We start from the raw sequence: 60,948 nt of genomic DNA, 5'->3' as shown, positions 1-60,948 counted from the left end.
GCCTTTGATGAAAGTACAGCCGGATGAGGTGGCTAGTCAAGTGAACTAAGAGTATTCCGTCCTTGGCCTGTGGAGTGCAAGCGCGTGAGCTGGGCGGCCTGGTGGGCTTTTATAAGTTCCTCGAAGGTGTCAGTCGCCCTGAGTCACTTCAGGCTAATGGTAGCCGTTTGGAAAGGAAGCCAAGTGCTAGTTTCTGCGGTTTCTTGATTATAGCGTAGACATACGCGTGTGACCAGTGTGAGTTTAAGGTAGCTGATATAGTAGGCGTGATTGTATGAAGGCCTGCACAACGTGCAAGGCATATACAGGTTAAGCTCATGTCGGTGGTTAGAGATCCGCCGAGACATATGCATGGTTTGGCTACATTGGGTGGTGAGTTGGCGAAGGGTATGTGTTGCTTTGGCATTGGCTTGTAAAGTGAATCCAAGCACCCGGATGAGCGATTTACGCGGCCGGGGTTTGGCATCTGATATTATGTTAAGAGAGAAGTCGTTTTGTTCGCGAGCGTGTTTTGTGACGACGAGTAGCTCCGTCTTAGCAGGGGAACATGCGTGTCTTCTACGCCGGGCCCATCGCTCGATATAGTGGTAGCTGCTTCCTGCAACTGCGTTTCAATGCGTCCAGGAGAGCCTGTCGTTATCCAGACAGTGATACCGTCTATGTAAAGAGCACGACGAACCTCCGATACCTGATCGAGGAGAGAAGGGAAACCTCGCATGGCAAGGTTGAATAGGAGTGGAACGGAGGCTTGCGAAGTGCCGCGGTTTGCTATTAGTTTTGAGGGAGAGCGGAGATAACCAATGGCAAGGCTAGCAGATCAGTGGCAAAGAAAGTTTCGGATATAGTTATACACCTTCGCACCACAGCTGCTAACTGTTCACGAATCAGATCGTGGGCAATAGGGAGCCTAGATGCAAGCAATGTTTTAAGCAGCGCTTGCATGTAGGCTCCCTAGTGGGCAAGATAATCGAGCGCCCCCTTGAGCTCTATGGCCAAGACGGCGCGGTATTGTCCACAACTTGGTAAGCCTATAACATCTTGTTTCAGGCAGGGCATTATGTCCTGAGTAGACGTGCCACCAGGATAACCATAAAGGGCGTCGGGAAGCGCGGAAGTGTCGCAAAAAAGTTTCTGTAGGCGGAGCTGCCAAAGTTTATCGAGCAGTTTGCCGAGGCCCGAAGGGACAGAAACCGGGCGCATGTTCTCTAAGCAGAGGGTTTTGAAAGATAAGAGTCTCTTGGAAGGGTACCGAGTTTCCCTACGTCGTTCAAGTAAGTCCTAAGGTGACTGGTGCCAGAATAAGAGAGGCTATAGAGTAGCCAATTCCGTATCCGGTCGGGACCAGGGGATATGTTACGGCGAATGTCGGTGAGCGCCACGCAAATTTCAGCACAACGTTGTCATGTTGTCATTTTAGTTGTGGGGATAAGTTTGATAAGTTTGTGCGGATTTTGCTTGACCAGGCTCTATTAGATGACCTAGTGGAGACCAGGTCTCCACTAGATCATCAAATACTATTGTAAGTGTAATGTGTATGAGATCGTGTTTACATGCGGCAATGCTTATGCAGCGCAGTCTGGACGCTGCGTGAACGACCACGCCCGGGAGCACGAGCTGACTATTAAAACGAATAAAATCGCTAATTTGTCAGCCCACTGCGCAGCCACCACTTGTGAACCCCGGTTTCATTCGATTAAAATACATCGAAGGAACAAGAACGCTTGCGCCCGAGACCTTTGGAAACCCATTAAAAAAAGTGTGACACCGATGTGAGTGACACGACTGTGTTGGTATTTAGCATGGAAATGTCTTTTCGAATGATAAGGTACTTCCTAGATGAATGCTGTGTTATGTGTATAGTGAGAGAGAAAAAGTTTATTTCGTCATTTTTCATACGTGCGCCATGTATTTTTGTCCCGGTATATATTGACGCAGTCTGTTGCCTGAGTCTAGCTCGTTGGTTTTAGGCAACGTTGGTGTTGTCTTCACGACTATGTCTTGGCTAATTAATGGCACTAGGGAGGAGAGGGGGGATATCCGGTATACAGCGAAGCACCACCTCTGCCAGATGTTACGTGGAGGTAACGGAGAGCAAGCAAACACTGACAAACATTTGAATCTGAGTCACAAATATGACTCGGCATTGACCGAATTTGCACCACACAAGCAAGTGGCATAGAAAGTGCGACGGCAGTGGCTTGCATAGTCGCCGGTGGGACACGGTCACCGGCGAAAAGCTAGACAATGTACGCATTTCAATGCGATGTTGCGCGCAATGGATTTACTCTATAGTCATTGTAGTGACTGTGGGCGGACGATGTATTGTTGTGCATAATGTATTATTTAAAATAATCAGCCGTTCAATGGTCGCAATTCTTTCAGATTAAAGCCCGCATGACCGAGTTCACGGCGCCCGGCCCAGACAAGAAGAGTATTTCTCCTCACCTTAAGCAGATGCACCTTGCAAAAGGAAAACTTGCCGATGTAAGAAAACTCCTTATAAGGTTTCAGTTGGCGATTGCGTTGCCTGTAATGAGTGTAATGATTGTAATGATTCAGTTATCTGTAACTGGGAGAAATTGCCAGTGCTTGCAACATAGCCTTGAGCGACAGTGCAGCATCGAAGTTGGGGACTCTGCACTTCTAGTGCCCCTCTTGCGCATGCGCTGTCTTATGTTCCGTCCGAGTCGCTTCAGGCGTGTACGTAACGTGACAATAATACTCGCATTATATTGTTAGATGCCTTTCTGTTTAACGATTTATTTATTTAGAAATGACTGTGTCGACTGCATTATCGACTGCGAAATGCTCCAGAGGCCACAGACAATCTCCGCAAGGTTTTTTTTTAATGAGAAACCCAGTAGTTTGGAGGAACGCACTGAACGAAAACGCCCGAAGTTGCACCGGCGTCACACTTCGACGTAATAATGCAAGCCCATGCGGCAAAAAAATAATATTCAATAGGTAATTATTACTCCATCTAAAATGTTTGTTCAATTGACTCCGCGGAAGAGCTATCAGTTACAAAGAGAGAAAGCTCCAAAATTTCATCGTCGAGTTTCTTTGAACAAGAAAACTTTATCATACTGGTATCTAAGGCCTGCCCAAACGTCGAGACAGTTTCCTTGTATAAGGAAGAATATATAGCCTAAGGATAGTGTACTTATTCCTGTCGTAATTCTTGTGTCGTAGGAATGAAATATAGCGTGAACATGTGCACTTACTCAATGTTTTGCACAGCAGAATCGTAGTTCGAGCACTTCATTCAAGCAACACGAATGTGGCAATGAATTAAACCAATGGCGCGTAATCCGTGGAAATGAAATGTTCTCGCGTTTGCAAAGAAATGTGCGACAATGAATTTGAGAAACTGCGCGTGAATCTCGGAAGATCGACATATAGAAAAGCATATACGTATATCTGGGTGAATGTTTGCGCGTGCGTAACAAGGCTTTGTGTGCCTCCGGCTAAAAACCTTTAAAAAAAAATCACAGCATATCCACGGGGTGAATGATGATGAGTGGGCGAAGCTCCGGAGGGAATCATCGGATCTCCCGCTTAAGGGGACGCTACCACAAACACGTTAGAAACGTGCAGTACTCTCTAGTAAGGGGGAGCGGCCACAGCGTCTCACGCAGCCATTTACACATGCCGGAACGTGCACCGCGTTTGCCGACGCCATCACATGACTGCTGAGAGAGTATACCCCCGGTATTCATAAACGCTCCTCGACTTGAACTTGACTTGCCACCGCTTTGGGCAGCGCGTTCGAAACGCGTTGAAGGTAAGGTGGAGAGGCCACAGCGTCTTACACCAGCTTCTTACACGGGCCGTAACGCGCTAGCACAAACGCGTTAGAAACGCGCTAGAAACGCGGCCTTTCGTTAATGTTGGGTATTTATAGCCATCGTGGTGCGTTTGTCCATGTCCGCTTCGTGGCGTAGTGGGCTAACGCCGCGCGCTCGGAAGCGAGGGGTCCCTGGTTCGATTCCGCGCTACGGACACAACTTCGGAATTTTTTTCTCAGACTGGTTACACACTACTACTACTACTACGACGGGGACGGAACGGGTGCCGCTATAAGGAGCTTCGCCCCTAAAGATTTGGAATAAAATATAGGGGACACAAATCGAGTACTTAAATTAGGGGGTTTTAAGTGCCAAAACCACGATCTAAATATGAAGCACGCCGTAGTGGGGGGCTCCGGGAATTTGGACCACCTGGGGGTCTTTAACGTGCACCTAAATCGAAGTACACGGGTGTTTTTGCATTTCGCCTCCATCGAAATGCGACCGCCATGGCGGGGATTCGATCGCGCGACCTCGTGCTCAGCAGCCCAACACCATAGCCACTGAGGAACCACGGCGGGTACAAGTCGACTACTACATAATAAAAAAGCTGTCGCAGTTTCACCTGAACGGCGAAGCATCAATTGCGATAGCAAATTTGTAGAGACCTATACGGAGTAATGATATTAGCTTTATCAGCTGTATAAACTTGGACATGCAGCAGCACCGGCAACACGCAGAACTATTGTCGACGCCGTCGGCGTTTTGCCCGCGTTCGCTCAAAATGCGTGCGGCGTTGGTGACTGTTGCCGGAGCCTCTGATATAAATAGGCACTTGGTGCCGCAGCTAAACGTCGCCTCCCTTCCCTCCCCCTCCCCCCCCCTCCCCCACGGCCTCTCGCGCGTCGGAAGAAGGCGCGTTTGCTCTATATATATGGTGATTGTAAAGGAGGAAAGAGACGTCTACTTCTGCAGCCCTTAAGCGAGCACGGCGCAGAACGCGCGTTTGTTCTCCGCCGTGCGTTCACTCCCCGTGAAAGCGCGCGCCCCTCGCGCCCTTTCACTCGCACATACAGCGTTCGGCGCGCGGCGACGATTTCATCTCCATCGACGTCATACGGAACCTCACGGCGACGGCGACGGCGACGGCAGAAATCTGCTTTTGAGTGTCCATATAATTGCTATCGCAATAATATTCGTATTTAGTATTTTCGAATGACCAAGACTAAACGAACGTTTCCCAACAACTAAATGTTACGGTTCGTTATCCGCTAAACAAAGTATGGCAAATCCTCAGGAATGAGAATACGACAAAATTTTCGAGGCAGTAGTGCAGGAACAAATTGGGCAATGCAAGCTTTGTTTTCGGTTTCCCGGCGGAAACTTGCAAGACAACGTGCCCAGTTAGCTTATAGTATATCGTTTAGTGTTTTCTATAGCACTATAGCGATGCAGCAGCTTTACCTTTCTGCAGTAGAACCTGTGATGTTTTTCTCGCAACGGGCACTGTTACATGTGCCACACAAGTCTTTCGGCAGCTTTTTTTCCCCCATATCATTGCTTTTCGGTTCCCATTTACTGAGCGTTATTGGAAAGCTAGTCATAGAGAAGCGATTCTTTCTTGAAGAGCTTGCTTGGCACGAAGATCTAAAGCTGCTGGGAGGCTATTCATGCTTAAAACTGAGCCTTTTCCCCTGAATTTTTTTTTTGCACTGGTCAATGCAAGTAATGCCTAACAATATCAAATCTTATTATTCCTGCTGTAAGCTAGTATAGGTACTTGGCGTCGGGCTATTCCACATTTGATTCGATATTCGATACTTAATCATCAAAAATGAATCTCGGAAGGGCGCGCGGGCGCCATGGAAGCCATCAGATGTGGCCCTCAAGATCAAGGTGGAATTGCGATGTGAGGGCTCTTGGCGCACTATGCGCGGCAATCAGCATAGTTGCGTTTTCGATAATTGCTGGTGCGATAATAAGCTGTTGGTTTATGACGACGCGGGGCTTCCCTGACTCGGTGACGCTTAAACAATGACAAGGCCAGACCCCCCACCTTGCCGCTGAAGTAATTATATTATGAAGCGAAGGAAAACTACGAAGCGAAGGAAAATACTATGAAGCGAAGGAAAAAAAAATGCGTTGCAAGTCTATGTTCGGCACACGTGCTTTCGAATTGTCTGCTTAACTTTGGTAATAGTGTGTTTTTTACAGCGAAAGCTGTATATGGCTAGGCGAAACGAAAAAACGTTCGCCACATGTTTCGATAAATGTCTCCATTGGCGGCGCCGTCAGTTACGTTGTTCTCGACGTCTCACCCAAGCGCGCGCGCCATTGGCAGCGCCATTAGTGACTTCGTTCATCCCGTCGCAGCCGTGCCGTCGAAAGCTGGGCGTTGGCCCCGGCGAACGCGTTCCCGCCATTGTCACGTTGACGCTGCTCTGCCCGCAACGCCGCCTCCTCGGCTCGCCGTTGTCGCATGCGTACGATATCTCGAGTTAGCTCGGCGTCGTGGTTAGCAGCATCCGCCCGCCATTGGCGCTTGCGTTCCACTAGAAACACAAACATGTAACCAATAATTGAGAAACGCTTCAATACAGCGTAGGGATTAACCCACTGCTAAACACCGGGGCCGCACGTTTCAGCTTCGTTGGTTGAGCATCTGTACGGAATGCTTGGGCGGTGATATTTTAACACGAAAGTGTTTTATGCCGGGGTCCACCAAGACTTCACTGACGGAAATACGTCATACGGAATGACGTTCTTACAATGTACACGAACATAATACAAAGAAAGAAACCAGAAGAAAAAGTTCCACAAACATGCAAAATTTGGAAATCGAACCCACGACCTCTCGGTCCGCGACGATAGACCGCCGAGCGTTTAACCCATTGCGCCACAAACGCATTTGCAGAGAGCTACACAGACGCGCCTTATATATCTAACACTCCTCCGTGTACCCGCGCTCTTGCTCGGGGCGGTGCCGCCGCCTACGAGCAGAAAAGAGAAGTACTGCATTATGACACTAACGCGCACCGACAGTGAACGCTTCGGTGGTCTCAGCACTACGACGCCTCGATGCCAGCATTCGAAGGGACGCTGGCATCAAGAAGCACTACCATCGCCACCTAGGTGGCGTTCACCGCACTCAGCACAGCGGAGCGTGGCCTCCGCAATTAGCTCTGAAAATGTTTCTGAAGTTGATCGCGGAGGCTGCAATTACGACGCGCTGTACGCGCTGATTTGACTCGGTGACGATTCAGTTACGTGCTTTGTCTTGCGCGTTGTATTAGTGTGTCAGTTACGTGCTTCGTCTTTCGCGTTGTGCTAGCGTGTGCAGCGTAGTGCAGCTTCCATATGCACGACGGTTGCTCATGGTCATCGACGTTGGTAGTCGTGATGGAGGAGACGTGCCACCAGGCGTCAGCGTGGGTGCATCAACGCCTAAGGGCGCTTTCGCGACAAAACACCAATAGACATTATATATCAATGTGCAATAAACATTACACTACTTCTGTGAAGACACGTTTCACTTTCGTGTTCTATACCGATTCCTATATAAGAGGGATCAACCACATTTTTTTTCTTAATTTCCCAAACCTTTTTTTTTTAAAGTCCACAAAAGTTGCTCGAATCACGTCACTATAGAAATATTGTCTGCCCAGGAGGGCATCATTTGCATAGAAAAATAAATCTTGAAAACACTAATCACAATATTTAAGTTCTTATACTCCATCGCACAAGTTCATTGTAGCACTGGCAAGGTACAAGGCGTACACAGGCATTATCCTTGCGCAGCGGCATATATAGGGTGTTTCAGCGAACACTTTCAAAATTTATTTAAGGTTGCCTGAGGCAGATAGCCCAATTGTAGTTAAATGAGCTGGTCTACTCAAAGAGGCGGACATTACTTGCACAAAAAATTGAAATGCATAATCGACTAATCAAAAAAAATTCAATGATTAAGTTTTTAACTAATTACCTGATGGCCCATATTGCAATTCACAAATTGTAGCCGTGGAGTTCCCAAGGCGGATTCACTTGGCGCTAATTCTCAGGATGACACAAGTTTCGAGATATTAATTCTCGAACTTTGTGGAGAAATGCATTGGCGTTCCTGTTAATTTGCCATCGGCCATACCATGCTGAATACGCCGGTTCTCGTCCTGTTAATTTTGCGCTTCAATGCATAAATCGACGTTTTGTTAAGAAACTAACTGGAACGCCAATGCATTTCTCCGGAAAGTTCAGGAATTAATATCTCGAAACTGGTGTCATCCCGAGAATTCGTTCCCAGTGGATCCGTCTTGCGAACTCCACGGCTGCAATTTGGAAATTGCAATATGGGCCTTCAGGTAATTAGTTTAAAACGTTATCAGTTAATTTTTGTTGATTACTTGATTATGCATTTCAATTGCTTGTGCAAATAATCTCCGCCTCTTCAAGTAGACCAGCTCATGAACTAGAATTGTCCTATCTGCCACGGGCAACCTTTTTGAAAGTGTTTGCTGAAACACCCTTATAGTTCGGGGCGTAACTGGCTGATTACTGGCTGCACTAGAGGGTTTTAGTTTTGCTCGCTATATGATGCGGTACAGCGATACGTGACATGCTATGTCGTTTGCGCATGTACGTCGTATTCCCGAAAATTAATGTGGCAGTTACCGCCGGTAACGATAAAACCAGCCCTAACCGTGATCACCTATATCGGTGATATCGGTGATCACGGTTAGGGCTGATCGCGGTTAGGGCATGGTGATCACGGTGATCACCATGTGATCACCGTGATCACATGGCAGCGCCCATTCAGCACCGACCACCCGCTTGGATCGGAATTCGCGCTTTTCACTGGTGTCAGCAAGAAACAAGTGCCAAATTCCGTCATCGCCAAGTCTCACTTCAAGCTGAGGTCAAATAATTAGGCATGTTTTGTTGTAGTTATTGAGATAGGCAGTTTACTTTCACGCTGCTATAGGACAATACAGACGCGGCGCTGAGCCTTAAAGCTAGTTTGACTTCTAGTTAGCATATGGCGCCTCACCATTAGCATTGCTGATGCGCTGACGATGGGGAACGCTATGAAAGCCTCATTGTTCCCTGCATCGTGAATTTACTATCACGCTCTAGCATGCTACGTGATGACGGTAGCGAGCAAACGCCGAGTAGACGCCGCGCACACGCGGTGGCACAGGTGGACATAGTAATAGGACGTTCGCCCTTAAAGTTTGCTAAGGAGGCTGCAATGTAATTGCAGGGAAAGCGTAGAAGTAAAGCAACGCCCTGCTATCGCATGCATGTAAACGCAGCTTACGGTTATGGCGCCAAACATTTTTTTGAGTTAATCCGCCAACTATTTAGCACCTGCCGACAGGATGGCACGCAGACGCTGAGCAGACGACGCGGCGCGGATGAGCACATCTCGAGGGGCTTTCGGCCTTCCCATTGGTTAAGAATTCGTGTAGCTTCCACAGTGCTGCAAGGAACTACTGAGATGAGCATAGATAACGCAAGCGCTTGGAACACCGAGAAAGAGAGGGCGGTGCGAACGGAGACATGGAATATTGTGCACGAGGTAAACATACGTTTGAAGATGGCGTCAACTCTATACTAGCAGCGCCAGTTGATAAAAAGTACGCAGAAAACGCTTGCATTAATTTATTTTCAGAATGTATTTGTTTCCTATTGACTGGTGGCAGCTTACGTGCTCGTGGACAAATGAAACGTTAAATTTATGAACGATTCGTTCTTGATTATTATTAATCTGTATTTCTGTCCAACGTGCACTATGCAAGATTGGGAAGTATTTGCGAGAAATCGGTTGAATATCTGTCTACCCAGCATTCAGGAGACGCGTGCACAGAATTTTCAGACTCCCATGGGATTGCGCAAGCGACCGTGGTGCGAAACTCGGACGCCTGATAAGCGAACGCATCCATTCCATTCGATAAGCATGCTGTTGTTTACCCTTTCCGCATCTTTGAGCTCTTATTTATTGCTTTCTTCCAGTGGGGTGGTAACTTAACAGCGGTGGAGTACTTCTTCCTGAACAAGACAGACGAAGATGTAAAGGCTTACTTCGTAAGTATAACCACTTTTTTTTTTGTTTACTATCACAGCTCGCACTCGCCTATGTTCTCGCCTGTGCTTTGCAACCGTGGACTACATCTTCTGCAGTAATATGACGTCCGTGTGAGCAAACCTTCGACAACTATGCTCATGACGCACTGCGCTAGAAATTCATGTCAAAGCAGTCGCCCTCACAATCCTGGCTCCGCCAAGAGATGTACCTAATTACAATAGATGGGATTCAAAATAAAAAGTCCACGACTATGAATGTTCAATACGACTGACGCATGTGGCACATTTAATCTACGTTGGCACATTTGACCATCCGTGGAAGCTTGTAAACCGTATAGTCATCACAAGCAATTAAGAGGTGAACAGGGGAGCACGTAAATCAGGTGAAAGCTACATGGCCAGCGCATCTTAAGCTGAGAAGTGACCCTCCACACATACCCAAAATGTGGAGGATCGTGGCACGAAATGAAGTCACTTGCAAAAGACACCGGCGACGACACTGCCTGAACAGGCTGTATTGGAGCGGCCGTTTATGTCGGGCATGGCCTGTCGCAAGCTTGGTAGCCAAGTAATCAGTAAATGTGGCGCATTGTATTACCCACCGCTACAGCATTTATATACAAATCCCGATAGCCACTCGTAAACCTCACTTGCCACATTTCACGCTCTCGAAATGCATCGCTCTCAAGTCTATCTCGCTTCGAATGTCCTACAGACTATAGTTTCCTCAAACAGGCCATGTATCTTTTTTTTAATGAGTCCCGCTGTTTTCGCATGGTAGCCTACGGCGTAACAAGCTCGCATTTTTATTATTGAGTACGAAAATATATTTCACATTTTGTGTTCACATCAGGTCATGGAATAGCTAAAACGGCACGAACAAGCACCTTCCCCCTGCCCCTTCCCCGATCTGCGTTCGTAAAAATATCTGTTGCTTGCACATTATCTTATATTACTCCGAGAATGGCGGGACGTAGGAACGGTACAGACTTAGTAGCCGTTATTGTGCAGGAAGTCGATCATCGCGTAAATTGGCGACAACTTGACGACACGCTGATTCGCTTGCACGCAGAGCTGCGGCAACCCATTGGATGACTGGAACGACCATCTGCATGGAGGCTTCTTGGAGCACTTGTCGAGGCTCGGCCAAATGTATGCCTGCAACGTGAAGGAACACAAAAAGAAGGAGTAAGTCATTCCTGGATGCCACGTCGCAAGAGCAGCACGCACAACCAGCGTTCTGCAGCGCGTCCCCGTACAATGTACGCCGATACATTTAGCCACCTTGCTCTTTTCTATGTCCATCTTCTGGCTATGGATCTTTGCCATGTGCATGGGAGAGAAATTGTGCGAGCGGAGCTTTTGAAACTAAACAAAATATTTCGCAACCAATTGCGCAACCAAAGATCACGTGTTGCTTTGAGTTTTGATAGGGGCAACCGTCGTCATTCAAACGATCACTCTTGAGTTTAAAAAATTCACCTTCACTGAATCACTGGTTTACCTTCTGCAACAAATTGTGTCGGCACAAGGCACTTGCAACAGGTTAAACAGCGTGCGCTGTGCTTTATTCAATCTTGTTACCGGAGAAGCTACTAAAGGTCTTCAATATATCAGAAAGGAAACTTTTCCCTGGCCGATGAAAGAAAGGAAAAAAAATCGCTGTTTTCTAGACATTCATGTGTTAAAAAAAAACGATACATAAACTGAAAGAGCATGGCGGGTTACACGAAATAAACATTGTAGACATGTACAATGACAACTGTTCTCGACAGACTGCTTTCGGTGTCTGTTTTTTTTTTTTGTGTGTGCATGACTAAAGGCAGCTTTCAGCAAATGTGGTCAATATCAAAGATAACCAGTCCTCTTTCCTCGTTTTCGATTGTTGTGTTCTAGCACCTGACATTCCTTTTAGACCACGTGTATTCTTTCCACGTGAATGTCGTTCGAGTTGTGTATTAAGGCTTCTGTCCTGTGTAATAATATAAATGACGACGAGACATCTTTAGTTTACCTTCGAATTGTTAGAAAGCGCTTGCTTTGCGTGTACGCTGAGTCCGACCTAGCGAACGTATTTCCTTTATTGTCTTTCCAGGCTTTTTGCATTTCCAGTCCTGGGCTCGGAGCCTTACTTCGACTTCATTTCAGACAAAACATGTATGCGAATTCTTCTCCGTCACTTTCCGTACTTCACTAAGTGGGCGAGTAATCAACGTACAGAAGTTGCCCTTGAGAACAGCGATAAAAAAAATGTGAAGTTGCTTTTAGAACAGATGTGACCGCCAAAACATTATTTCAGGATGGTCTTAAGAAGGTGTTAATGTCAGCCTTTATAAACAATGGTTGTTATACCATACTTAATAAATTATGGGGTTTTACGTGCCAAAACCACGATCTTTAAGAGGCACGCCGTAGTGGGGGACTCCGGAAATTTGGGCCACCTGGGGTTCTTTAACGTGAACCTACACGCGTGTTTTTGCATTTTCCCCCATCGAAATGCGGCCGCCCTGGCCAGGATTCGATCCCGCGACCTCGTGCTCAACAGCCCAACACCATAGCCACCGAGCAATCGCGGCGGGTATTATACCATACTTATACAAACTGGACGTGTACGCTCCGCAGGAGTTTTGTCACTGACATTCCTCACGGCAGATCGAAGGAATGGGAATGATTTGTTCGAACAACGTAACACGGCATTCGAACGCATCGCGATGTTTGAATGGCGCCAGTGCTGTGAGAGATCCGCACCCGCACGAGAGCTCCATTCTCGTATTTTCCTGCCTTTTGTGCGCATGCTTGACCTAAGAGAAATATGGTGACTTTTCAATCTCGAAATCTACCTTTGCCTAGATACTACTACGAAGAACGCGCAGTACTTGTCCCTAGACAAGTACTGCGTGACAGCGGATATAATACTGCCTGATAAACTCGTTCGCCGTTCGTGTTTCCTGGCATCGTAACCGCCCTCATGACTGCGACGTCCTCGCTTCAACTCGTGAGTTCAATCGATTAAACTTGCCATTTTTTTACAGCGCTCCGATTTTTCACATCGCCGGAAATGCGAAAAAAGTACACGGTCACCGCAGGCCCGCTGCGCGGGAGTCGGATCCTTTACCACTGAGCCACGCGAGAGCTTGCTATCAGGCAGCGGAAAAATTCTCTATTGACCCTTTTCGCGGAGCAGTTTGTTTTAGAGAAACGAGATGGCGCTCACGGCGGCGCGCCATACCTCTCCTCAGCGACCGCGCACGAATACGAAACCATTACTGCTTCTACCTTGCTTCTGTGCGATCAGCAGCTGTCGGAAATGCAACTGAGTTTTCGCTAACACACTGTGCTCCAATCATGCTAGATTGAATCATGTGGATTGAAGACGTGTGCAGTAGTTGGCTGGAAAAATAGTGACTGGCATGTTAAGGAATAGAATGAATCTGTGTGGCCAAGTTCCCGGACCGCTGCTGCAACTGTCATAACGTGTTACCGGCACTTAGTGATGTACGGCTTTCCTCGAGGATACAAAAATTTGCTCATCCGCCAGCCTTGTATCGCTAACCTTCAAAGAAAGGGCTTCATCCCCAGAACGTCGGCAAGAGTGAGTACCACTCGTTAAACAATGACAAAGGGGGTAGCGCCGCTTCCTGTCATAGTAAGTTTCGCGCACATTATCTATACACATCTGTCCCAAATGGCAGGAAAACTTAGCCCACTCTATCGCCGACGTATCAAGAATAAGTGAATGGGCACACACTTGAATATATGCGCACTTTATACGCACAATAAATGACGGACTACGCCTATGGCGCACGAATGGTCGAAGCTGAATGTTTCTTGACGGTCCACAAGAGTAAGCGAGTTACTAGCTGTAATATACATTTGCTACAAGGTATTACAATGTACAAAACAGCTACGTTTCAAGCATTGTGCGCAGCAAGAACATATCTATCGGAACTGAGCACACCCGCGAGCGATTAAGCAGGAAATAATCAGTTAGTGGCCGCACCGAGGAACTTCACTGAGTCAGAAACTGACAAGCCACTGCTTCAAAATATTTGCCGAATAAAGAACAAATAGCAAAACACACTAATCCTGGCTGAATTCATAATCGGAAAGCTGGGATAGCTTGGAATACATATTTAGTCTTGCTTTTAGAACAAGCACCATATACGTTGCTTGCACCGTTTGGACATAGCTTAATCAGCTCCTAAAGCGCTTTTGCACGTTCTCTGAAGCTGTGATCAAAGCTTCGTGTCGTCCACCTAGTCACCGTCTACGATATCTCCGAAAATAGAGGTTTTCTAAGCCGCGCCGGCACCATACACTTCCATTGTAAACAAGGAGGCAACGGAGGCAGTTGAGGCAAGCAATGGACGCGTCACCACGTGATCAAACATGGCAGCGCCCACGGGATCGCCGCGAAAAGGGTCAATAAACGCGACCTAGGCAGGCGTGCAGGCGCAGACGACGAGGTGCGATTCAGACTAGGCGCGCAGTCAACGCGGGATCGCGTTGACTGCCAGTAAAATGGCGCCATCTAGTTAAGGCGCCTGTAAACGCAACGTGCGCACGCGCAGACGACGAGATGAGATTCAGACGAGGCGCGCGATTCCGAGCCTCCACCAGTATGGCGGCGCCATTTAGTGAAGGTACCTGCAAACGCAGCGTGCCGGACATGTAGTTTGCATATTACGATTGCATGCTGCATGTAACTGGACCTGGTTAACTCTAGAAGGCTAGGTGCCTATTTGTCACCAGCCCGTTTTGAAGATTACAATAAATAATCATGTTCATCATCAACAACAACGTACCATGCCACGGGTCAAGGGATTTGAGATGTGCGCCACGTATTCTGGATACCTCTTCGGTACACATTATGACGTCTATTCGCAAGGTACGAACCGCTGCTGAAGAAGCGAGTCGTAGAGCTACGTGCGCGGCTACAATCAGGCATCACCGGGCTCAGCAGACTGCTGTGCCGAGAGCATTACGAGCCGCAGCTCGCCGTAGACGCTGGGCGGACTGTTCAGATCGTTCTCGTCAAAACGAGGCGAAGAGACTGCCGCAAAGATCCTGTTGTGCCTGGTGCCGAAATTGGAGCTACTCTTGAGCCGCTCCTCCAGCTTACGCTGTGACTGTTCCGCGCAGGCCTGTGACTTTTTTTGAAATATTGCTGAATTATTAAATTTTCGCCTCTATTTGCACCTTTTAGTTCGAAGGGACGGTAATTTTGTATTCAAACGTGTAGGTGTAAGCCGATGACCCTAGCATTGGCAGTAGTGACGCTTACAAAATATTGAGGCCGCAGAAGGCCCACCGCGAAGCGGCAGACCTCATGTTACGTGCGCCCGAGTGACTAGGGTTCGCCAGATTTCTCTCTCGCAACTCACGCATGCGTATAGGGTTGGTCAAACGCTAGAAAGAAGCTCTCGTGTAGCCTGTTCTCTGCGTTGCTCTCGCTATCGCTGATTCGCCGCAGAAACCACGGGAACCACAGAGCATTACGTGTGCGTTGCGCGGCTGAGCTCGAGGTCGAGGGTTGAATCCTGTGTAGGGCGGCCGCATTTCGATAAGTTCCTAAATTTAGGTGCACATTAAAGATCCTCGGGGGTCAAAATTATTCCAGATTTTCCCACTACTACGTGCTTCACACTCGGATCGTTGTTTTCGCACGTAAGACCCCAGAATTTAGGGGCCTATATGTGTGGCTTACCGATGCGTCATGTGTAAGAGGTTCACTGAAGGGACATGCTAAGTCAGTATTCCTTCAAAACTATGTCGTAACTAATTGGGCGGAAAGGCTTGATTAGTAAAGCAAGAAAATTAAATACAATCTGAATTTTTCTGGCTTTTATTTTGATTTAGTGTCGAAACCTCAGCGTCGGTACGTCATTGTGATGTCAGGCATCTAAATCTGTTTCGTCCCATGTTGAGCCGTTGTCGCTCAGTAAACGTTCTTGAAACTTGGCTAAGTTCAGACGCCGCCGAAATCGGGGACGTCATGGTCGCCGTCACCGACGGTCATTGATTTTTGTATCGTTTCTAGCTTATGAAGCCTTCTTTCGCGGTATAGTGTTACTTTTTCTTTTATTTTCATTTTGTTTCAGTTTTCTTGTTAGGGTTGCCAACCGTCTCGAATTTAGCGACAGAGTTCCAACTTTTTCGAGAGAATGTCCCGTCCTGACTGTGAATGCCCTGTCCTGACTCAGTAGTATGGTTAAATGTCCCGACTTTGTCGTATTTTTTTTCTTTTCTGCTGAACAACAATAAATAGACCAGGTTTGTTTTCCATAATGCCCGAAAGCTCGTTTGCACCATCCCCTTAAGGCGAAAACCTTGTGGCTCATATCTCCGATGGCCTTGAAAAAAAAAAAAAACGCGTCGTCCGGTCCAGTGGTACAAAAATCGTTATCATAAGCAATGGCTCATACCCCCGTAAGCGAGCAAAAATGTAATGGATCATCCCTCGTAATGCAGAAGCTACAAGCACTTGGCAAGTGTAGCGAACAGTGCATACATTCGTTGGAATCACGCCTACAAGGTACAGAAATGCGGAGTCTAGTCGATTGGCACAAAAAAAAAAGCACGTTACCTTCTCAATGACTCATACCCCCGTAAGGCTGAGGCTACAAGCGATCAGGAAAGTGAAGCAAACAGCACATACTGTCGTTGAATTGACCCATACAACATACAGTAACTGCCTATGTTTCAATACCCTGCTGAGAGGATGCAAGTCGAAGAGAAACGTCGTTGACGCGAGTCTGACCCCGCTACTCGAGCGCGCGATGCCGCAACTAAGCGTCGAAAACGAGCCGAAGCCGAACTGCGAACGCAGCAACGCGACGATGCGAGACGGCGCATTACCAAATGTGCAGCAGGCTTCGCCTTCACGTGTTACAGGAGTGTAAAATGCTGCGGAACTTTCTTGCGTGTTGCTGTGTTGACATAAACATAAAGGCAGTTTCGTTTTTGTCGCGCTTCTAATTCTCTTTGGGCCCTAACTGTTCACAGTACTTCTATCCGTATTGGAAGCCGTGTTAGTTGGGCTACTACGCCACACGGTTCTTGTATATCGCGACATTGCAGAAAAATACTGACTCGCCATCATGGTCCATCGAAAGTGTATCTCCAGCGACGCTGTTGCAAAACCAGCGCTACAACTGCGGAGGGCCATTACTTAATTTATGGTCCAGATGCTTGTTTCTAGCTTGTTCTTTATTGAAACGTATGCTGTTTCGTGTGTTGTATTGGTGATTTCAGTGAATGGTATGGACTGTTCACTTCACTTTGCTGAGCGCTTGTAGCCTCTTGCATTACGAGGAGGATGAGCCATCGCATTTTTTTTTTTTTTTTTTTGCATGCTTAGGGGGGTATCAGCCATTGCTGATGATGATGATTTCTCCTAACGGAGGGACACGAAAAAGCCGACCACCGAGAGGCTCACAGCTTCGCTGTACAAAAAATATGATTGCTGAACTTTGTCGCACGCACTGACTGGCAACTCTTCGCACTGACAGGGTCGGTCGTCTCCAGCCAACGCTTCCTAGATAGCACCAGGCCTGTGCATGTCCCTCAATCCATGACGTCATGCTACCATGCCCGGCTGCCATAGAATCTAATGGGGTGCTCCCCAGTCAGCCTCGGTTATTTTGACGACACTGGTTTCATAACGCCGGGCTTGGCAATAGACATTTCGGCTCAAGTAGCATGGCGTCATAACGCAGATTGCACAGGCCTGCTTCAGCGAACGCCTCTACATAGCACCGAGGCCTGTGCTCTTCAATCCATGACGTCATGCTACTGTGCCTGACTGCCATAGCATGTAATGGGGATGCTCCCAAGTAAGCCGCGGTGATTTTGACGTCACCGCTTTCGTCACGCCGCTTGACAATATAAATTTTGGTCCATGTAGCAGTGACGTCATAAAGCACAGTGCACAGGCCTGCTATCTAGGAGGCGCTGTTCCAGCCCCTTCCCTCTTTCCCACTTTAGCTTCCCTCCAGCCTTCCCGACTTTATCAGCTTGAGAGTTTGCAACGTTAATTGTGGAGGGGTAATTAATTTATTGAGCTCCAAATGTTTTTATTTTCGGTTTAGTGCCCCTTAAAAAAATCACGCGGAAACTCACTGTGGGAGTTACGCAGTATGCGTAAGCATTGTGCTGCTTCATCTCAACGCGGCCCGGTGTCATTGTCAACGTTATGAAATTTGATCCGGCCAGAGCAAACGACAGCGCTGCGGCGACACGAACTGCGGCGTACGGCGGCGCAGGGTGAATTGAGGACCCGAGCAAAGTACTGCGGGTGGCTGCGCCAGGTGCGCTGATGACGTTCCGGTCATTATAAGCCGTTATTCTTTAGAGCCTTATCCATCCGCGTTGAACCACTATAACCCGTGATCAAACCGCACTCCGGCTGCGGCTGTGCATGGCATGATCGCGTGGACCGTATCTTGAAAGCGATCTGCCATGGGGAAAGAGAGCGCCGACTGCTGCTAGCTTCGCGCGCTGTGTTCTCGCCGCTTAGTTCACGTTGAAGAGAAACGCGCGGGACCCGTATCATTGAAAGCGATCTACGAAAGGGGCAGAGGGCGGTGAGTGCTGATAGCTTCGCGAGCGCGGTGTTCTCGCCGCGTAGTTCGTGTTGAAGTGAGAGGCAGCACGAAGGTGAATTCGCTCCCTGCTGCGCGCACTATCTTGAAAGCGATCGTCATACGGGACGGATGGACGGATGGACGGTTTTCCTCGTTGGGTAAGCACATAAATGCTCGCGCATTTAAATGCAAATAATGCATCCGGGTGACAGCGCACGCTGGCTCATTTCTTTAATGTCGACCTCTCATCTCTCAGTTCGAACGGCGGCCAGTGAAGCGTCGGTTGACGAAATGCGTGGTTGGTACACATTATCGCACTTCGTTTTTTTTGTGCTGCGGTAGAGCACGTATTTGTCCGTCGTGTCTGTCTCCGTGTGTTTCGCGTGGACTTATGTGCCGAACTGAACAGCTGTAGAAAAATTTGAAAGCTACTAGGCGCTGTTGCAAAAAGCGATTTCTAACCCTTTTTTAAAGGACCGTGCGCATTTCGTGGACTCTCAATTTGGTCTCCCTTTTACTTTCAGACGTTCCCTACGGATTCACAATGCCACCAAACTTCCATCCCTACGTCCCGGGCATCTTGTAAGTCTCATTATCGCTGCTGCAAATTGTTCTTGTACGCTAGCTGTTCCATTTTGAGAGCTCAAGTGTGCGGCCTTAGGTAGGTGTCCGACTCACCGACCTCTGGCGTTGAAAGCAGCACAGGCAACCCTGTTTAAGCGCTAAAAGATGACAACCAACTGTATTGTGCACTGTATCTGCCTTTTGAACAGTCGCTATTGGAAATGACAAATAAAGCTTCAGCGTACTAGAAGTTGCAGCTTGAGTGATATTGCGAGCAAACATTAGGAAGAAATCGGGAGCACTATTTTTTGTAACTTGTTTGGGCAGTAGCGCATGTAATGCGGTTCTGTACAAATGGTTGGGGGCCAGAGACCGCATTTTCCTAAGTTTTGACTGGTTGCCCGGATGATCTCGTTTTGTTCTCGCAACGATGCCCGCATGTTCTCGTTTGAGTGCCCGGATAACGGCTCTGGCTTTTGGCTGAAGGTCATTTGAAGGTCGCCGACAACGGGAGCTAAAAGCATTCCATGCTTAATATCCAGAGCGGACAGCTTATTTTCTTTAGCATTACTGCATAGCAAAGGTCCGTGAATACCGACATATCAGTGACACCTAAATGCACATGACACGTGACAATTTTTTTTTTTTTTTTTAATTTAAGGCGCAAACAAGCGAAACGGCACAAAAGGAAGGTCAAACACAGGACAGGCGCTAATAACAACTCAGTCGGGATGATGCAGTTTCGGATGAAATAGGCCGTAAAATCTAGACGCAAGCGTGAAACATTTGTCAAGTATGCATCAACTAGGCCCACAGAAAGTTCTAAGCGCATTAAACCTCCGCACGTCTACTTAAGCAGCCGCGCTTCGGAAAAAGCACAATTCACGCTGTAGCCAACTCCTATTTCCCTATTTAAAACTTTTTAGGCGACCGCTGGACCGATTTGAATGAAATTTGTTGCCCTTGAAAAGGTTAATGTAACTACAGCAAATAAAATTCTGTTCAACTTCTCAAGTTTTTTAGAAAAAATTCCTAAGAGTCTGTCAGGTTGAAAAAAATGTAGGCTCCAAGTTTAAAAATGCAAAACTCTATACGAACAACAGATGGTTGTCGCAGTTTCGTAAACTGCGCATCGGTTGGAGCATCTAAGCGAACAAGTTTGCTATACGAATTCACAGTTTACTTGAAATTGTTACAATATTTACGAAGATACCTGTAAAGCTCCTTGGTAGTAGTCCTCGTCTCCGTCTGTCGATTCTTCTTCGTGTGTATGCGTACTTATTTGCAATGTATCTGAAAGTAACTGTTAGACAACTAGCCCAACAGGCGGTCCTTCCTTATAAGAAGTTAGTGGTATATTACAGAGGGTTGTAAAATAACAGTTCAATTTTGTCCGATTTAGGCGTCCTAATAGGTGTAGTTTATACAAACGCGATTTCGTTTTGTTGCTGAATAAGTAGCGAAATAGCTCTAACCCTGGGTTCTGATGGGGGAGGGCGTGTTCACTTTAGAACGGAGAATCAAATCAACTATGCCCTGTGGTCAAGGCGCCGCGCGGAATCGGAGCATATAGGTAAACCTAGCCAAAGGTACTCTAAGCTTCCAAGATATGCCTAATAAAGTGCTTCAGACAAGTCTTCAAAACATTCACGGTTCCTCCACAAGCAAAGTAGCTCGCAGTCTTTCCACTGGTATAGCACACTGCGCAGAACAATTTGTGTTTGCAGATACGTGGCTGTCTCGTGACATTTTTTTTTTTTTTTGCAGCCACCACAACGCTCCAGCCTTGTACTTCAAGATTATTTCGGAAGTGTTCAAGATGATACTCGCCAGAGGTGAGTACATCCTCGTATGTGCACTTTTTTATGCGATTAGCATTTTTGGGAACCTAACCCAGTTTGCGGTACATGTTTGTCTGTGTTTGTAACGTAGCTAACCTCTTTCACGCCAGCTTGAGTCACCCGGTAGCCCATATGGTATAATGGGTAGAGCTTATAGGGTGGCTATGCTCAGGGAACCGGGTTCGAAGCCAACCATTGGTCCAACTTGGGAAACTCGGTCTGCGACACTGCGTTTTTACCAGTGAACCTCATTGGCGCCAGCTTGGGACACGCGCACACTTTACGGCGGCGCCGTATACGGTGGCGCTTCGTGTTCAGAGGAGAGCGCGAGAGAGGAGCCCCGGATGCAGTATGCGCCCCATACATGACACGTTTTGGCGGTGGCAATACGGTGTGTCGTTGCATTGCTTCGATGCTGATTGCACCAGCGTGGACAAAACCAAGGTAATGTTGTTGGCCTTCCCTTGAGATACTAAAGTTATTTGTTTTCGCATCCCGCCCAGTTACATTACTCTTAGTTAATTAATAAACGTCTATAATATTATTTTTAGATGAAAAGTGTCAATGAAAAAATTTTAGAGCAACATGAAAAAACTCCCGATGCAGCTTGTTGCTCAATACGTGCTACATGAGTGTTCTTCCGAGCGTGAGAGAAGCCCGCAAATACACACAAAATTGCCGCGCGATCGACTGGCCGCTCGAGGCACGTTTCGTGTATTCGCGGGCTTTTTCAGGCAACGGAAACTGGTCAACTGGTCAAAAGGTGATAGCCAACTGGTCAACTCGTCATGCGGGTGAGCCGGTGATCGTGGGCTGACCCGTATGACCAGTTGCCCCGTCGCCTTCACCCAAAAATACCACGTGCTCGTGACGCCTGCATGCGGCAAAAAGGATGTTCCACATCCGCCGCCAAGGTTTGTGAGTGATGGCGCTGGCTAACACTCGCAGGGTTAATTGTAGTAGTAAAAACATAAATACCCCAGAAAGTGGGTGGGAAACGGCACCGCGGTAGCTCAGCTGGCAAGAGCATCGCACCCGTAATGCGAAGACGTGGGATCGTTCCTGCGGCTGCGGAAAATAGTTTTTTTATCCACTTTCATTCCCACAATTCTATCATTTCTTTAATTTAATTCGTAAGTACAAGTAATTTTCCCTATATGCTGTCCTTGGTGTCTTGTTTGTTGGCTTCTTATGGTAAGAGAAACACAAGTGTCACTACCTCTGTCACCGTGACGTGCACTGTTTGCCGGGATTCCTTGTGCAGTGTGTTGGAGATGAGAACAGCAAGGGACAATCTGCTTGACTTTGTCATCACCATCTCTACATCGAGGAGTTGCGGGCTACGACAAACAAAAACACGCGTATATACGTAGTAAAATACATATCTATTGTAAACAAGTAGGTAGGGCAAAACATCAAATACTCATGTAAATACGGAGGCATTTAATAGCAAAACCGTTACGGTAAAGGTCATAGGAAAGTGGAGAGCACGGAACAAAATATCAATAATCATTTAGCTCTATGAGGCCGATAAACCACAGAAAGTGCCTTTCCCGCTTTGCAGGGACTCGTCATGCATTTTACAAAGTTTTTGGAAGAACTGTATACAGTTGGGGGGGGAGCGGATGGCTTTGTTTATCGCGATAAGGACGCCAGGACGTCGTTTATTTAGCGTCATGATTCAAGTGTGTACGTATTATAGTTGGTCAAGCTGTACCGCCTCACTATTTTGCTACACCATTTGTTGATAATACGTTTCGTGCGTATTTGTATACTTAATTTTTTTCGCGAGACAGTAATTAACGCCAAGGTAGGAGATGACAGCAGTCGTTGCAGCAACACTGTTGCTGTGAAAAAAAATAAAGAAAATTATAGGATAGCCACTCAATGTTCAGCAAAAAGTCATTTTATCTTATTATCTCGTTGCACGAAGTCTTGATAGGTCAGACACTTCTACGCCCAAGTTGTGACTGTCAGAATTTTTTTATATCAGGTGACTCCAAGTAGCGTTTCCGTCTGTCACTACTGATTGCCGATATTTTTTTTTTCAATTTTTTGTCAGTATTCCCGCCTACCAAGAAGGATCCAGAGGGGAAGCCCGTGTTCGACGGCATCGATTGCTTCCGCAAGCTTGTTAACCCCGTAAGTGTCCCTCCTTGCCATTGCTTTCCCTGCCAACAGATTCTAATGCCGCATTACCCCGATTTATGGCAAGTGCTGCTCAGAGCGAAAGAGCCCGCCCATGCTAAACCATGGCATTTCTCTGTCGCGTACTGCGACATGCATTCGGAAGCCGGATTCCCCTACAGGGTTTTTTTAATGCATCAGCACAAGGAGTACGAAAGTGTAAAAAAAAAAATGTGTGTGAAGTGTGGAAAGGAGGTCACGTGGTAGGGATAGAGTGAAAGGGACAATTTGGAACATGTCTCTAAATATGTATATACTGGGTGTTCAAAATTGCGCTTTACGGTATTTTTAAAAATCGTCTGTGGCAGGAAGAATAATTCTTATCGTTGAGCTAGGTAATTAGAAGAGGCGGACATTAGTAGCACTAGACCCGCCGTGGTTGCTTAGTGGCTATGGTGTTGGGCTGCTAAGCACGAGGTCGCGGGATCGAGTCCCGGCCACGGCGGCCGCATTTCGACGAGCGCGAAAGGCGAAAACACCCGTGTACTTAGATTTAAGTACACGTTAAAGAACCCCGGGTGGTCTAAATCTTCCGGAGTCCCCCACTACGGCGTGCCTCATAATCAGATCGTGGTTTTGGCACGAGAAATCGAAACACATATTCAACTAATTACCAAAAATTTGACTTATGAACTTCTTAGTTGAGTACTTTACGACACATATTGCAATTTACGAATTGTAGCCGGTTAGTTTGCAAGACGCATCCACTTGAAATGAATTTTGAGGATGACACCAGCTTCGATATATTATTTCACAAAGTGTGGGACAAAATACGTGGGCGTTCCAGTTACTTTTCGGCTTCAATTCATAAAACAGCATTTTGGTGAAGAAGTAAGTGGAACAACAGTGCATTTTTACGGTGAGTTTCATGGCGCATATCTCCAAACTGGTGTCATCCTCGAAATTAATTTCAAAATCACCGGCTAAAATTCGAAAATTGCAATATGTGTCGTAAAGTAATTAACTAAGAAGTTAATTAGTAAATGTTGCTTAATTAGTTGAATATGTCTGTCGATTTCTCGTGCTAATGTCCGCCTTATCGAATAACCCAGCTCAATGATAAGAATTAAGATACCTGCCGCTGGCGATTTCTAAAAATTCCGTGAAACTTAAATAATGAACACCCTGCATATGTAGTGCATCTGACGGCAATCTTCTCTGGGCCACCATCGGTTGCACTTCGCTGCTCGAACAGGCCGGGCATGTATCGATTGAGCTCCTGAAAAACTTTGCAATTTGGTGAACGCGGTTTCAATCGTGCAACCGGTACCTGAAAGAGGTGCGACTTAATGCTAACGCATTTCTCTCGCATCTTGCAATTTACGAATCGCAGCCGGTGAGCTCGCAAGGCGTATCCACTTGAAACAAATTTTCAGGCTGACACCAGTTTTGAAATAGTCGTTCCCCAAGTGTGCGATGAAATGCCTTGGCATTTCAGTTGGTTTTCAGCTTCAATGTATGGCGATACCCTACAGCCACAACTGCATGCACAGCTCTATATACCGAAGGCTTCGCCGCGCCATCGCCTCGTTCGGCGAGACACACCTTCCACTACTGGGGGCACATCAACGGCCTCGATAACAGCAACAGCTATATAAGCAGGCTGCCTGCCTCAGGAAAAGCCGCTGCTCGGCATACGGACCACTTGACCAGGCTTCATGAATCACGGTTCACGGATCTCCGGATTACAGATGCGGTAGCGGCTCCCCTATAAGACTTCGCTGTAATGCATTTTTGGTTCGCTATTTTCCAAAGGAATCAATATGCATATTCTGGTAATCTGTACTGGGAGCTGTCACTCCGCAATCCCACAAATACTTAAAACGGATCTCGAGCTTTTTAAGTGCAACAATATAGAAAATATTTACCGCGCCAGTTTCGCGCCACATATCTAGAAACCCGTGCGTTCTTCGCAATTCGTTCCAAGTTTAATATGCCATGCAAGCTCACCGGCTACAATTCGTACATTGCAATATGCTCCATGGTGTTCAAGCGCCGTAATGTTCAAAAGGTAATTAACAGATTCTTGGTAATTATTCGATTACTTATGTCGATGATATTGTGCTAGTAATGTCCACCGCTTCTAGTAATCAAGAATTACAATTACGATACCTGCCACAGTCGATTTTTAACAATTCTTTATGTGCTATAAAAATGCAACATTTATAGCAGTAGCACAGAAACAACTTAAGTTGGGTATAGCATTCTTTCAGGACTGTTAGTAAATACATTTACGGCAGGAAACGGTTAATTCCTCGCGAAGAAAATAGAGGGCATTTACATTTTTGAATTTGAAGATGTAGACATGGCGCCGTACTTGAGTGTGACATCCCGGATTTCAAGGTACTTTTGGATGTTTGGAAAGTCCCTCGATGACTGACTTTAATCAGGCATGTATACATAAGCTATATAACATATCAATGAGGTGAGGCAAAAGGAAACAGGCAAAGCGTGCTTCCTGATGAGGCCTACAGCCCGGGTCACGAAATGAGATTGCAGTGGGGTCGGCGAACACAAACATTTCTGAACGATACAAGTTGCCACATACAGAGTGTCCCAATTATCATGCACCAAGATTTAAAAATATGCAAATGCCACGTATAGCTGGACAGAACCGAGGTAATGTTGTTTGCCGTTGCTTGGAGATATTGAGATTATTTTAGAGCATAAGCGGTTGTTGGCTCATTCCAATAGCCGTTTCGGTTCGTGATGGTGCCGCCGCTGCTGTAGCGTAACCGCTATCGCCGGAAATGCGAAAAAAGGGACCCGGACTCCGCCGGGATCGAACCCAGGCTCGCGTCGCGAGAGTCTGATACCGTACAACTGAGCCACGCAAGCGCTTGCTTGCAGGCAGCAGAAAAATGCCTTATAAACGCGCGCTATAGGCAGGAGCGCAGGCTCAGACGACCCGAGCCTCCGCCAGTATAGTGGCGCCATCTAGTTAAGGCGCCTGCAAATGCCACGTGCGCAGGCGCAGACGACGAGATGCAATTTAGACGAGGCGCGCAATCAACGCGATTACAGCCTCCGCCAGTATGGTGGCGCCATCTAGTTAAAGTGCCTGCAAACGCAGCGTGCACAGGCGCAGACGACGAGATGCGATTCAGACGAGGCGCGCAATCAACGCGATCCCATGGTAGATGTGCGCCACGTATTCTGGCTACCTCTTCGGTACACGTTATGGTGTCTCTTCGCAAGGTACGAACCGCTGCTGAAGAAGGGAATCGTAGAGCTACGTGCGCGGCTACAACCAGGCATTATCGGGCTCAGCTGACTGCTGTGCAGAGAGCATTACAAGCCGCAGCTCGGCGTCGACGCCGGGTGGACAGTTCAGATCGTTCTCGTCAAAATCGAGGCTTAGAGCCTGCCGCGAACACCCTGTTGTGCGTGGTGCCGAAATTGGAGCTAATATTGCGGCGCTCAACCAGCTTACGCTGCGAGTGTGCTGCGTCTGCCGCGCAGGCCTGTCACTTTTTTGCATTCCACCTAATTACATAATTAGCGTGAATTTATTAATTAGTTAGCCAACTTCGCAAATAATACTAGATGAACAGTGTAAATGATAAAATTGTAGAGCAACCTGATAATCTCGCGATACATCTTTCTATTGCTCAATACGTACTAAATAAAAAATGCGTTTCCGACTGGCAAGGAAGCCCACAAATACACGCAAAGTGCCTCAAGCGGCCAGTCGCACGGCAATTTTGCGTGTATTCGCAAGATTCTTTGACGCTCGGAAAAACCCAATCGAACCTGCTGGTGCAACTCGCCTCCCTTATCCATACTTTCTCAGAGATCTCCTGGATAGCGCCGCGTTTTTTGTGTTGCACCTGTATTGTAATGCGCCCAACGCGGCCTCGTATCGATCCGACGACCTAGGCAAGAGTGGCAGGACGTCATGGCCACTGCGCAGGCGCAGTGGCAATGTGAGGGCGCTTATCCACACTAGTCCGATCTTGTGGGAAAAGGCGCTGCTTCATCAACGGGAAGCATTAGAGCACTTCCCCATTTGGACCGAACTCACCACTGAAAGAACCTAGAACGGTAAAGACCCGTGGTATTTACCTGTCATAATCCCAAATACGACGCTGGCCAGAATGATTTGGAATTGTAGTCATTAGAATCATGAACCATTCCGCTCTCTGAAGGTGGATGACCAGTGAAACTCCTTAGCAGATGTCACAGAGGTGTCATAGAATTTTGAACAAAGGTACGAACACATATTTGTCTTGATCGGTGGTCATCGTGACGATAGGTACGCACACGAATTATCGTAGCCCCTCCATTATTATTATATTATTTGCATCATATTCGTGTATAGTCCAAAATCGCGAAGAGCAACGCGCCTGCGAAAAGCGACGGCTGGAACAGAGACGAGGATGCAATCGTCGCCGGCGAGCGGCAAACACCGCCGATGAAGATAGTGCAGAAGACGCCAAGCGCCCGGACTATATATACGCGGCCTCGCCATTGGGACGATAGAAGTGGAGCGAAATTAAAAATGGAGAATGACAACTTGGATCTGAGTTTTTTATATGCATTGGCATGGACGACGGGACCACCGCCCCGAAGAGTCAGAGGAAACTAGACACGGGTGACGTTTTGACGGCACCGCGACCACGCGAGAGCGGAAGGAGACTAGATACGGAAGCCTTTGGAACGCCGACAAAGAGAGGGCGGTGAGAACGCAGACATGGTCGACGCGGGTCGCCTTTTTGGGCTACGATCTGATCGTATCTATGCTCACCCTTGTGTCTGGGGCCTCTTTGTCCCTGGTGTGAGAAGGGCAGTTCAAGGGTGCGTTACAGGTCCCCGAGGCCACCACCCGGAATTCTCAGGGGTATGTGCCATTGCGCTTGGACTCCTTCTGCACTATCACCAGGATCGGCCCACATCTTTGCACACGCAGAACAAAATTGCACGGAAGCCTAGCCATAAACAGCTTCGCTGTGAAAGTTCAGGACAGACAAAAAAGCAGATAGACCGAAGGGGAGCTCTCCGTTGTCTCGATTTTTCCTTCTTTCTGCGCGTTTTGGCGATGCTGGCATCCGACCAGTCGTTACGTTAAAACCCAGCTTATTGTGTGCTTTAATGATCCCCGGTGCTTTTCACGTGCTCAATGTAACACAGCGGTCTTCTAGAATTAAACGAAACCCTTTCATTTCTTACAGAAAAGCAAGAACAAGACTGGCGCTACACAGATCTTCATCGACTCCGTGGCCGTGCCAATGGCATACACGGTGAGATCTTGGAAATGAAACGCGTGCATGCGAGCGTTTGCTTTGAACTGGTTGAACGGGCTCCGACGACGGGACAAGAGATAGGAACGGAAATAAATCGATCGCGATCAACCAATTCGGTGCGGTGATACAAAGGGGTGCAGTTCACGTAACGTTAAAGTAACATTCTGTGCTCTAGGAACAGACCTTTGTAGGGGCAAGCGCGACGCGATTTTAACAGGCACTATCTCTGTTGGATGCTTGGCCGTCCTACAAGAAATTTGGGCACAAAATGCATTTAGTACACGGCACATAGAAAAAAATATAGTTACCGAAAACGGCAGAGATGAAATTTTGCAAGCACGTTAACGGAAGAAGCAACCTATACCACGAGTATGCAAGTTGAATAGTCAAAAGGGGCGTGGCAATCAATTTTTAATTTGTGATATATTCCTACACCATATATGCCGGCCGAAGGCTTCTCCGCAGAGAACCAATTGTCCCAGTCGTGCGCCATTTGTAGTGTTGCCAGCTCTAAATAACTTTCCTTAATCTAGGGTTCTCAGGCCTTGTTTAGGGAAATAGTAAAATTTTCCACATCTAGGTAGATTTCCCGCTGAGATATTGAAACAATGAAATGGCTGACGTGGCGGCGAGTTTGTATTTAAGTCACTGCAAAATACATTCTCATTAGAATGTAAAGTATTATTTTGTATCGTACTTCGAGTGCAACGAGCAAATCTTGCCAAGTAAATGACGGGGTGTGAATGCCCTGGTCCCTTTAGTGACGTAATGCTGCTGTGATTTTGCACTTCGTAGCTCTAGCTGTGCTATGGGTTTCTGTGCTCTGATGGAAATATTTATCTGTAAGTGGCCAAAAAAATTGTATGGGCGAATCTGGGCTTAAGCAGACGCACATAACTAGCGCTGAGACACCGACGTGGTCGTAGTTCTATGCGGCTGAGTTGCACGTGTGTGGTAATAATTATCGGGAATCGCCCATAGGCAAAGCAACCTTGGACAGAGTCCCAGTGGTGATTCCTCTGGGCGAGATTTCTTCTGGGAGAAATATAAAATTAGTCTCGTATCTGCTTGCTTCACTGAAAGTGACGTGTGAGCGCGTGTGATAGTTCTACGTCAGCACACGAGATGCACAACAAATATTTGGGAGAGGTTCAACGCCCGACGTCCTTACAATTGGAATGAAGTTCTGTGTAATCTTGACACTTTGCTCTATGTAAAAATGAAGTTTGGACAACCGTAAATTATAAATGTGCTGACGTCTACTTCCGTCAATATGGACTTAAACAGGTGGCATTCTTGTTAGCCCAAGAACTTGCACTGTGAAACCCTTTCAGCTTGAGCGCAGCCACTCATTAAACGAATATTTTAAAACGAGCTACCTCGTTTTACGAATACGCTACCTCCTCCATGCGCCAGAACTAATATAAAGACGTGTCGACTGCAGAATGAGAACTGCCAAAAAATATCGCCTCTCGTGTGCCCAGCAAAGCCCTGTAATGTGATGGTTTGCATAACATGGTGACTGCGTTTGACAACTAAATTAAATTACATTTTCATGTTTTACGTAACACAACCGCGACCGGATTATTGAGGCATGCCGTCGTGAAAAAGTAAAGCTACGCAAACGGACGTTTTCGCGTTCCGTCCCCATCGAAATGCGGCTGCAGCAGCCCGGATCGAAGGCGCATCCTGAACTTCACGAGCACAACATCGCAGCCACTGGATTGTAGCGCGGCTGGTTGTTTCAGACCTAACAAGTTAATATCATGTCAATTTTCTTAGCGTTAAAATGGGCTACACAGATTTAATGCATGAAACAACTTGCAGTTTTCGACAATTTATAGTTTCCATATCGGCCCCTATTGTGCCAAAAATAAAACTTTAGGTGCCTGTTTTAGGCGCCTAAAGCCCACATCTTTAGTGCCTGAAAATCCTGTTTCTAGTGATGACGAATCGCTCTTAGTATTCAGCTCTGCTCCCGGTTGAGCCAAATACTGGAAAAGAATTCTAAGGTTCGTTCTTGAAAAGTGTAATGTTCTAACTTTCTTAACGTGCTTGTGTGGTTGACGGTATCAAATAGTATTCATTTGTAGGTGTAAATCTGCTGTTGATTTGAGTCTGTAACCGTGCGACGCAGGCGTAATGATATTTTTCTTTCGGTTTTTAGGCGTACCAAAATTACTTTTTCGCTAACCATGTTTACAATGCTGTCGACCAATATGGACCGTTAACTACACTACCAGGGTATTAACCATGTCACACGCCTTATAGACTGAGCTAAATCGCAATTTTTGCAGTGTCCGGCTACATGCAATCTTATCAATCAATCAATCAAATCTTTATTTCCAACGACAGTTGGGGGTCCCTTAGGCGAAAAGCGGTAATAACACCACTTGAAAATGCCTAAGGGCCCACGTACATGACAGCGGTGTTAAAATGCATACTTTCAAAAACAAATTTACAACAACAGAGAAAAAAAAGATGCAGGTAAAAAAAATTAAAAAAGAGGTTGTGCAAATACAACAATGGAACAGTAGAACAAATGAGGATATATAAGTACACTCTAGGACGGTTGTGTTTTGGAGCTGAAATATTCGGAGTTCATGTGAACACATATAAAATGACGAAAACAATAAACGCGATATAAAGAGTAATGAAGCATTCTTGATCGTGTTCGAACAGTATATTATAAAAAAGTTAGAAAAAATTCACGCATTTGTTTTTTTGTAAACGTAGAAAAGTTGGCGTCTTTCTCTTCATATTTATTAAGTAGGGATGGCATTTTGAATCTAAGAGACTGCAAAAAATAGGTCGTACGCAAACGAGGAACAAGCCACCTGTCGGCGCTGCGGGTGCGTGAATCCGTGTAATGCATGCTTATGTTGGATGAATCTTTAATAAACGCTCTGAATTGTTCCTTTGCGAAGAAATAAGCATACATCAAACGAAAATCGAATATGCGTTTCACACTGATTATTTTATAACGAGCACACAATGTACCTGTAGAACTATTGCACGGGACGTTTTCAATGTACCGAAGTGCTCTCTTCTGCAATAGGTTAATTGTTTTTGTTACGTAGGGTTGTGGTGCCCCAGACTAACAGGCAGTAATTTATATGGGAAGAAAACAGAGCATGATAAATCTGAAGTTTAGCTTTTTCTGGAAGAAAGTGCCTACATCGTGACAGAACACCAGCAGCACGCGATAATGATTTGGTCAGTGATTCAATATGACAAGTCCATGTCATATGAGCAGAAAAAGTCACACCCAGAACTTTGTTGCTCTACTATTTCAACGGGTTCTCCCTCAAGCGTTAATGATTGGTTCACGTTTACCTCCATGTCTCGGGATCTGAAAAAAACAGCTTTTGTTTTTTTCGCATTTATTCGTAGCCCATTAGCAGTGGACCATTGCAGCACATCTGAAAGTACACTTTGGGTTCTGGCAACAATTTCAGTTGTATTTTGTCCAGAAACAAAAATACTAGTTTTATCGGCGTAGAGTAGGAATGAGGCATCATTGTTTATCTTAACAATATCATTTATGTAGATAATGAAGAGCATTGGTCCTAATATGCTTCCTTGAGGCACGCCAGAAGAAATGGTTTTAGAAGAAGAAAAACAGTTAGCAATTGAAACGCATTGCTTCCTCTCAGACAGATATGAACTAAACAATGCATTAGTTACACCACGTACCCCATAAGCGTTAAACTTCCCTAGTAAAATGTAATGGTTTAGGGTATCGAAGGCCTTGCTATAGTCAATGAAAACACCAAGCGTAAACTTTTTTTCTTCGATGTTCTTAATTATCAATTCTTTTTGAGCTAACAGCGCAGTCTGTGTAGATTTACCACGTTGAAAACCATGCTGATACTCTGAAAGTATATTGTGTTTGTTAAAGAAGCTATTTACGCGGCAGAATATTATTTTCTCTAATCCCTTAGAGAATACAGGTATTATTGAAATTGGTCGGTAATTATTAGCATCATTAATATCTCCACTTTTAAATATAACAGAAACTTTTGCGATTTTCATGAGATTTGGGAAACAGCCAGACTGAAAGACTAGATTAAACACGTAAGCTAGAGAAGGAGCAAGCAGGTCAATTACGTGCTTAATCGCTTCTACCTGAAATCCATCAACATCGACAGCTTTACTGTTTTTTAGGGAAAGAAATGTACGTACTATTTCTGCCTCATCTGTAGGTGCGAGAAAAAATGTATCAGCATTATGGTAAGCAATACGAGTATGAGCAATGCTTCCCAGTGGTTGCACTGCATTAGAAAAGTGCCCACTGAAGTGCTCAGCTAAAGACACACCGGAAAGTTTGTTCCCGCCAATGGTCATTTCCGTTAGAGTATTCTGACCCGCTTTGCGGTTCAGTGCCTGATTGATGGCTTTCCATACTTGGTTTGGGCGCCGTCGATAGATGTCAGAAAACATGTGGTTATAGTAGGAGGTCTTTGCCTTTTTCAATGCCGCAGTTAGTTTGTTTCTGTAAGTTTTAAAGGCCTCAAATTCCTTAATATCTCTTGTGCGCAAAAACTTCTTAAAAAGGCGACTTTTTTTCTTGATCATTTTGATATGCTCCCGCCCTACCCAAGGTTTTCTTCTTTTTCTGTTAGCTTTGGCGCTTACGTAAGGAAAAGATTTGTTGTAATGACTAGTGAATATAGATAAGAATTCACGATAGATCTCATTTGGGTCTAGCTTATCATAAACAGAAGACCAATCTTCCCTGAGCATACGCATACGGAATGAGGTCATATTTTTGTTAGACATACATCTATATTTAGCGATATCCCCCCATGGCAAGTTATTTCTTTTTCAGTAGTTTTAGGAAAAGCAATAAAGACAGGACAGTGGTCGCTTACGCAGGCGCATGCCGTGCCAGCTGCGGCTACATCAGTGTCTATGCTGACGATAAACAAGTCTAATATGGACTGGCAAGTTGTCGTTACGCGTGTCGGCGTATTCATGACACTATTGTAGCCAGAAGCGTAAAGTTTGTTAAGGAATTCCCGGGAGGTCAAATTATCCTTCAGAAGGTTTATGTTAAAGTCGCCACCTATTACAGTGTTATAGCGATGAAATGTTGACTATTCTAATATTTCTTCAATAAATTACAAGAATACACTCATATCACCAGACGGTGGGCGGTAAAACGCCACATACATGTTGATATTGCTCTTTATGCAAAGCACTTCATAGTCAGCTGTAATGCAGGTGAATTCCGGGATTATGTCGCAGAGCATGTGTTTCTATACGTGCATTGCCACTCCGCCACCACGGAAGCCACTTCGATTGATAAAATAGTGATTGTAGTCAATCATATTTAGCATATCGCTTGCTTCGTGATACCACGTTTCAGTTAACATGATCACGTCGAACAGGAAGTTGAACTCGTTAAAGAATGTGCCTAACTCATCTAGCTTAAGGGCGGCGGAACGTACATTAAGGTGAATAGCAGTGAACATGCCCTGCGACTGCGCCGGAAGTTTAAGTTCACATGGCAGACAAAATTCTTGATACCACATCGCGTGTACAAGAAAAAGTAACACAGATTACAACCATAAGCACCCTAGGAAATCTTGCCGAGGTCAGAATCTGTTTCAATGCGTACCACTTGACTGGACTGTGTCTTGCGCGCGAAAATCCTTCCATTCTTCGTCCACACAAACTGCCACTGATTCTCCCGTTTTTTTTGCAACTGCCTGTGCAAGCAGCCGCTTCAATGTTGGACAGAGATGCTCATTCACGAAGATTTGTGCTTCGCTGGTGATTCCTACGCTACGATTCCTAATGCGATTTTTTCGGGCTTTCTCGACGACAAGGTCCCGTTTCTGCTTGCTTTTGAACTGTACAATAACGTTCGTTTTGCCCTGCTCACGAGTCGGTACTCGGTGGCACACTTCTATATCGCTAGCAGAAATGGGTTCGCCAATGACATCACCAATCTTGCCTACAAGACTAGTGATGTTTTCATTTTCCATCTCAACGAGCCCTTTTATTTCAACATTCGATCTGCGCGAGTATTGCTCACCTTGAACAACTCGGTTCTGCAGTTCGACAATGACTGACTCATTTTCACTGCATTTAGCCTTCAGCCTCTCATTTTCCTTCCTTAAGCTTTCTCTCTCGGTGCGCCCTTCCATTAACTGTTGTTTCATTGTTTCAAATTGTTTTGCCATGAATTCCAGTCCCTCCTTCATTTGTTTCATCTCAGCACGTAGTTCGCGCAAGTCAGAGCGTGCATCACGATCCTTCTGTGACATCACAAAGAGTAGAAAGTGCAAAATGTGCAAAATAAATTCGATAAGCCAAATGACACAGTAAGTTGGCAGCGGTGACAAAGAAAATAAAACGCGTGTATAACAGACAGAAAAAACAGCACCAACCTGCAGTACGACAACACGTTTGATTAGTCCTGCGCCTACTGGTTGTCACCGCTGCCAAATGTTCCGTTGAGTGTCGACCGCTTCCTTTTGTACTCTCGCTGATGCACTGTGGGTAGCTTCCGGGTGGTGCCGATGCGTTGCCTTCCGTGAACCTCCGGTGAAGGGCACCTTGCCCCTAGCGGTTCGTCGCGGCAAGTCTCCGGGTTGATGGCGCAGTGGGTAGCTGCGGGCTGCTTCCGATGCTGCGCCGCTTTCAGGCTTCCAGTGAAGGACACCCTTGTGCCTAGCGGTTTCTTGAGGTGAGTCTCAGGCTATCTGCAGTACGACAACACGTTTGATTAGTCCTGCGCCTACTGGTTGTCACCGCATGCCATAATATCATGTAATTAAAAAAATTCAGAGCCCTTCCACTACTATGAAGATGGAAGCCAGCGAAGCTGTGAGTATGGTGGGTCTGCTGTAGGGAATATTGCACCCAAAATGAGAATTGGCGCACCGTCGTTGGGCATCACCCAATCGAACATGTCTATCATGAACGTTCCGGTTCAGAAACTCGAGTTGAAACCTGGGTAACGCTGAGCTTAGCGTCACACGATGACGTCACGGCACTCTCCCTCCTCTTTTGGCTTCTGGGTTGGATTGGCACGGCTCGCTACGTGCTCGCGCCCTCATTTTTTCCGAGCACAGACCGGTGTGCGCCTGGTTTCCGCACTGGGCTTTCCGTTGATCCTTCGGTTTCCGCTGCGCGGCTCACTACGTGCATGCGCGCGCACTTCCGAGCGCAGGCTCGTGTGCGCCTGGTTTCCGCACTGGGCTTTCAACAGCTCGCTCGTTGCTCGCGCTGAAGGCTGCGAAACCAAGCGAGCGTCTGCTAGCGCAGAAGTGTCGAAGTGGTTTGCCATGCGGTTTTTCGAACTGGACTTTCAATGTCGTTACTCGCGCTAAAGTAAGGCTGCGAAACGAAGTGAGCGTACGCAAGCGCAGGAGTGGTTTGCCGCGCGCTTACCGTGTAAGCACGCAGGAATGCCGGAGAACAGTAATACAAGCAAAGGGTAAAAAAACTGCGCTTTATTTCCTTTTACATTGTGATGTACAGTCAACCACAAAAGTTTGCGGACCACGCGAGCGCGTGCCAGACTGCCTATCCGCGCCACCTAGCGGTACGCCACCTAGCGGCGACAGGGGCGCTCTCCCGGATATGAGCCCTCTTGGTACTCGCCTGCCTGTTAATTTTTTATTCCCGTGCATGACATTGTTAGTTCGTTGTGTTGACGCAGAGCGCTGTCTGCGATAAGACCGCCACATATCTGGCTTGATAGCAGTATCGGAGCAATCACTGCAACCTTTGTCGACTGGTGTGCCAGTGGGTAGATAAGTTTCACGAAGCGCTGCGACGATTTTTTTACGCGACGTTTACTGGCGCACTTTGGTTGGCAGCATCTTGGTCCAATGAGTGTTGCTGCTTCTGCGTCTTGAGAGAAAGGGTAGGGAGGTGTTTCACTGTCATCAAAAATAAAGAAAAAGCGGATGCATAGAAAATTTTCTTTCACACATAGGCGCATCTTCGCATCAGTCGCTGAAAACGTAGTAGACTTGCTTCAGGCCACGTGGTGATTGCCTATTTGGAAAGATGCCGCTGCGTGTTCCACTTGACGAAAGAAGGCACATTGTGCGTTTATTTATAGAGGGAATACCTCAGCGCGAAATCTGCCGCCGAACCAACAGGAGCCGGACTGCCGTGAATAGGATTATTCAAGCTTTCCGCGACGATGACAGATTCACAGATATGGAGCGCAGTGGGCGTCCAAGGGCCACGACTGAGGAAGAGGACCGCCTGATTACGGCCGCCTATCGTGGCTGATCCTTTTCAAAGTGCAGAGGATATCCGAGAAGCGCTCTCGCTCACGGTATCGTCTGAGACTGTAAGAAGAAGGCTGAGTGAGCTTGGCCTGCAGTCTTTCGTAGCAGCACAGAAGCCCTGCCTCTCAGACAGCCAGCTACAAGAACGACTCATGTTCGCTACAGCAATGAAAGATTGGACAACAGAGAAATGGGGCGATGTCATCTTTAGCGACGAGTCAACTTTTTCCACCCGCTGGGACCAACGGAAGCGGGTTTGGCGTCCACTAAACTGCAGGTGTGTTTACAGTGTATTGGCAGTTAATTCACGAAGCTAATTCTGCATCACAACATGTTTCACGTAAAATGAGCTTTTGGACATTACGAGATTTTTCTGTAGTGGTATTATGTTGAAAACATTAACGATTGTTTCATAGTACTACTTACTCTGAAGCTAATTAAAAGCTGCCAGTGGGTCTTTCAGTACTATCTAATGATGTTTGCACGTTTTCTATTGCAACTCTATAACAGCATTATAAAGTTCATACGCAAGAGGAATCACAACATTTTTAGACGCGCCGCTGGAACCCAATTGTATGCTATTTCTTGCAGATATCTGCCTAATTACACACAGAGTGTTCTATCCAGTGGACGGTGTTCCGTGAGCGTGTGGGGAGCAATCAGCAAAGATGGCCTTGGTCCCCTTGTGCGTCTGGAAGGGCCCTTCACTGCGTCACGGTACTGCGACGTCATCACTAGACACCTCGTTCCGTATGCGCTGGACGGTCCCTTCAGCGACGGCTGCTATTTTTTTCAACACGACCGCAGCCCGATCCATAAAGCACGTATCGTCCAGTCATTGCTAGAAGAACATGCTGTTTGCCAGCTTGAGTGGCCTCCATGTGGCGCCGATTTGAATCCCATAGAAAATGTCTGGGGCATGTTGAAGAAACGGCTGTCCACACGAGCCAACCGCGGCAGCACGGCCGATACGCTGTGGCAAGCGATCGCACAAGAATGGGAAAGCCTGCGCGGTCGACCGGAGATTACTGAATCTTTGTACGAGTCGATGCCCACACGCATCAATAAGGTGCTAGAAAACGGCGGATATTTCACTTCCTACTAGATCATTGAGAGACCTATGTTGCATGACACTTCTGTAAATGTCATATGAATAAATTCATCTCCTTCAGACACGAATTATGATGCACTGTCTGCAAATGCGCATGGCATCATTTCAAGACGCTCACTATTACATTCCAAGAATAGAAGACCAAGCAATATACTGTTTTGTGCGAGTTTCAGTAAAAAAAATTAATTAGCGTATAACTCATTATCTAATTATTCTGAAATCCGTCAGCTTCAATGCTTGCATAAAAAGAATCAACTATTAGGCCCGAAACGCATGCACACTTGCTTTTTCGGTTGTATTCGTGTCGACCGGAGAAAAAAAATACTCTTGACGTTGGTCTTGGAACGCGGCACGTCGAACGATTGTCTAACATGGTAGTGTCTCCAGCAAAGTGATCATCTGCAGCAATACGCAGGACAATGAAGTTAACTGACCGCTAGTTGTCCCATCAGGAAGCGGACACGAATGTGCACACTGAGTTTTAGGTCATTTGAAGAAACACGTGGCGTGGGACGCGCCTCCGAAGTTCGAGTCCCCAAACGAGGACGCCGTGTCGCAAAGGGTTATAAAAAGAGTCATCGCACCCGATTATTTCTTATTTTTCTAAATGTAACCACTATAGCAGCGCGGTGGTTCGGGCTTTGCGCAGCAAAAGCTGGGCGCAGGCGATCAAATCCCGGCCGCTACTGTCACTTAGCGATGGGGGAGGAACGGAAAAATTCTGCCTACTGACTAAGCATCTGTGTCCCATGGCTGCCTCACCGCTCACTCACGCACTCACGAAAAAAAAAAAAAACAGCGTGGCTACGCGAAAATAGAACTGATAACAGCCGAAGAATACGCTGTCTGATTACTTGTACTGATATTCTGCTCTCAAAATATAAGCAAGTAGCCCTGGCTAACAAAGAGCGCGTCACGTTGAGATAGGTAGAAAATATTTGCGCACAGTGCGAAAATAGACAGGCCATAGATTTAAGGAGGGATGCGTCTTCAACGTAGCGCTGCTGTCGATCGCTGGTGACGTAGCGGAAGTGTCGCGAAGAGGCTCTTGGCCACGCGCTCGCGTGGTCCGCAAACTTTTGTGGTTGACTGTACCTTCACACTGGGTAGCACCGAGCAATCGCTTCTAGCAATCGCAGGAAAGAGTCCTTGCAGCGCACTTGCAGCGCACGTGGTCGTTGATCGACTGCCACCGCAGCCATGTCAGGTGGGACTCCAGCAGCTGTTTTGTCATTCGTCCTAAACCTTTACAGCGAAGCTGTTAAGGGCTAGTTCCCCCAGGATCATGTCCGCGTGTAGAAAAAAAAAAAAACTATCAGCATTGGCTCGAGCGTCGTCGTCTTCTTTCGTAGCTGGCTCGTTGGCACCCCTAGGTTTGCGTTCGTGCCGTTGGATGCCGTGCCGAGTCCGAGCACCCGCTCGTGCCACTACTTACGCGTTCGTCGTCGTCGTCTGCTGCCACAGCCGAAGGACGGGAAAAGGCAGACCACTGTCACCTGCCAGGCTTGTAGGCACAAATGTGGCTGCTGTTAAGGGATCGATGCTATTCCTAAATAAACGCATCACTGTTTTGATGATCCAAATCATCATCATCGTCGTCATCATCATCAGCCTATTCATGTCCATTGCAGCACGAAGGCCTCTCCCTGCGATCTCCAATTACCCCTGTCTTGCGCTAGCGTATTCCAAATTGCGCCTGCAAATTCCCTGATTTCATCACCCCACCTGGTTTTCTGCCGTCCTCAACTGCGCTTCCCTTCTCTTGGTATGCATTCTGTAACCCTAATGGTCCACCGGTTATCCATCCTACGCATTACATGGCCTGCCAAGCTCCATTTCTTTCGCCTAATGTCAACTAGAATATCGGCTATCCCCGTTTGTTCTCTGATCCACACCACTCTCTTCCTTTCTCTTAACGTTACTCCGAAGATTTTTCGTTCCATCGCTCTTTGTGCGGTCCTTAACTTGTTCTCGAGCTTCCTTGTTAACCTCCAAGTTTCTGCCCCATATGTTAGCACCGGTAGAATGCAATGATTGTACACTTTTTTTTCAACGACAGTGGTAAGCTCCCAGTCAGGATTTGGCAATGCCTGCCGTATGCGCTCCAAACCAATTTTATTTTAAATGCAGAGCATTTCTTTAACTCACATGTAGCGTGCGCCGTCCGTCCGCAACAGTTCGAGCACAGGTGCGCCCTCTCCCCCACTCCTCCTCTCCCGCATCACGCTTGCAGCACATGTGCAGCGCGCGAAGCGTCGTAGTTGAGTCGCGCTCCGGCGCTGCAAGCACCGCAGCAACAGCAGGTGCTGGCGTGATAGCGCGCCCTCTCTCCACCCCCTCTAACGCGCGCTAGGAATATAAAGCGGGTTGGCGCGGGCTCCACTCGTCAACTCCTGCGCTCTCTTGCGTTCGTCGGCGGTCGCAGTTGATAAGCGATGGAAGCAATACCTTCAACTAGTACCTCGACGCAATCCAACATCAGCGCCGAAGCAACAACTTTACGTTACCTACTTACGATTCTCTCTTCTCTCTCAACCCAGACCACCACCACCAGACCACCACACCAACAACACCAACACCACGGAACCCCACTATGTTCTGCATTTACACGTGTCCCTCGCGCGGGGGCATGCGACGGAGCTTTTTTCTGTAAATTTTTCTTATGTTAGGGTCCGCTGTGAGTAATTGACCTAGATAAACGTACTCCTTTACAGACTCTAGAGGCTGACTGGCGATCTTGAATTCTTGTTCCCTTGCCAGGCTATTGGACAATATCTTTGTCTTTTGCATATTCATATCCAACAAGCCAAATGAATCAGCAACGTGTTATTTTGGAGATAGGTTCATTGGGTACGTCTCTAGGTAGCAGAGACGTTGAGACACGATGTTTCAACCAGTGCCGATCCTTCGTCAATTTCCAAAGCATGCCGCATGCTTCTGCTCGAGCTCGCACCAGAAGTGCAACACCCGGATCTGGTATGACTAGAGAACTAATCTGGCATGACTATTTTGACATTGAGTTTGGGGAATGGACTGCGTTGTCTATAGCTACTTGGCTATGCCTTCTCTGGGATGGTGATTGGAGCAGCTATGCGAAGCTTATGCCAAGGTGAAACAATAGTTGAAACACCTATCGATTTTCGCAGGTGAAACAAAAGGTAGAAAACTTGTTCGATATGAAGGTTATGGAAATATGCAGCTGAGTGAATTATTTGGGTGTCTTTATGAAGTCAAATTGCATTACGAGCCTAAGCGGGGCGTTCATTTGCATACTCCAACGTGTCATTCACAATTTGGGGAGGGCGGAAATAAGTGAGCGCTCCTTTCTGTTCTAATCAGCAGAAGGCGTAAATTACCGAAAGCCGCTGTTGCGAAAAGTACGGATATTCTGTGTGCAAGCAGACGTTGAGGGCGTGATTTATAAATAATCAGGCGACACGAAAACGGTCCGGTGAACGGCAAAGCAGAGCGAGCGCTAGCACCAACACTTTTCGTTCTCGTCTTTCACTTGCGTCCCTGTTTGTCGCTACATGTGCAATAATACAAAGCAACAAAGTAGTAGATGCAGCGATTTGTTAAAGTAAGGCCTTTATTTATTTATTTATTTATTTATTTATTTATTTATTTATTTATTTATTTATTTATTTATTTATTTATTTATTTATTTATTTATTTATTTATTTATTTATTTCAGATGTACAGGAGCGTCTTGAATCACGCCAAGTGGGATGTGACCAAACAGGCTAGAGTGTCCTTGATCCCGTTCTTCACTGAAGGACAGTACTTCTTCATCCAAGCGGCACAGGTAAGTAACCTGTCGTTGAACTGAGTGCTCTGGCCGGTGCCTTGGCATTTCACAAGCTTTTTTTTTTTGTGCCCTAGCCGATTTCTTCCACTCTGAACGCACGTAAAGAACAATGGTATTCTTATTCTGCAACCGCGGATTCAGATAAAACAATAAGTTCTTTCGCGTTCTAGTCACTCAGTGGCGCAGCATTCTCAGTCAGAGAATATGGTATTTTTTATGCAGAAATGAAGAAACGCCACAAAAATAGCATGCAATAAGATTGCAAGTTGACACAGGAATGAACCAGAAGAAACCAGGTATTACTGTTATGTGAGCTGTAGCCGAATCAATCCGCTTTCAAATATGTATCGACTATGAATATTTATTTTATTTGTAGCTGATTGAGCATTTAAAGCAGCTTGATTCCACAAATAACACGTGGTCATGATGATGATGATGATGATGATGATGATGATGATGATGATGATGATGATGATGATGATGATGATGATATGCAGTTATTCCAGGCACAACGACTAGATCTGACCCCACATGACCCTATACAAAAAGGCATTTTCGGATCTTTGGTCTGCATGCGGACGAAATGTCAGCTAGTTGTCCGACAAAAAAAAAAGTTGAAAGGCGATTCAAGGTCTTGTTGACGTCGATCAAGGTCGATGTCTTCCTGAGCTGAGCTGAAGCGACCGCGCTTGATCGACGTCCACTTGAGGTTGAATCGCCTTCGAATTCCCTCGTCCGGCACGTCAAGCGGAATTCTTTTCGGGCTTCGTGTTTCGGTCAGCAATTTCTTCGGGCGCGGCATTGCAATTCGAAAGCTAGCTCGCGCCGGTCTCCTGCCACATGTCGAACCTTCGATGTACTGAAATTTTCCCGGTACCTCTCTTCCACGTGCACGAAGGCGGAGTCATAGTCGCGTACAGTCTCTCCCGCGCATAGTTAGAAAACCATGCTAAAAGTTCAACCGCTACGCTGGACCTTACTATCAGAGAACTTGGCCCTTCGGGCTAAGCTGCCGATTTCTTAGGCGGCACTAGTTCCGCGATTAGCCCACGAAAGTGGCTAGAGGTTAGGTACAGACATACACCATGCGGAAAAGGGGCGGTAACTCGCCGAGAAAGACATTGTCTTAAAAAATACATCTAATCAGCGTTCACTGATCATTGTATACAATCAGCGCTATGACCGCTCGATGCCTGCTCGATGCTCGATGTCGATGCTTGCAATGTTGCCGTGCCACACACATCCGTTCCCGAAGTTCAGAAACGCCGCCATCCCGATGTTTTCATACGACGCCACAAGGTGGCGCGACGCGTCTGAAATTGTTGGTCTACTTCCGGTCTATCTATTTACTATCGCTGCCGGACGCGATCTCCTGGAGCCTATAGCCTATAACAGCTTCACTGTAAAATATTATGGCCAGATAGCACCGCAAAATTTGTAGGGGCTCGCTCATACCAGTAAATGTTTTGTCTCCGTGAACATCTAGCCCCTTTCAATAAAACTCATGAGAGTCACAGTCGCGTATTAGAAATGAATGAACGCTGTCGTCATGTGCAGCCGCTATGGCAAAGGAAAAAAGAACTCTCAAACGTGCCGCGCGCTGACAGATGGCCCCACCGTTTCGGTGCAGAGAAATCGCCATATTTGGAGCTTGTGGTAAATGGCCAATAAAAGTGACAATTTACAAGAATGTTTCTGCGCATGCACGAGAAAAGAACTCCAATCACCCAGTAAGAATAATATTCCCCATTCATTAGCTTCGCCTATACAATTTACGCACTGCACACCCTGCGATTCCGTGGTTTTACAGGCGATTGAAAGGCAACAATACATTCACTATCGATGGCCACGTGTTGGATGTCGGGTGACCATGACTCAAGGAGATATTTAAAGTAATTCTCGGGATGCAATTGTGTTCGCAGTACCGCACTTGAAGGGGAATTGTAGTCTGTAGACGCGAGTTTTCGTTGAAAAACAGCCTTGCACGCCATCTTGCAAGATACGCTGCTCTGTGGAATGTCAAAAGGGTTGAGTACTCTACCCCGCTAAACGATGATCTGCTTTGCTAATCCTTTGCAATGTTGTGCCCAATTGCGCTAGAATTGTTTAGCGCCGCTCACATTCCAAGACTGCCTTCATTGATGCGTCTAAGTATGACAACCTGCTTAATCAAACATCTTCCGAGTTAAAAAAACACGTTAAGGTGATTTTGAAGCGACGAATACAGGCCCCGTGAACATGTATATTCAGAATCTTAGAACCTTATATTCAGAATCTTCCTTCTCATCTGAGGGGCCTGTAACATTGTTGCTGTAGTTTTTTGCCCAATTTAACCGTCTTAATCGTTTGCAGCCCTTAAGGTCCGTGCCGTGTGAACATAGTGCAACCGATTGATTACAAATAAAAAAGTCGGAAACGCGCACGGAAAAATGCGCAACGGTGAAGGCAGCCAGTGGTGCTTCTGCGCATGACGGGACTGCGCATCTTGCATCAGTAATGCTGACGCTGTGCGCCGCCTTACCCGGACCCTCTACCTGCGACGTTAACTCATTGTATTACCGGGAGAGTACAGTTACTCGTGCAGATGATGGTGTGATAAGTGGGTGCTCTAAGCCTATTCTTGCCTTGCCTTGACAGATGGCTTCCAAGTGAGGTGGTGCCGTGTGCTGCAGGTTTTGTCGCAAATCGGCCAAGTTGGTACATACGGGTAGCTGTTCCTGCGTAGACTTCCAATGTATTTCATGGCAGGCGACCGCCACTTTGACAGCGCTAACTACAAGAAGACTGAAAAGTCGTTCAGACAGCGTTTTCATCCAACTAATCTGTACTTAAATCGTGCGATGAAGAGGCACAATCGTAACAGCAATAAGAACCAAGGACAACCACAAAAAATGCATCAGCCTGTGTAGAATGGTTGTCTGCCATGAATCTGCTTTTCCTATTCGCCCATATCAAGGCAGCGTAAGGGCTATTTAACATTGTACAACTTATGGATCATGCCATCGTTATCTTTTTGCAGTCCCGGTGCGAGCACCTGGACGTTGACCCGAAGATCGCATACCTGAGAGCACGGGGTGGAGCGACTCCAGCCGATAAGTACGAATATAAACAGCGCGCCCATTTTGCTGTGAAAATGTTGCGAACTTGAGGAGCAGATTAGCAACTAGTAGATAAATTCAAATCGTAGTAAAAGTCAGCAAAATAAGCAGAACTCTTTGAGACTCGCACACAAAATATATCTTAGGGCTCACTCGGAATCACTGGGATTCATAAAAATTCTATTCAGCCTGGCTCCCTGGAACTCTCGAGTCTGAGTGAGCCTTTCTGAGTGGACTCATGATTTAGATTGCCGACCTAAGCGTGCGAGGCACAACTAAAGGACTTTTGACATTCTTTTTTGCCCGACTGGAATTCATAACAACTCACATTTAGAATTATCTTGTGATGCACCGGAAAAGAAAATTCGGAGCTGAAAATCGCCAGTCCTCCTCGTGTCATATTGCGAAGAAACTGTAGGACACAAACCACGATACACTTGCTCATTTCTTGGCATTCGAGCACTCGTTCTTGAGGATGAGAACGAAACATGTGCCTCGACTATCGACGATCCCTCAGTACAAAGCCATTAGTGCAATAGATGTACCCTTTTTCTTCAACTGTGTATATTGCACTTGTTGCTAGACTTTATCATGGTGGAATAGCACGCGAAACAATGTGAAGTAAAGCCAGGGTGGGCAAGAGCGTCACTCGCAAGTAAGTTTATGCAGGATCACTTTTTATATATACATTATAAGGTGCCAGCGTGCGTAATCTCATTAACGCGCCACACTGCGACCACGGGTGCTACTTTGCGGGAAATGCATGCTTATTCTCACATACGAAGAAAAAAAAAACTACAGTTCAGTTTTGCGCTGAGCCACAGACGTGTTGCTGAAGCAAATGCCGTGTTTCTTTTTGATGTAATGCGATTTTATTAACTCACGTTCCAATTTGGGTATCTTTGCTTCTGTCGAGTATGAAGATGTAGGAAAATACGTGACTCACACTTTCAGGATCCAGAGTGCACAGGCAAACGTGAAGCAATCTTATTCTTGAGAAAAAGTTCGTGCTCCTTTGCCCGTTCATCAACGCATCGAGCTGCTTGACCAATATATACCCTACCACGAGTGATTGGTTCCAAGAGAACAATGAGTACATTGTAGGCATTAGCCGCTTTCTTCGGGTTATGAGGCACTATTCTTACTAACCGTTTGGTTTTCTGCTCCCCTTTTATTCTTTAAAGGCGGGATTTCGTCTACTGCAACCGGCTGACCATATCCGTGCGACCTATTGAAACAAAACTTTCCTCATACTGTGAAAACAAGGTTTGACCAACGCCACTTCGGGGCCACGCGTAGTCAGGCTTATTGTTGTACGAATCAAACGGCAAAAGCTCCTCCCGTGAGCGTGGACAGCCCACACACAAAGCCGACACGTCGCCCAGTGAAGGACAGCTTGAAGTCTAAAAACTGAGCTTTTTAACGGCGTTAACTTGCAATTTATTGAACGTTCCAACATCTGCCGAGTCTTTGTAACATCCGCGTACTCGGCAGAAGCAAATATGCTTCGTCATTGCGTGAGGTATATATTATATTGCGCTAGTGAGGTAACGCAAGACAACAGAGAAGACGAAAACATAGCACCGTCTTCTATGTCGTCTTGCGTGCCCCGTTTGTGCGATACCTCGCCTAATGCAATATCACCTATATAACACTAAAAAGTAACACATTTCTATTAGCGATAGTGGTCATTAACGCAACTGTGCCGTCCTGACTGCACTTTCGTGTTCCGTCTTTTTTTTTTAGCGCTTTTTTTTCAGCTGCAGCGACGAGCACAAGTGTATCGTTAGGAAACCATGTGTGTAGGCGGGAACGTCATTCCGGTACCGTCCAGTCTAGACGAAAAACTAACGAAGATGCAGCATTACTAGGAGAGAGAATTGGCAAAATTACTGATACACGTACACAACAGAGAATAAAGAGAAAGTCTGTGGTAAAGGGTCCTCCTAAAAATGGACATGCTTTCGATTGAGATTTAAAAACACGTTTTGTCATTTTTTGACAATTTTTGACAATTTGACGCTGTGCTTTATCATAATACGGTTAGTGTTCGGAGCAGTCTATGGTTAACGGGAGTGACTAGTGATTCGTGCGTTCGTTATATTCTTCTGTGGTATTTTGTGACTCGCACATCTGACTCGGAAATTTCCTCATTTTCTTCTCGCATCATCCGCTTTTAATAAATATTACGAACGTGCAGAATTTTGGTGGTAGTTTAAAATATTAAGCTCAAACAATGTCGGTCCTTGTATTGTTTGTCATCAAGAGTTTGCACACTCGCAGTGTTGTTCTCCAACGATGGTTTTCAGTGTTGGCTTTAATTAAGCGGGGCTGTAGCGTCTATGAACGTACTACGTGCGGAAGCTTTCATGGGTACTATGTTCAACCTTCATTGCGGTACGTAACAACTACGAGACATAATTCTCTTTATTGCCCACTACTATCGTATGTTGTAAGTGGGGCGTAGTGATATAATTACCCGGTAGTATGATACCGAGTTGAAATTGACATAAACTCTTTTGATAATCGTAAGCTTGCAGGCCCTATATGTAATGCTGTTCATTTTTTCCACGATGCTGAGGTCGCATGTCCGCAAAGCTTGCATTTCTTCCTTCCTCGGGTGCGTCAATTTCTAATCAGCACGACCAGTATATAACAACGCTTTCCCCACTTATTAGCTTAGGTTGGAATGTGTATGGTATGCTGCGTGTTTGGGCGCCATACTTAAAGCACGTACACATTTGAAAAGGTCACAGATTAATATGAAAAAAAAAACAAACAGTAGTGATATTGACATTTTCAGAAAGCACAGGTGTACAAGCTGCAATGTTTTAAACCAAATCGAATAGTGATTACGCGGAATCGAATACAAATGGAATAATTTTCGAATATTGAGACAACTTCTTCTAATACAGCGCGAGATTTTTGTAAAGAACAACATTCATGAAGTTAAGGAACAAAAGATAGGAACGCTATGCACTTAGACATCCGCACAGTAATGAAAACAGTAACAAAATAGCTCCTACATAGCAGTGGTTATACAGGAGCTTAGATACTATAAGTATATGTTATAAATACTATAATATATACTACGTCATGTGTTTTTTTACCCCCTATACAAATGTTAGGCATAAAACGCAATGTTTAACAAAATGACAGCTTCACAAGCGAAACGACACTGCCAGATCGACTTACGCCGAGAGCACGCTCCACGACAGAATAGATAATAATAGATAGATAAACCAAGCCTCTAATGATATGATAATAAGATTGGTTTAGGGGCACAAGAGATTTGAGCAAACATATCGCCCTTAGATTATTATTGTCCCCAATGTGGTATAAAATAGTGGGCGACATGATACATTCAGGTAGTTCAAGGATGAAAATGAAAAAAAAGAAAATTACCCTTCGTTGGCTTAGCTTTTTTTTTTTTTTTTTTCAGGTGCTTGCACGCCCGCGTTCATTAATAAAAAAGTACAGATAAATGTTCCGTGTCTCAAATAATGATTTGAGCAGCAAAAAAATATGCGATTCATTAACCGAAATTTTCGAAGTATAAAGAAATTAAGTACTTGGGCTTACGTCCCGGAACCACGATCTGGTTATGAGACCCGCCGTAGTGTAAGACTCCGGATTAATTTAGACCACCTGGGGTTCCCTTCACCATCCTCCTAAATCTACGTACATGGAAAGTTTTTGCATTTCGCCCCCATCGGAGTGCGACCGCCGTGACCTTGAGCTCAGCAGCGCAACGTCATAGCCACTGGATTACAGTGTCGTGTCTATCGAGTACGCCACACCCCTGGACGCCAACACGTGCAATATATATATATATATATATATACATATATATATTCGTGCGGGCAGAATCGCTCGTGTTTCTCCCACGCTTGCTCACGTTTCCTGGTGTCACGTACCTCTAAGAAGGAACAGCGCGTAACAGACATATTCGAGATACTTTTCCAGCTTTTCTGCAGAACGATTCGTGTTTCGCACCCTGTAATACGACAGCTATGTTCTGCTGAAGCAGCGAGAGCAGCCAGCTTTCGGCACTTTTTAGCCGGAATTCGCTGATGCAGTTTTCGAGGCACTCTACGTGCAAGAGAACGCTGGGACAGTATATGGCGCGCATATTCTTAATAGGTCTCAGTGTCGTTGATTGTCACCGCGTATACTGGATCCGGTAATTCACGCGTGGCACGTCGATGGTTTAGAGTGGAATTATTTCACGCAGGGTCAACCTTCCTTTCGCCAAGAACAACCCGCTCTTTGCCAACCGATTCGGCTGCGCCAAGGAGCGGCCCATGTACGCCAGTGGCGCCATCTGCAAGGGTCCAGCGAAGCCTCTGAAGCGGGAGACCGAGAAGGAGTACCCCGGGGTTTACCTCTAAGCCTGACGCCTCGTAATAAAGGTCTCCTGTGTGCTCACTAGCGTTGTCTTTATCGGCTGATCGGAAACGACTATGGCCCCTGCAGTGATCGCACGCAGACTAGGTTAGACTCTCGTAACTCTGTCAACGTAGCCTTTATTTAAATTCTAACCTGAAGCGTTAGGATGCAATCAGTTGTATGCTACAGTAAATTGGTTCGGGTTGCCTTTCTAGCCAACATCCCCATGAAAACGAAGAATAGCATATTTCAGCCGTTGCATCTTGCACAAAGGCTTGAAGTTCATACACGTGCTAGAAAAAAAAAAAAAAAAAGAAAAAGACTAGGAGGTAGAATGACGTCACGCAGTTGGTCATCGGAAGCCGTGACGCCCTACTCCCCCCCCCCCCCCCCTTTTTTTTTTGTCCCCCGTGGATAAGAAGCCCATCGTGTACTTGACTTTCGAGACTCAAGGAAAAGGGGGGGGGGGGCGGAGGTTAAGATCTTGGAAGATTTGTCGCCCCAGTTCGCTTAGTTTGCACGCGCAAAGAGAAATAAAACCTACCGCGTCGTTCAACGCCTGCTCACACGTGACAGGATCTCGTCAATAGCCGAGCGAGCGTTAACCTTCTTAAAATATATTGCACAATTGTAGGCCTTGTAACTCAAGGTTAATACCAGTTCAAGTTTGAATTATACCTATGCTGTGGTAAAGTGAGCTCTCTCGAACGCGATTATTCTTGCTCGGATCAACAAAAGTACTGCTGAGCTACTTCTCTCTGAATGCTGCGTGTGAAGCCAAATTTAGCTTTGATTACGTCATCAGCGGAGCGATAAGGGCGCCATCTGCACTTCCGACACATGCACGATAGAATAACGGCTTGTTTCTTCTACCGAACAATACTGGTGTGAGGATCACGCCAAATACTCGCCCATTCTAAAGCTTAGTACATGCTTATAACTAGATAGATAGATAGATAGATAGATAGATAGATAGATAGATAGATAGATAGATATATAGATAGATAGATAGATAGATAGATAGATAGATAGATAGATAGATAGATAGATAGATAGATAGATAGATAGATAGATTGGGTGTCGTATGGTCTAATCTTGCAATCGCGTTCACTCCCTATTAGTAGCCGGCCCGGCATAGTCCAAGATGGCGGGAAGCGCCCGCAGATGCAAAACGAAGATTCCTAACAACGCTAACAAGCCCATCAACTCGTTTTAGCGAGCTTCATGCAGTGAACCTGTTTGCCGGGACGTTGTGTACTGCTACTGCAACGTATTCTTCCGCAAAGAAAAGCTCAGGCGAGTTTGGCACCGGCTTCAGCTTCTCTGGACTGGCATAGCTACTTTACGTTTCTGAACGCAGACAGATTTACCTCGTCACAAATTTCTAAAGCGAATTTCACAGACACGTCGCATGTATCGAGTTACTAATTATTAATAAAATTGCTCGCCTCATTCAGGCGTGACGCGTAGTTGATAATCTAAGGTGTCCGGGTAATATTCATGGCACAACTATATTCTTCTTTTATCACGATTCTGCTGAGTAAAATTTCACGACGGTTCTCGTGTGACTACGTGGTCAGTATCGAGCGCCTGCGAGAAAAAAAAAACGAGCTACGCATCCTATGTCCGAGATCCAAAACTGCCGCGTGACCAACGCGGCCGCCGACAACGTACAGCCGGGGCCGTTAGAGTAGGCACAGCACACAGGAACATGTGTTGGGCATTCTATACCACTCTTACACTGATACCACTGGTACCAGACCACTGATACCACGCTGAACCGCAATGACGGCAGCCTTCCTTCCGTTTATGCGAGCTATCACGTACATAATACACTCCCCCTTCATTTGCTTCCACTGTGAACAGGGGTTCCGTAAGGGAGCCGAAACGTCTTGTTTTCGTTTCTTCTTTTAGGTTTTTTTGGTCGGCGTCTGTTTTACCTTTGACCACTTTTATCGGCTAGTTTGCTCAAAATAGACGAGGTGGCGCTTCCGCCGAGCCTAGTGTGCATATATAGATAGCAGCAGGCAGTGACAGGGCTGGGGAGTATTTAATATACATGTATTTGAGACACGATCTTAAGATACTCTTTGTATCTCTTGCATCTGTATCAAGATGTATTCGGCATGCCGTGTATCAGTATCTGTATTTTCGATACATGCTTCGAAGTATTGTGTATCTTAAGATACGATACCCTCATAGCAAAATCAATGAATACACCTTGAATCACTGGGGTAAGTAATTCACTGCATATAGTTTATTCTAAGAGGCGACACTTTGATGCTATCTCATTTTTTAAGTAACCAAAATTGATTGAGAAATTTGGATGGAGTGTGGAAATACTATGAACAATTATGAGATTTTACTATATATTCTTTTAATTACAGCTACTAGATGGAATGCATGGCATAACCTCTCGCTAGAAACTTTTGCCTATAGAACCATTTTTAGAAATGCGTTCTGGACACATGGGGCGCTATAACGTAAAGCTCTTCCATAATGTTTCTACGCATTTCTGCGACCAGCCCTCCACGATTGGCCAAACATTTTTCGCGCAACACCGCCTGTCTGTCACGCAACGTCGCGAAAACCACAAAGCCACGAAAACTCCCCGTCTGTTATGACATGTGCCCACCGGTTATGCATGATTAAAAAAAAAAGGGTGACTACAAGGTGACTACGGTGAGTTTGCTATAGTGAATATTGCTATAGCGAATTTATATAATGTCATTATTGACTATATTGAGCACCTTCGGCATGTTCGTCAAAGAGCAAGGACACCGGCGTCCTGTTTTAGCCTGGCGTGATGGCCAAGTAATGCGTTTGCTGCGCCAAGTCTGCCCCGCGTCGTAGACTAGCGTATGAGCCACATCGTTCATAGCCGCGGCCCACTGCACGGCTGGAAGATGTGGTTAAACGAGCGTCCGTCCCATAGCGAGTCCAAAGGGCAACTGCTGATAACAGCGCTAGCGCGATCTCTACGTCACGGTGACAAAGGGGAACAGCGATTGGTGGGATATGCCGCAGCCAAGTATCGCTACACTTATGAAAGAGGCATCGGCGGTGACGAGGGGTTTAGCAAATGGCCATCCATCCTCAGTTTTGACACTTGTGCTAAGGTACAACTTGCAGGGAAAATGCCACGCATATGGAGCCAAACTACCGCGCACACGAAGCTCATCATCAGCAGCAAATGCTGATGATGATAGGTTTTTTTCGACACGAGGACACGAACCTCGGGAACCTAGCCCTTAACAGTTCGCTGTAATAATTATTTCCAATTCTACACATTGTTCGCCACTAGCCCTCCGCTATTGGTAAGAATATTTAGGGCTGCGGCCATTTCGCCTGCCTGTCACACGATGTCACAAAACCACAAAACCCCACCACGTTAGAGTGACGTGTACGCTTTAAAGATGCATTAATATGCCCGAACACAACAGAATATCTTTCGGAATAGGCGGAGACTCCTCCGTTCCAAAACGAACAGAGCGATGGGTGCCCACCGATCGCTCTGACACTGGCTGCTCGGAGCTGCCGGGGAGAATAACTTTCATTTGCGTATAATAAAAATTTTGCGTGGCAGTATAACGTTGTCGAGTCCTTTCGGCACGTATATGACATCACTCTGCCATCTTTTCTTTGCCATGGATCCGTCCTAGCGGTATTTTTTAAGCTTCCGTTGAAAGCTGGCGCGATTTTCGACCAGCCACCGCATGCGGGTCAATCGCAGACGCCGGCACCACTCTACTCATCCGGTAACCTACTTTCAGTACGTTAGCGCGCCCCCACCGGAACCCTGCCCACTTCTGCGTGCTTCTCGCGTCTTAGTCAGCAAATTGGATATCAAAACCCTGCGCAGGTAGAGTATGCTAATCGCTTTGAAAGCAAACCTATTCTATTCAAGAGGAGAAAATTTGATTGGGCTGTTCGAACCAACGCTGCGAGTCACCGCCCGATGCTTGTGTCAGCAGTTACGTAAATGTGACGTCAGGAGATTCAAATAAAACACGCTGAAATAATTTTACGTCATGGGGTCCATGTAGTGAAGCGCATAGCTGTCCAAGCGAACACTTCGAGTGAAATCTTGCGCAGTGCAGTAACAAACAATCCGGAAAGAGCAATGTACATCGCTTCAAATTTGGTTAACTTTGATTACACTTTACAAGCGCGGACCCAATCACTGCTAAATTCCCGCACATGCGTTCAGTAATGGAATTAGATGTTTAAAAACCAGGCTCTAAGAAACAGAACAACGTCTTATGTGCAGGTATAGTGAACAGGCGAGATGTTCTCGACGCGTAAGGTAGCATGCAACTGGGAGGCAGTGTACGAGGTACGCGGACACGAAGTATATATAGTGCATCTCACTGTCACACAGCGCACCACATGCGCAGAGGTTCGAAGCACACAGATGAAAGCGGCATAAATAATATGGAAAATGGCCACTTCCAGTGAATGAATGTGCGAGAAAGCGGGGAGGGGGGAACCAGCCCGGAATCGCGTGGACACAGTGAACCCGCTGATACAAGCTGGTTTCCCGCCCCCTCTCGCTGCCAGTAGGTGTGCCATTGAGTGCGCGCAAATTGTGGAGGCGTGTGCGTATTGATCGCAGCGAGAGAAGACTCTCACGAAGCAGGCCATTGGTCACACTCGGATAAGGCTGCCGTGTCAGCAAGCTCACTGCCCACGACTCCTCGGTGTCCCGGGACATGGAACAGATGGATGTGTCGTCCTCGGAGGGCTTGCGAACGGATCGCAAACTTAGCGAGAGAAACCGCGCGTCCGTGATGCGAAGGCACGACAGAGAGACGAGCAAGGACAGGCAGTCCGTGTAGACATGCACTGAGGCTGCATCGCGCAAGGTGGCATTAAGGTACGCGAGTGCCCAAGTGAACGCGACGACCTCGGCGCAGTATGCAATGTTAATCGGGCAAGCGCAGGCAAGCGCGGTGGCGGCGCTGCGGAGGAGGAGGGAAATGTCAGCGGTGGCGCCCGTAGAGCGTTCTGGGTAGAGAGCCTACATGCAACGTTGTAGGCTCCCTAGTTCTGGAAACGGCGGCAGCACGCTCGCGCGCCTTGTATACGTCACCGCGTGGGCTCAGAGCTTGATACCACAACGCTATGGGTCCAACTATAGCTTTCGCCTTCACATTCTTAGAAAGTTTTAAGCATCCCCCGTAATGTTTTGATATAGCACGCAAAGAGACGTATGTTTGAGAAAACAAACTGTTTTTTTTTATATATATAATGTGGGCGTTTATTACGCACATCTTCCTCATCTGTATGTTATCATCATCATCGCCTATGTGCTGCGCTTGTTCGCTGACGAGCTCCCGTGCCTAATAAACGTCGTCCCAACCGAGACGTCACAAGTGGTGGAGTGTGCTCTTCGGTCCTATGTCCTCTGGCCGTCCGGTCTGCCTCCTGGAGCTTCGTTCAGGTCGCCGCTTGCGCCCACCGTCAGCTAACATGCCACAGGACGTGCAGCCTGGCGCCCCAATTGCCACCATTCCGACATCGCAAGGGCCTCCTTCCTTTATCATCAACAGCCCCCAGCGTGACCCCCATCTCTTCGCTGGTCTTCGCGGAGAGGATGTCGAAGACTGGCTGGACGATTATGAGCGAGTCAGTTCCGCCAATCACTGGGATGATGTTCATAAGCTCCGTCATGTCTCCTTCTATCTGTCTGGTGTGGCGAAGACGTGGTTCTTTAACGACGAGCCCGAATTGATCGACTGGACTCTCTTCAAGCACCAGCTTCGTGAAGTGTTCGGCACACCGGCCGTTCTGTCCACTCTCGCCAAGAAAAGCCTCGATGCTCGCAAACAACACCTGGGCGAGCCGTACACCTCCTACATAGAGGACGTCCTTGCACTCTGCCGACGTGTGAATTCTTCAATGTCGGAGTCGGACAGGGTACGCCACATTCTCAAAGGCATTGGAACTCTTGCCTTCAATGCACTCGCCACTAAGAATCCGGCCACCGTCGCTGACGTCGTAATCACTTGTCAGCGCCTCGATGAGCTCGAGTCTGTCCGCCTACAGCCCGACATTTACGATGCCCATTCTGCGGGGGACCACGACCTACGTACACTGATACGCACGCTCATACGCGAAGAGTTGCAATCGATGGGGTTAATCTCACCTTCGACGTGTCCCAGCCAACCTTTTGGTGCGTCATTGCGTGACGTTATCGGGGAAGAACTGGCGTCCTTGACCGAATTGTGCTGTGCCAGCACAAGCTCCTGTCCCTCACGCATTACCAACTACCGCACTACCGACATACGCGCAAGTTGCTGCCAAGCCTCTCGGCCACGTCACTTCTCCGTTGCCGCTACCAACTTATGCGTCGGTTGCTACGGCTCCCACGGTTCACTTCCCGTCATCACCGCCAGAGCCTTCATCGACCCATCTGACCTCCCTGTCAAACGGTACACCGAACACCCCCTACTACCCCCCTTGGCGTCCGTCTCGTCCTACGTGCTATTATTGTGGCTATCGTGGCCACATATCACGCTTTTGCCGCAAGCGCCAGCAAGACGAGCGTCGGGGCTACGATATGTGTGAGGGTGATTTTTACAGTGGGGCCTCTTACAAAGGGCGGCGTTACTCTTCACCTTCGCAGCGCTCTCCATCTCCGCCTGCATCACCTGAAGCACGAGGCGCTTACCATTCGGCCAGACGCCGTTCTCCATCGCCCTTCCGCCGCTCATCGTCACCACCTAGGTTTGCCTCCCTTACTTCTACCGTTCGCGCAGAAAACTAAGCGATGCACTTTCCGAAGGAAAACCTGCATACACACACAAGACTGAAATTCCTACAGCGCGCCCATCCAATATGATTCGTGTGTACGTTGAACGGGTGCCCGTGGATGCTTTAGTGGATACTGGTGCGGCTTTGTAGGTTATGAATGCTCATTTGTGTTCCCGTCTAAAGAAAGTTATGACGCCTTACGATGGTCCCACGCTGGTTGCAGCTGAAGGGAACACTATTCGACCTGCTGCCTTCTGTACTGCGCATGTACTTATAAATGACATTCTCCATCACATACAGTTTGCTGTGCTATACCCGTGCTCTCACCAGCTGATTTTGGGATGGGATTTTCGATCTTCTGCGTCTGCTGCTATTTGTTGTGGGCAGCGTGTGATACACCTTACCGACACCGAACACTTGCTTGGCGAAGAAACCCACACGCCACTTCACCTGACCGCCGCGGAAGATACGGAACTACTCCCAGGACAGATCCAACTAGTTACTCTCCTATCCGACGACATTGACCATGGTGACGTCTTGGTGTTCCCTTCTTCACGTTGCCTTACTAAAGGCATAACATTTACATCAGGAGTTGTTCGATTCCACAATGGATCTGCACTGGTCACTGCCACGAACGCAACTCCAGAAAAAATCCTCCTTCCGCAAGGCACAACCGTTGCATCCGTCGCCGATCTGGAGTCTGTCTGCGTCTTGCCACTTACACCAGTCTCTTCTGTGGACCCATCTTCTGGTGATTCTTCTTCGGCCGCCGCCCTTACAGCATTCATCAACAGCTGCTGGCTTTGTTGAAAAAGCACGCCAATTCTTTCGACGTGTATTCGTCAACGTTGGGCCAAACAACCGTTCCAGAGCATCGCATTCTGACAGACAAAACATCTATCGTACGGCACCGCACATACCGTGTGTCTCTAGCCGAGCGGAAAATCATCGAAGACAACGTCGCATACATGCTGGAACGCAAGGTAATTCGTCCCTCGGCTAGTTCTTGATCGTCTCCTGTTGTCTTGGTCCGCAAAAAAGATGGCTCCATGCGCTTTTGCGTCGATTACCGGGCGCTCAACAAGATAACTCGAAAAGACGTCTACCCTATGCCGCGCATTGATGACGCCCTTGATTCCCTCCAAGGTGCGGAATACTTTTCCAGCCTGGATCTGCGTTCCGGCTATTGGCAAATCCCCATGCACGAAGACGATAAAGAAAAAACGGCGTTCGCAACCCCCGATGGACTGTACGAGTTCAACGTAATGCCTTTCGGGCTCTGCAACGCGCCTGCGACTTTTGAGCGCACGATTGACACCGTGCTGCGTGGCCTGAAGTGGAAGACCTGCCTGTATTATCTGGACGACATTGTCATTTTTCATCCACATTTAATCAGCACCTGCAACGCTTGGATGAATTCTGACGGGCCTCGCCCGCGCTGGTCTTCAGCTGAACACAAAGAAATGCCGTTTCGCCAGCAAAGCCATTAAGATCCTGGGTCATGTCGTGAGCAGGGATGGCATTCAGCCGGACCCTGACAAGACTGCTGCAGTCCTTCGCTTTCCTCGTCCAGACAGACCCAAAGACTTGCGCAGTTTCCTTGGCCTCGCCTCTTATTTCCGTCGCTTTATCCAGAACTTTGCCTCCATCGCAGCTCCATTACACAAGCTACTAGCTTCCGGTGTACCCTTTCTGTGGTCCCAGGAATGCGAATTGGCGTTTGCACGCTTGAAGGACGCCCTCACGTCTGCACATGTGCTTTGGCATTTTGATGAAGCCGCACCGACTCTCCTACACACCGACGCTAGCGGCCGCGGTATAGGTGCTGTTCTTCTGCAAGCGCGACAACTCTTCGCGAGAGAGAGCCATTGCATACGCCAGTCGTGTACTCAGCGCTTCCGAAAATAACTATACGATCACCGAGCAAGAGTGCCTGGCTATTGTTTGGTCGATACAGAAGTTTCGCCCTTATCTCCACGGCCGTCATTTCACCATCGTTACGGACCACCACGCCTTATGCTGGCTTTCCACGCTCAAGAACTTGTCTGGACGCCTGGGTCGCTGGATTTTACGCCTCCAAGAGTATAATTTAGAAATCATTTACAAGTCCGGAAAGAAACACTAAGACGCCGACGCTCGTTCTCGCTGCCCGCTTCCTACGGCCCCGCTCGACGCCTCTGCAATCGCTTCGCACGTCACCAGTTCGACCGACACTGCTAGGGTTTCCTCCCTGGCCTTAATGTATCAACTGCCTTTCGACAATGATAAGCCACTCGCCTCTCGCCAGCTTGCTGACCCGTACTGTCAACGCTTCATAGCTCACCTCTCTGGGGCTTCTCGTCCACCTAACGCGCGCCTCCGTCGCCAGCTCGCGCACTTTAAGCTTGACGATGGCGTGCTGTATCGCCGTATTTACCATCCTGACGGGCAACGCTGGGTGCCAGTTCTACCACGCTCTCTCCGACTTCGCGTCCTCAACGCCTTTCACGATGATTTGACAGCTGGCCACCTTGGGTTCCATAAAACCTATGACCGCATTCGAAGTCGTTTCTATTGGCCTGGCCTTTCTGCTAGCGTCGCCAGATACGTCGGTTCCTGCTCTTCCTGCCAGCGTCGCAAGCTCCCAACATCTGCTCCTGCCGGCCAATTACAGCCGATTCCGTGCCCCGCAGCCCCGTTCGAGGGGTTGGGATCGACCTTTACGGGCCCCTTCCGGTCACTACTGCTGGCAATCGATGGATAGTGACTGCCGTCAACCATCTGACGCGCTACGCTGAGACAGCTTCTGTGCTTACTGACTCTGCTTCGGAAGTTGCTCACTTCGTTCTTGAAGCCATTATTCTGCGCCATGGTGCTCCTCGTGTACTGCTGAGTGACCGTGGAAAGGCGTTCCTTTCACAACTGCTTACCGAAGTTCTTCGAGCCTCCGGCACTGCCCACAAGACAGCTTCTAGCTATCACCCCCAGACTAACGGCCTGACCGAATGGTTTCATCGCACCCTTGCCGACATGATCGCCGCTTATATTCAACCAGACCACAAAAATTGGGATGTTCTTTTACCATTCGTCACTTTCGCCTATAACACGGCCGTGCAGCGCACAACTGGCGACTCGCCATTTTACCTCGTTTATGGACGCTCCCCTACTTTTTTTCCGGACGTTTCATTCTTCAACTCCCAGTCTAATTCACTTCTATCATCGTGCGAAGAGTACGTCTCCCGACTCGACCACTGTCGCCAGCGTGCTCGCCTGAACACAGAGGCAAGACAACAAGACCTGGAAAATATTTACGAGAATGCCATCGCGTTGTATCTTTTCGACCTGGTGACGAGGTCCTGCTCCTGACTCCTGTTCGCACCCTGGTTTATGTGAAAAATTCCAGCCACGGTTCATCGGGCCGTACATAGTCCTTGGACAGACTTCGCCTGTCAACTATCGCGTTACTCCTCTTGACGCCCCCACAGACCGCCGTTGCCGCAATACCGAGGTTGTCCACGTGTCCCACATGAAGCCCTTCACGCGGCGTGCTTCGACACCATGACGGCCGGCCAGGATGGCCGCTTTCACGTCGGGGGGGGGGGGGGGGGGGAGGAATTAGTGTGGGCGTTTATTACGCACATCTTGCTCATCTGTATGTTATCATCATCATCGCCTATGTGCTGCGCTTGTTCGTTGACGAGCTCCCGGGCCTAATAAACGTCGTCCCAACGGAGACGTCACAATAAGGATAAAAAAAAACGTTCGTCCAAGCACATCGCTTACATTTTGTCTGTCAAATGACGACCAACGTTTATTAAGAAAGACGACAAACCCCTATTGTTCTTCGTCCTTGTGACGTACGCAGGTAATGTCACGGCACGTCAAAAGACCCCTTTCATATTTATGAAAGTCTATCTGTGTCGAACCTTTCCTTACGCAGTCGGAGTGGCAATCCACTATGCGCGCAATGCGACAGCGGACAATGTACGAAAAGGTACGATGGAGACATCGCTTGTCCCCGTCGTGCCTTTCCGGATTTGGTGTCGCGCTGTACACACTATATTGGATTGCCAACCCGGTCCCAGGCCTTGCGCAGTGCTAAGCCTGACTTAGTGTCGCAAGATCAAACGTGCTTGAAACTGAAAACCTACAATGATGTCGACGCCATCGGCGATGTCATGCTGAATGAGCCAGTTATCATCGAGCCAATGAAGATAAGCAGGAAAGTGCTTCGTCAGTGCTAGGAAAGGACACCTTCTGGAAATTTTTGAACTATGATGCTTTCATTGCCATGGCGAAATAGTTCCTTGACCACCTTGAGCAATATGGTCTAGTCTAATCTGTCTTTTATTAAGAGATTATTTTCATCGAGTTCGATGTGACAAAGTCTGGAAAACCCGGGATAACACTGCGCCGTATGTGTATAGTCTGCATTTCTCACTTAATCTCTCTCACACATCCGGTAGTGCTTATGGTATTTGTAACCACTAATGTGGCCAGCGTAGTTGGCAATTACAGTATGTAGGCCGTGCAGTTAAAGTTTTTTTTTTTGCATATCATCATGTCAAACAACTTAAGCGCGCACACACATGTACAAATAACACTTTCTAGCGATTATCATCATTCTAGGACAAGAGTTAAACTTGGCCAAATTTAGTTAGTTTGTTGAGCCCCTGCATAGTATAGCCGTATATCAGTCCGCGATAAAACATGAAAGTAACAAGGTACTAACAGTCAAGATGGCAGCTTCTCTGCTGCACTGGCGCTTTTGTCGAGGTGACCCTTGGGCGATTTCCTTATTTCCTTGGGTGAAAGCGAGGCCTGCAGGGCCTGTTTGCGCTCCTCTGGGCTCATGACTCCCGAAGAAATGGCCTGCTTCTCAATGAACACTTCTGGAAGCCACTGAACAGCTAAGATGCTAAGCAGGCTCATGACAGCATAGAAGACGTCGAATACAAGACCCGGCTGAACAGCGCGAACATTGGTTATAAAGACTCCTAAAAGCGACCCAAAGCCATCGAGGACAATTGACAGGCTAACACCGGTGGCCCTGATTTTCGTCGGAAAAATGTCTCCCACGTAGCACATGACCACACTCATTGACGCAGATGCTACAACCTTCATCGTCACTTGCACGTAGGCAGCCATGGTGTCATAGCCGCCATACACGACAGTTGCCTTCGCGACGATGCTGGCACTGATAGCACCGAGTAAGCCAGAGAGGGTTTCGCGTGGGCCGCATCTGTTCATTGCCCAAATTATT

The 60,948-nt window shown here is 47.1% G+C and overlaps 2 protein-coding genes across 2 annotated transcripts in view; one reads left to right on the top strand and one right to left on the bottom strand.

The window, feature by feature from the left end:
• The first annotated feature begins 2,386 nt into the window (after nucleotides 1-2,386).
• LOC119445968 (uncharacterized) lies at nucleotides 2,387-48,981 on the top strand. The gene is made up of 11 exons (XM_037710271.2): nucleotides 2,387-2,484; nucleotides 9,795-9,866; nucleotides 10,939-11,054; nucleotides 11,962-12,023; nucleotides 18,976-19,033; nucleotides 20,783-20,850; nucleotides 22,919-22,998; nucleotides 28,215-28,283; nucleotides 41,350-41,460; nucleotides 44,483-44,559; nucleotides 48,796-48,981. Exons 1-11 carry the CDS (start codon nucleotides 2,395-2,397, stop codon nucleotides 48,950-48,952), a joined length of 960 nt encoding a protein of 319 aa, XP_037566199.2. The 5' UTR covers nucleotides 2,387-2,394; the 3' UTR covers nucleotides 48,953-48,981.
• Nucleotides 48,982-60,419: 11,438 nt separating this feature from the next.
• LOC119444945 (organic cation transporter 1) overlaps nucleotides 60,420-60,948 on the bottom strand; it is a 5,149-nt gene continuing 4,620 nt past the window's right edge. The window contains exon 3 of the mRNA XM_037709283.1: nucleotides 60,420-60,882. Within this exon, the coding sequence (XP_037565211.1) occupies nucleotides 60,420-60,882 (463 nt within the window). The remainder of the gene's footprint in view (nucleotides 60,883-60,948) is intronic.

The sequence above is a fragment of the Dermacentor silvarum genome, chromosome 3 (assembly GCF_013339745.2).
Source record: "Dermacentor silvarum isolate Dsil-2018 chromosome 3, BIME_Dsil_1.4, whole genome shotgun sequence".
In the NCBI taxonomy this organism is placed as follows: Eukaryota; Metazoa; Arthropoda; class Arachnida; order Ixodida; family Ixodidae; genus Dermacentor; species Dermacentor silvarum.
Note: the sequence above shows the minus strand (reverse complement) of the source record. Positions and strands in the feature narration are given on the sequence as shown.

Coding starts and splice junctions, on each gene's coding strand:
- LOC119445968 (XM_037710271.2), top strand. CDS start 2,395: ATGACCGAGTTCACGGCGCCCGGCCCAGACAAGAAGAGTATTTCTCCT. Junction 20,851..22,918: donor CAAGATGATACTCGCCAGAG/GTGAGTACATCC, acceptor ATTTTTTGTCAG/TATTCCCGCCTACCAAGAAG. Junction 41,461..44,482: donor TCTTCATCCAAGCGGCACAG/GTAAGTAACCTG, acceptor ATCTTTTTGCAG/TCCCGGTGCGAGCACCTGGA.